At 41.8% G+C, this 72,089-nt stretch overlaps 2 protein-coding genes across 2 annotated transcripts; both read right to left on the reverse strand.

Annotated features, from left to right (window-relative positions):
• Positions 1–16,197: 16,197 nt before the first annotated feature.
• Positions 16,198–19,970, reverse strand: LOC306877969 (zymogen granule membrane protein 16-like). Its single transcript, XM_079430034.1, has 4 exons — positions 19,869–19,970; positions 19,434–19,524; positions 18,398–18,533; positions 16,198–18,200 (listed from the first exon to the last, which is right to left on the reverse strand). The coding sequence occupies exons 2-4, from the start codon at positions 19,486–19,488 to the stop codon at positions 17,885–17,887; spliced, it is 507 nt and encodes a 168-aa protein (XP_079286160.1). The 5' UTR covers positions 19,489–19,524; positions 19,869–19,970; the 3' UTR covers positions 16,198–17,884.
• A 12,758-nt stretch (positions 19,971–32,728) lies between these two features.
• Positions 32,729–36,187, reverse strand: LOC306877998 (zymogen granule membrane protein 16-like). Its single transcript, XM_079430076.1, has 5 exons — positions 36,037–36,187; positions 35,129–35,262; positions 34,842–34,931; positions 34,430–34,571; positions 32,729–34,165 (listed from the first exon to the last, which is right to left on the reverse strand). The coding sequence occupies exons 3-5, from the start codon at positions 34,894–34,896 to the stop codon at positions 33,847–33,849; spliced, it is 516 nt and encodes a 171-aa protein (XP_079286202.1). The 5' UTR covers positions 34,897–34,931; positions 35,129–35,262; positions 36,037–36,187; the 3' UTR covers positions 32,729–33,846.
• Between the last annotated feature and the right edge of the window lie 35,902 nt (positions 36,188–72,089).

Here is a 72,089-nt window from a genome sequence, read left to right on the forward strand (position 1 = left end):
TCTCTCTGATAATCGGCCAGATTGCGCTGTTTGTTCTGATCGCGCGCGCTCTAAGTGCCGCCGGCAGACAGTACAGGTGCGGTGTGTGGGGTCGGTCTGTGCGCTGTGCCATGCAATGAGAGGTACCATACTCTCAAGAACTATAAACTGTCACATAGATACCTGATTGGACAGATAGCTGGTCAACTGATCAAAAAAATAGGCACATGTATTTTACTATGGCACAGTAATATAGTAATAATTTACTACTTTCTCCTGTTTTACTGTTGATTTCCTCCTGATCATTTGGAATGAGGATAAAAAGACAAAAAAACAACAACAACATGCAAATAAGTTCTACCATCCATTCAATATCTATTATTTCCTGAATATTACTGATGAACTGATCAAAAAGTAGGCTACTGTTCACATGCGTTTTACTACTATATAGTATAGTAATAGGCACATGTATTTTACTATGGCACAGTAATATAGTAATAATTTACTACTTTCTCCTGTTTTATTGTTGGTTTCCTCTTTTCTGATCATTTGGAATGAGGAGAAAAAGACAAAAAAACAAAAAAAAATCAAACATCAATTCAATATCTACTATTTCCTAAATATTATGAAATTCAAGCCCTGATGACGTCATAATATGCAAATTAGATGAGTATATTTACACCCCACATAAACTTTCAGTCATGCCCAACATTTTTTTAATTTACAGTAGATCTCTATCTTTAAGCCCTTTCAAGCCACAAGCTTTTGAAATCTTGATGTCAAAATCCAGCATTTTTTCCAAAAAACCCTGGCGCCTAAAGGGTTAAGATCAGCGGTGACTTGACTCGAACTCTGGCAGATCATATGAGACATATACAGGCTCTAATGCAACAGCTGCGATGTTAATGGGTTCTGAGGCGGCAGCAATGACATGACGGGGTGTTGTTGTGGCCGCCATTTTGTGAACGGGATCCGCTGTTGCAGCCATTTTGTGAGCGTGTTCTAACACAGCTGCTATCTCGGTCATAAATGCAGAGTCGAGTTCTTCCTCTGCAACACCCAAAGTAAACAAAGAGCCAACAGTCAACAAAGCATAATCCATAAACTGAGCGAGTGATGAACGCGGACCCTTGCGTCTAAACTCAGATTGCAGTGGTTTATTAATGCCATCAAAAAAACTCTATTAACAAACAGTCCGGTAGATCAGAGTAGTTTGCAATGGCTAAAAGTTCGCGGATATAGTTCTCCAGCGATCGCGAGCCTTAAAAAACTTTAAGGGCTAACAAAATTCTTGCCGTGACATTCACTCCCCCCACCTACAATCCCTGCCGGCCCGAGACTCGAAACCGCAACCTTTGGATTACGAATCCGACTCTCTAACCATTAGGCCACGACTTCCCCACGACAATTGCATAATCACAACGCGAAATTTTGTAGCAACATCAAATCTCAGCAAAAAACTATATTTTATATATTTAGAATATTTAGATTTGTTTGTAAAATAATATGCATAATGTTAAAATATAAATAACTATTTTTAAATACATTGAATTATTTAACACATTTTTTAATGATTACAATTTAAGTTTTTTTTAATAGCTAGTTAACTAGTAATACTAGTACTACACATTCTCAACAATTATGCTTTAAGCAGCGTATTAGTAGTTAGCTATAAAAATAAAAATAGGGCACATACTACTATGTTAATATGAAATAATTTTCCGTATTGTTTTATTTTCCTGCATTTTAAAATTAAGCATTGTGTTTTCAGGTTACAGGGTGATAATGGATCAGGAAAATTACTAGTATCTTTTCCATTTTAATCATACAGAATATTAACTGATCAACAATCACAGGTGCAAGCTACTAACAAAGTGTATCATAAATGAGCAATTATTAAATTATTATTAAACTGAACAATTGCAAAAAGCAGTTCACATGATGTGTGTATACTGCTAGGCATCTTTGGTTTCCTCTTTTTGTGTAATTTGGATGGAAAATGTGTTCCTTTTTAATCAAAAGTTGCTAAAAGTTGCCAAATAATGAAAAAAAAAAAAAATGGCTAAATTTGTTGTTAGGTGCTTTTGGAAGAAAAAGTTGCTAGGGTAGTCTGAAAAGTTGCCAAATTTAGCAACAAAATTGCTAAGTTGGCAACAAGTGTGAGAGCTGCATTGTTTGTCGGTCATGGCAACAGTAACTAAGGGTAGGTGGGTTTTGCAAATGGTCGATGTTTCGAATCACTTGAAGCAGCATATGCTGGCGACACCTGCTGGTGAAAACGTTGTAAAATCATCAAGAACTCAGAACAAACTTACAAAACAAATATAAATGTTTTTTTTTTTTTTTTGGAAATACCATTTTTAAAAATAAATAATAAACATTTAAATACTATTAAATAATCTGTGCTTGTGTTATTTGCTATACTTGTGGTCCCCATAATATAGGGAATATCATTACCATTACCACTACCACACCCACATTTCTGTTATGTTACTATAATGTTGAAAGAGCAGACAGAGTAAGAGAAACCTTGTTAAACCTGATTAACCTCAAAGCTAATCTGGAACAAGAGTGCCCTCAACTGAGGCACTGGGGTCGATACAGTTCTCTGTGCTCCAGTGGAGGTGATGCCACATCCAATCTGTCCACTGCTAAATTCTGGAAGGCTTCCCGACTTTAAAATAAAGCCCTAACTGAGACCTAGTGGTGAATTAATTGTCAAGAATTGACATTTCCACAATGAAGTGCCGTAATTTGCTTAAATTGTCCACTCAGTGTAATATCTCAGCTTGATCCTAAACAGATCTGTATTGCCAATAAATGTCTTTCTAATTAACTATTTTTTCCCCCCAACACTATTTTCTAAAACTACATTTCACATACCCTTTCAAAAACAATGTTCTGTGTGGATTAGTATTAACTATCCAGTGGTGTGCATCTTAATTTACCTAACAATATGCACATGATGTACATGTATTCCTAGACACTGCATGAAACCAGTAAAGTAACCCCCATGCACAGAGGAATATTCACAGAACCTCAATACAGTATATAATTATACCCTTACGGAAAAAAAGTAATCAGAATATGCTGGAAATTATATATTAAATAATAACATTACAATATATGGGAAACTAATGATTATATGGTAACGCTTTACAGCCTGCAATGTACCGCATAATTAAACAGAATTTACAGCGAACCTATTTGTAGATATAGAGTACCTCCACAGTACCTACTCGTAGGTATAAGGGAACAATATGCAGTTTGGGGAATAAGGGGGTAATAACCTGCGGAATTATGAAGCATTTATACTGTAAGTATTTTATAACTAAAGGGCACCTATTCTGAAATTACATGGTATGACACACAAAGTGCAATTTTCCGCGTGAGCATAACTTACAGCTGTACGTACATGTAGGTAACTGGAAACAATGTGCAAAATTTGGGGCATTAGGGAGTAATGACTTGGAAAATTAAAAGTATTTATACTGTTAGTATTTCATAAGTAATGCGTAACTATTCTAAGATTATGTGGTATGCATGACATACTGTGTTTGGCAACAATATTATGATTTAGTACAAGTTGCCTTATTGTAATAACATAAAATATATGATGCAGTATATTTTACACTACATACGGGGTACTTATTTTTATTGTTATATATATACTTATTATTGTATTATTACAACATATATCTTACATGACATTGATACAAATAGTATGCCTATACTATAGTATAATTTATTAATTATAGCAAAGTTAAAACCCCCATAGTTGAGATTACTAAAGTATGGGGAAATTTTGTAACAAGTTTCTGCTATGATTTTGTTTAAAAATTTGTAAGAAAATTGCATATGGTCATCTCAGCAACGAATCATGTCCGTTTAGGTGCAGTAGTGGAGAACTAGATTACCTGTTTCCAGCTGCTCCCAGGATATAGCATATAAATATACTATTATAATACACATGAACATTTACCGAATTTATGTTTTTTTGATAACTGTAGTGCTGTTGGTGCACTTCAGCTTCCGTATGTGGTTTGAGGCAAGTACAGGGTGGGCCATTTATATGGATACACCGTAATAACATGGGAATGGTTGGTGATGTTTGTGGCACATTAGTATATGTGAGGGGGCAAACTCCTCAAGATGGGTGGTGACCATGGTGGCCATTTAGAAGTCGGCCATCTTGGATACAACTTTTGTTTTTTTCAATAGGAAGAGGGCCATGTGACACATCACACTTATTGGTAATGTCACAAGAAAAACAATGGTGTGCTTGGTTTCAACGTAACTTTATTCGTTCATGAGTTATTTACAAGTTTCTGACCACTTATAAAATGTGTTCAATGTGCTGCCCATTGTGTTGGATTGTCAATGCAACCTTCTTCTCCCACTCTTCGCACACTGATAGCAACACCGCAGGAGAAATGCCAGCACAGGCATCCAGTATCCGTAGTTTCAGGTGCTGCACATCTCGTATCTTCACACCATAGACAATTGCCTTCAGATGACCCCAAAGATAAAAGTCTAAAGGGGTCAGATCGGGAGACCTTGGGGGCCATTCAATGTGGGTTAGTGTCAGACCAATAGCGGTGGTTTTGTTTGTTAACTTCACCATTCACATAAAAGTTTGCCTCATCACTGAACAAAATCTTCTGCGTGAACTGAGGGTCCTGTTCCAATTTTTGTTTTGCCCATTCTGCAAATTCTGTGCGCCGATCTGGGTCATCCTCATTGAGATGCTGCAGTAGCTGGAGTTTGTAAGGGTGCCATTTGTGAGTAGCTAATATCCGCCGAAGGGATGTTCGACTAATGCCACTCTCCAGTGACATGCGGCGAGTGCTACGCTGTGGGCTCTTGCTGAATGAAGCTAGGACAGCCACTGATGTTTCTTCATTAGTGACAGTTTTCTTGCGTCCACATTTTGGTAAATCCAACACTGAACCAGTTTCACGAAACTTAGCAAGCAGTTTGCTGACTGTAGCATGGGAGATGGGTGGTCTCGTAGGGTGTCTTACATTGAAATCTGCTGCAATGACCCGGTTACTGCGTTCACCAGATATCAACACGATTTCGATCCGCTCCTCACGTGTTAACCTCTTCGACATGTCAATGGCTGTGAACAAAGAGAAACTTGTAAATAACTCATGAACGAATAACGTTACGTTGAAACCAAGCACACCATTGTTTTTCTTGTGACATTACCAATAAGTTTGATCTGTCACATGGCCCTCTTCCTATTGAAAAAACAAAAGTTGTATCCAAGATGGCCGACTTCTAAATGGCCACCATGGTCACCACCCATCTTGAGGAGTTTGCCCCCTCACATATACTAATGTGCCACAAACAGGACTTTAATATCACCAACCATTCCCATGTTATTACGGTGTATCCATATAAATGGCCCACCCTGTAGAATAAAATGTAATACAACATTTTTCTTAACTACTATGCAAACATACACCCTTGTTATGTGTAGTTACTGTATAAGTGTAACATCCGAGAGCTGCAATCTAAAGTGAAGCCTTATTACCCTCTTGTTACGTGTAGTTACTGTGTAAGTGTAACATCATCGGGCTGTAATCTAAAGTGATGCCTTGTTACCCTCTTGTTACATGTAGTTACTGTATAAGTGTAACATCCGCAGGCTGTAATCTGAAGTGAAGCCTTGTTACCCTCTTGTTACGTGTATTTACTGTGTAAGTGTAACATCCGCGGGCTGACATCTAAAGTGAAGCCTTGTTACCCCTGTTATGTGTAGTTACTGTGTAAGTGTAACATCCTCGGCTGTAATCTAAAGTGAAGCCTTGTTACCCTCTTGTTACGTGTAGTTACTGTGTAAGTGTAACATCCGCGGGCTGTAATCTAAAGTGATGCCTTGTTACCCTCTTGTTACGTGTAGTTACTGTGTAAGTGTAACATCCGCGGGCTGTAATCTAAAGTGATGCCTTGTTATCCTCTTGTTACGTGTAGCTACTGTGTAAGTGTAACATCTGCGGGTTGTAACAAATAAATATTTTTATTATTTAACAATTTTAACAGATCTTTTCCAAGAACAGAATGCAGAAAAAAATAATTTGCAACCATTTATACAAAATACAAAGAACTGTAAAACACACACACACACACACACAGAAATCATGTTCTACATTTATTTTTAATAGGCATGTTGGCAATATTTCCTTTCTGCTGTGGGCAGGAGTCAACACATTTCTGGAGATCTTTTGCATATGCTTTCAAAATTGTCCCTGCAGTATATGAGGGAGCAGAAAAGTCCTCCCCCTCTGATGCAGTTTTCATCTGTGATAACAATTAGAGAAATATACATTGCAAAAAAAAAAGCAAACACAAAAGCAAACACAAAACAAAGCTTATATTTAACCAAATATATAAAATAAGGACTTCTGTGAGGACTCTGTGTCACAGCAATGTTTCAAGGAAAATCTGTAAGAGTTGCCAACACTGTGATATGGTAAAGCAATAAATAATAAAATAACAAAGGACTACAAAAGTACACAGGTAACTGGAAAATAAAAACAAGAACTTAATAGTATAACAAAATAGAGAATATGCGGAAGTCAGTAGGTGACAGTGAACTCCACTCTGATGGGCTACAACTCACCTTAAACCCTGGGTATACAATGTACCTTACAAATTTTGACCATTGTTAAAAAAGAAACATTGTTACTGTAGTTAAACCATGGGTACCACAAAACAGCCATGATTGTGATACAAAACCTGTGGTTAAAACCTCTTCAGCCCTGTTGCATATTTTAGCATTTTTTAATAAAAAAAAAGTGCCCTACCCACAAACACTAGAGAACATTTAGAAAACAAAATAGTCTCTAGGTACAGAAAACCCATTCCCACTTTATATTAACTGGCCTTAACTACTATGTACTTGCATTAAAAAATAAGTACAATGTACTTATTGCGTTTATATTGTATTGCAAATCACTTTTTCTGGTACTGAGGTGGGATACGGGTAAGGTTAGGGACAGGTTTGGTGGTGTGGGTAGGTTTAAGGGTGGGTTAAGGAGTAAGGGATGGTTCAACAATGTAATTATAAATGCAATTACAGAAATTAATTACAGATGTAATTATATGCAGGTATTTTTTAAATATAAGTACAATGTAAAAAGATTATGTACACAATATGTGTTACAGAAGAGGACTGGAGGCAGAGAGAAGGTACAAAGGTAAGTTTATTTGACCAACAGGTGAGAAAGGAGCGTGATGGCAGGTGAGTGAAACCACTTGAGAGTTCTCAGAGATAATCTTCAGATTTTGAACTTGTAACTTGTCTTTCACAGGAGGAGCGGGGATCACGGGAAACCTGAGGCGACACACACCACGGACTCGGAGCAGACACTCGGGATTCCAGGAGCTGACGGAGCAGGTATCCTAGGAGCACAGAATGCAGTTCAGCAGGTTAACAGGTAAGTATACAGAATGTCAAGGTTTCCTAAGGCTGTTGTAGTTTTAGCAGTCCAACTTTGAAAGAACGAGACCGGACATCGAGTGTTTGGCGGTGTGTGTCTTTATGAGGAGTGGTGACGAGGAGCGTGACAAGGAGCAGGTGAGTGTAATCAGAACACAGGTGAGAGTGATCGCTGTGATTGTGTGGTGGCAGAGCCTGGCAGATCTGTGACAATATGTGCATAGTACCAAATGATTCATTTAAATGTTAAGGCCATGTAACAGATTGGAAGTCTGTAAATTTCAAATAAATCTAGATTCCCAGCCACACCAACACAGAGAGAAAGACACAAGAATTACCAAAATAGTACTTTATTATGTTTTGTAAAAATGAAATTTAAAAGGGCAGTAAAATCACAATTTCATCCTCAAAAGCCAGGGGAGACAATAAAACATGAATTGTCCAATATTCTGTCCCAGGGTGAACCAATACCCAAATCCAGTCAAATCCAGTCAAATCCGGATTTAGCTCCGTGTTTCCCCTGCCGCCGGCAAAGAATGTCTGTTTCAGCGAGACCTCAAACAGCCAATCCCAATCCCGAAAAATCCCGGACCAGGATTTCCGCGGTGCCGCTCTGCGTCTGTCAGTGGAGAGATCGTGAAATCAATGGGCCGCTTGCTCGTAGCCCGGCAACTTAGAAAAACTCTTAGATGACTAAAATGACAACTTTCCTTTCCTACTTCAAACGGACTCATCAACAATGCTATCGTATCTGCTGCCCTGCCGTCGACTCCTGGATCTGTCACCTTATCAGAAATGGACATCTAAGAACGCCTCCTTCAACTCAGATATTAAAACCACATCAGCGTGGGGAAAAAACAAGAACCACTTCCCTTTAGTCGGAGTTTTGCGAGCGTTGACACAGCAGAATCTGGGATTCGACTCCACCAGGCACAGGAAATCCAGCCAGCAACAACACCGAGGGAAGAGAAGATCAGCAACAGTCCGCTTCAGCACACGGCTCGCTCATCTGTCCAGAGCGCATCTCCCCGGTAAGAGATCTAGAGTCCTTTTTATTGGGAGTGATCTGATCAGCTGGCAAATTAGATCGCTGATGTGAACGGGGTTCCACAGGTGTGTCAATTAGTGTTTGTTGTTATTGCAGTTTGTGAAAGAGGAAAAACAGTACCATCAATGGTCCAACAAAATCACAGCAAACAATATAAAAGTGAATCCACCACAAACAATATAATAAATTAATCCACGGCAAACAATATAATAGATTAAGACAGAAATTGCTACAACAATTTCCAAAATGAAATAAGGTTAACCAATCAATCACACTGCTCCACTTATTTTGTATTATATGACACTCCTCCCCCATTAACAGTTGTCGTCCCGACAAAGTCTTAATGTCCATACCTGTCTGGAGGCCTACCCCTATTTTGTCTCTGGGACCTACGCAGGGGAGATCTATCTCCTGGCTCAGGTCTCACAATAGGGGCTACTGGGTCATCGTCCACTAAAACTGCAGGAGGGGCACAGGCTATGGGCACAAAGGTCAGAGGTAGCGACAAAGGCCCAGAATACAAGGCATTTGAAAGATTGGGGTTCACCAACATAACCAGACCCTACAGAGAGTCTACAGACAGGTGGCAGCAAAAACCAGAGAAAGCAGAATGCGGGACAAGGCCAGGTATGATCAGAAAACAAAGAAACTCCCCTTGTTGCCCGGAGAGCGGGTGCTCCTGCGCAACTTCCGCCGTAGAGAACAAGGGAAGTTGGCACCGTACTGGCAGCCCCAACTCTATGTGGTTCTTGACCAACTACGCCCAGGCCTGCCAGTTTTCCAGATAAAGCCTGAAGGAAAGGAAGGCCCCATCAGGACAATTCATCGGAATCACCTAAGGCCTTGCCTTTTCAACCCCCCTGAGGAGCCTCAACATGCGCCACTAATGTAACAGATTGGAAGTCTGTAAATTTTAAATAAATCTAGATTCCCTTTCCACACCACACAGTGAAGAATGGCAGATGAAAATGAAGGGCAGCCTGAAGGCCCAAGGTGTAATGTGTCACAAGGAACTGGGGCCAGACTAGAAAATGTTCCACTTAATCAGCCTGTGATAAATGCAATGATGATGCCTTGGTTTATGGGGGTCCCATGGATCCCAAGGTTTAATGGTGACTCAAGTAAAATGAGTTTTTCTGAATGGAGTGGGCAGGTACAGGCTATGCTGAGGGCACAAGGGTTAAATGAGGAACAGAAAATTGATTTTATATATGGGGCACTTGAGGGTGAGGCAAAAAGAGAGATGAGGCTACTGAATCCAAGAAGACGCTTAACAAGTGTAGACCTGCTGAGTGAGTTAAAGAGGCTGTATGGGCGTGAAAAACCAGTAGCCCAGATCCGGGCACAATTTTTTAAATGCCATCAACAGGAAGAGGAAACTGTTTCTGCTTTCATTCTCCGTCTCCGGGAATTATTCTCCACATGGAGGGAGCAAGAACCAGCGGGCTCTGCCCAGGATGAGATGACTATTAGGGACCAGCTTGTCCTGGGTTTGAGGCCTGGTGTGGTGCAACAGGAACTCCAAAGGCAGGTACGTAGGAAACCTACATTGTCCTTCACTGAGGTGTGTAGTGAAGTGAGAGCATTAGAAGTTGAGTTGAAGATGGAGCCTGTCTGTGCCTCACGTATCTTTGTGCCACAGACAAACCAATCCATGGTTGCACCAAGCCTAGAGGAGTGGAGGGAGACCGTAAGAGCTGAACTTAGAAAAGAAATTACAGACCAACTTTCTGTTATTAAAGAAACCTTAACTGACGAGATTAAACGCCAACTTTCTCCTCAGACTTGGGTGCATAGAGATCCGCCTTTATCCCCTAGGGGGGCTGTTCAGGAGGGCCATTATACTGCCTCCCCCAGGCGTCACCAGACTTTGGAATGGGACGACCGGGGCAAACCAATCTGTAGAGGCTGTGGGAAAGCTGGTCACATTCAGAGGTACTGTCAACAGGAGAGGAGGCAGTTAAACTAACAGCCCCAACCACTGAGAGCCAGGTGGTTGGGGAGGGGGACCAGGGAAACCAAACTGACAAACCATCTCTGGTGGGGACGTGTCCGGGAGTTGAAGTTGTTGTTGCAGGAGTGAAATTGCCCTGCTTGCTTGATACAGGCTCACAAGTTACATTGTTTAGTGAAACTTTCTTCCAGAAATGGCTGAGTGGAGAGCAGAAGCGAAGCCCACAAGATCTGCACTGGCTTTCTCTAAAAGCAGCTAATGGATTACAGATCCCCTATATTGGCTACGCCATCTTGGAGTTTTCAGTGGGAGGAGTTACCCTGCCAGGTAAAGGGGTTATCATTGTAAAGGATGAGTGCCTGAGTGCTGAAAGGGGTATTTTAGGGATGAATGTCATTTCACATTGTTGGAAAGAGCTGTTTCAGGGAGTTCACCCTGGCCTGACTGTCTTCGGTGCAACTATGTCACGTGAAGCAAAGGGGGAATGGGAGCGTGCTTTTGCTGTCTGTCAAAAGGTTTCACAGGTTGAATTATCCGAGGGACAGATTGGAGTGGCCAGGTTAACCCGCCAAGACCCAGTTTATTTGCCTCCGAATAGTGAGATGGTACTGTGGACACACCTCTATGGTGCAAAAGCTGGGTCAGATCTTTGTGTTTTGGTGGAGAGCCCAGAAAGAGATGACGAGTGGCAGGTGGCCCGGACTGTTACTATTGTGGTGAAAGGACGTCTCCCTATAAGGGTACGTAACCTCAATCCTTACCCTATATTGATACCTCAACGCCGCCCCCTTGCTAATGTTTTCCAGGTTGACCCAAGGCAGATCCGAGGAGAAAAGGATCTTGTTTTGAAGACTTTAGATCCAGGCGTGGTGGAAGTGGATGTGCAGACCAACCATATCAGCACAAAGGATCAGCATCCAGTCAACCTGCTGAAAGGTGATGGCTTAACCACAGACCAACAACAGCAGATGGACTCACTGTTACAGCGATGGAGAGACATCTTTGCAGCAGGTGATGAGGACTTTGGCCAGACCAGTGCAGTCCTCCACTCCATACCTACGGGTTCTGCACCACCCAGTAGGGAGCGCTACAGGCCAGTTCCACCAAGCCTGTACCCTGAATTGAGGGAACTTCTGCAAAACATGCTGGATAATGATGTCATAAGGGAAAGCTCCAGCCCTTGGGCAGCACCAATTGTCCTTGTGAAAAAGAAGGATGGATCCTGGCGCTTTTGCGTGGACTACAGGAAGCTGAATGCCCTAACCCACAAAGATGCCTATCCCTTGCCAAGGATAGAAGAATCCCTCACCAGCCTCAAGCAAGCTGCTTGGTATTCTACCCTTGACCTGGCCAGTGGATATTGGCAAGTAGATGTGGACCCGAAGGATCGAGAGAAGACTGCATTCACCACACCCTTGGGCTTGTACGAGTTCCAGAGGATGCCCTTTGGCCTCTGTAATGCACCTGCAACATTTCAACGCCTGATGCAGCGGTGCCTGGGTGGGCAGGTCCATGACTCTCTCCTGATCTACTTGGACGACGTTGTTGTATACTCCCCAGACTTTGACACCCATATCAGTCACCTGGAGCAGGTCTTTGAGAAGCTGGCAGCCCATGGCTTAAAGTTGCAGCCCCATAAATGCAGCCTGTTCCAGAGGAAAGTCACCTACCTCGGCCATGTCATCTCTGGTGAGGGAATATCCACAGATCCCGAAAAGACCGCTGTCGTTGAGAACTGGCCTATCCCCTTTACCATTAAGCAGGTACGCTCATTCCTTGGGTTTGTGGGGTACTACAGAAGATTTGTAAAAGGGTTTTCTAAAATAGCTGCACCCCTGAATGCTCTTCTAGTAGGTTCTGCTAGTATGCGGAGAGGAAATGCTTCCATCAACTGGACCACAGATTGCCAGATGGCATTTGATTCTCTGAAGACTGCTCTGGTGAGTGCCCCAATCTTGGCATATGCAGACTTCTCAAAACCTTTCCATCTTTACACGGACGCCAGCCTGGGAGGTTTGGGGGCTGTGTTGGCACAGCTACAGGATGGTAGAGAGAGAGTTATAGCTTATGCCAGCAGGAGCCTTAACCCTACCGAGAGGAATGACCAAAACTACAGTTCTTTTAAACTGGAGTTTTTAGCCCTTAAATGGGCCGTCACCGAAAAATTTAAAGACTATTTGTGGGGCAATAAATTCCTGGCCTTTACGGATAATAACCCTCTGGTCCACCTGAATACGGCACACTTGGGGGCCACAGAACAGCGGTGGGCCGCGCAGCTGGCGAATTTTGACTTTGAACTTAAGTATCGCCCTGGCGCTTCCAATCGTAATGCTGATGTCTTGTCCAGGTTACCACAGGAAACAGGATCCAACCGACAGGCCCAAGTGGAGACAGCAGTGGTGGAGTCAGAGGCTAGCACAGAAGCCAAAGACCATTGGAGGGATTGGCAGGAGAAAGATCAGACGGTGGCTCAAATTAAGGGTTGGGTAGTTGGGAATTGTTTTCCAGGAGTTGAGGAGAGGAAAGCGTGCCTACCTGCAACAAACCGCCTCTTAAGGGAATGGAGTCGATTACACATCCAGGAGGGTGTGTTAAAGCGGAGGGCCCAAGAGCGTCATACAGGGTTGAGCCTCTATCAAATCGTGGTTCCCAAAGACAAGACTTATAAGTTGTGGGAGAAGTATCACAACGCCTCAGGCCATATGGGGATAGCCAAGGTTGAGGGCTTGCTGAGAAAAGCCTTCTTTTGGCCCGGAATGGGTGCTGACTTGCAAGATTGGGCATCCAAATGTTCAATTTGCACTCAACAGAAAAGAGGACCAGAGGTAAGGGCACCCTTGGTGCCTATTCTTACATCATACCCTTTGGAAACCGTTTCAATTGATTATTTGTCGCTTGGTAGGCATGGTGACACTTATCCGTATCTGTTGGTAATAACTGATCTTTTCTCCAAGTACGGATGGGTTGCCCCCACTAATATAAAGATGAACTGAAAACCCTCTAAATTTTAAACCATGGTGTTGTTTTAATGTATTTGTTCATAATTTTATAACAAACACAAATGGAAAAAAATCCTGACAAGTTACTCACCCGTATCATGTAAGATGTTCATGTCTTTCTTTCTTCAGTCGCAAAGTTTTTCTGAGGAAAGCATCCCAGGATTATTCTTCATACAGTGACCTTTTATGGTGGCGAGCCCAGTGGATTGAAGATTAAAAACGCAGTTTCAGTGAAGCTTCAAAGGGATCTACATGATCCCAGCCGAGGAAGAAGGGTCTTATCTAGCGAAATGATCGGTTATTTTCTAAAAAAGTTACAATATGCTTCTTAATCTCAAACACTCCTCTTGTCTAGCTCTGAGTTAACTCTGTTTTTTCCCGGTTCATGACAGTTAGGGTATGTCGAAAAACTTCCATCTCATTTTCTCCTCCAACTTCAAAATCGTCCTACATTGCACCGTTTTTATATAGGGCATTTGACCTTCTTTGTATATTCACGTTGTAAACACTGGGTCAGTACTTCTGCAGAGATGTAGGATGATTTTGAAGTTGGAGGAGAAAATGAGATGGGAGTTTTTAGACCTACCCTAACTGTCAAAAACCGGAAACAAACACAGTTCACGCAGAGCTAGACAAGAGTAGTGTTTACAGCACTACAGCATTACAGTTTTTTTCTGCTTAAAATTGTTAAATAATAAAAATATTTCTTTGTTACAGCCCGCTGATCTTACACTTACACAGTAACTACACGTAACAAGAGGGTAACAAGGCATCAAGGCCCGCGGATGTTACACTTACACAGTAGCTACATGTAACAAGAGGGTAACAAGGCATCGCTTTAAATTACAGCTCGCTGATGTTACACTTACACAGTAGCTACATGTAACAAGAGGGTAACAAGGCATCGCTTTAGATTACAGCCCGTGGATGTTACACTTACACAGTAAATACACGTAACAAGAGGGTAACAAGGCATCACTTTAGATTACAGCCCGTGAATGTTATACTTACACAGTAACTACACGTAACAAGAGGGTAACAAGGCTTCACTTTAGATTACAGCCTGCTGATGTTACACTTACACAGTAACTACATGTAACAAGAGGGTAACAAGGGATAACTTTAGATGTTAGCCCGCGGATGTTACACTTACACAGTAACTACACGTAACAAGAGGGTAACGGGTAACAATGCTTCACTTTAGATTACAGCCCGCAGATGTTACACTTACACAGTAACTACCTGTAACAAGAGGGTAACAAGGGATCCCTTCAGATGTCAGCCCGCGGATGTTACACTTACACAGTAACTACACGTAATACGAGGGTAACAAGGCATCACTTTAGATTACAGCCCGCGGATGTTACACTTACACAGTAACTACACGTAATAAGAGGGTAAGCCCAAGGTGCACCAACAGCACTACAGCTATCAAAAAACATCAATTATACAGTAATTATACGTGTTGTGTATTATGCTGTTATTTATCATGGGAGGAGCTGGAAACAGGTAATCTACTTTTCCACTGTATCGCACCTCGACAGTTCAATGCTGGTGACCTGACTCGCTGCTGAGATGACCATAAGCAATACTCTTTCATCAGGTAAATTTTCATATGGGAATTTCTAAACCAAATCATATCAGAAGCTCATCACATAATTACCCGATGCTTTCAGCTGAGTTGTTCAGTAATCTCCATGACCCCACATAAATAACACTAGTACATAATATAGTTTATATTCTTTAGTAAACTGTGGTAAAATTTATAAAGACTATGGTGGGTTTTAACTTCACTATTACTAAACTATACTATATTATACTACAGTTTACTATTTTTATCAATGTCATGTAAGATGTATATATATGTTGTAATAATATAATAAGTAGGCTACCCAGTAAGTAGTGTAAAAATGTTGCATCATATATTTTGTGTTATTACAATAAGGCAAATTTTTCTAAATCATAATATTGCTGCCAAACAGTAGAATATAAATACCATGTAATCCTATAATAGTTACACCTTGCTAATGAAATACTAACAGTGTAAATAATTTAATTTTCCAAGTCATTACCCCCTTATTCCCCAATTGTTTCCAGTTACCTACATGTAAGTTCAGCTTTAAGTTATGCTGACGCGGAAAATCGCGGACTCTACATACACGTAATTTCAGAATAGGTACCCTTTAGTTATAAAATACTTACAGTATAAATGCTTTATAATTCCGCAGGTTATTACCCCCTTATTCCCCAAACTGCATATTGTTCCCTTATACCTACAAGTAAGTACTGTGGAGGTACTCTATAGTTACAAATTGTTATGGTTTCGCTCCACGAAGGAATGCAGGAAATAGCGGGTGAGTTGAAAACAGTATCTTTAATAATAGAGTATCGGAATACAAGAAATCATTCATTAAATAACGTAATCATAACTTCAAGACGAGACAAAGACATGAAGAGAACTGAGGACTTATAAAGGGACCAACCAAAACAAGGAAACAAGATAATTAATTACACACAGGTGAAAAGACTAAACGATGATTAACTAATAACAGGAAGAACCAAATAAGGGCAAAAGAGGACTAAAGAGAAACTAAACCGTGACACAAATAGGTATGCTGTAAATTGTTTAATTACGCGGTACATTGCGGGCTGTAATCTAAAGCGTTACCGATTATATTTTTCAATATACTGCAAATATGCATGGACCAATGTTTATTAATACACATACAAAAATATATATAGCAATAAACACAAATGCTACACTATGCTTGTACATGTAATGGCTTTATTGAAAGACTCAGTTAATTAATTTCTTTTTTATGAATTCATGGGTTTACATAAAGCTGAATACATAATATTAATGATCTGTCTACTTTTCTGAACAATGTCAATGTATCACTAGCACTTCTCGTGTTTATTGCTTCTATATGAAGAGCAGCTTGTTGTATTCCACATTCCACATTGAGATTGTATTCCACATTTGGAAGTTGCTTTGGATAAAAAAAAACATCTACTAAATGAATAAATGTTAATGTAAAGTTTAATTTAACTTTAATGTTTGCACAGTTACACATGTGAAAATATACTGCCTGAAAAAAAAAAAAAAAAAAAAAAAAAAAAAAGTTGCCGTTTATTTAAATAAGCAAATATTTACAATTTTAGGATTGAATAATTTTGCAGTGATTAATATGTTTCTGGCATGTTGTATGTTTGGCATCAATTCTTTTAATTCTAACTAATACAGTGTGAATGTATTAAAGGTGAATGATGCATATATAACGCCAGCAGGGGTCACACTTGCTTCATTAAAATAGTAAACAAACAGTTAATTTCATTATCTTCTTCATGTCATGCTGACGAATAGATTAAATTATACATTAAACGGCTTTTTAATTCTTCCAATAATAACAAACATATGTCTAAGTGTGGTTGTTAGGGTGTTGCACAGTGATGTAACCCTTCAGTTGATAAAAAAAACAGCTATTAACCAATCAGCAATTAGTACTGGAACTAACAAATTATATTGTAGTATACGTTTCAATATATGAAAAGCAGCAATTACTTATGTATTAGCTTATTCAATTTAATTTAATACAAAATATATTATTCTGTATATTTTCAATATACATTGATATGGCGCAAGGGTAATGGCATCAGTGATGCACAATATTTAATCCATGTCTTCTGTTTTTGGTAATCTGTTCATAATTTAACCTTTTTGCTCAACACTGTTAAAATATTTGTGAATTTTAAAGGAAAACAAAAATCTAAAATGCTGCAGTAAAACAACAATTAAAGCACTAATTAAAACAGTAAAGGCAACAATAATTTACAGTAAAAACAGTAAAAGGACTTTCCAAGAAATCCCTGCGTGACACGTCAGTGACGTCACAAGTTGAAAATATTTAAAAAGTTTTGTTTCTTCATGTTATTCTGTTATCGCTAATGTGCATTCGATTATTTTGTGTTGCATTTCATTTTTAGTTTTTTTTTTGTGTCATGTGTTACCCTGATATATATTGGCATCATATCGCCTAATGAAATATATTGTTATATGTTATAATGTATACAGGCAATGCTAGATACTATCTGTAATACATGACATTGTCAGTTTTTACAACATTTTCTACAATTTCCTCGTAACAAGCTAAACTAGTTTTTGCATAAGTTCAATTTGTCTACTGGTTATTTAACCTGTGTATGTTTATTATTTTATCCATGTATAATATATTTAAGGGATATACATATTAATATTGTTTATTCATGTATTTATAATACACTTTTTATTTTAATAATTTATTGAATGAGACAAACTGCCATAGACACAAGAACACTCCCTGAACATCATATGGGTAAAACAATATAATCAAATGATTAAAGATATTCAAGTAAAAGATTATTTTTTCTCTGTAGATTAGTAAGGTCACATTAAATTAAATATAAGATAAAAAATAATTTCAGGGTTTCCCAATACGTATTGCGGCCCAATGAGCCCCAATAGAGGTGATGCCACTTCCATTCTGTCGTCCACTGAGAAAACGCAGCTCATTGCCTTTCTGGGTTGGATAGAAGTTAAATGAGGCCCCACTAGACTGTCCCACTTTAAATAAGCGCCCCTGATTAGTGACAAACACAAGCTCATGGATGTAACCAGAGTTATACTTTCCAGAGATCTGAATAATTGCTTCTTTGTCATAGAGTGTCATTTCCATCGGATTGCCACTGTTTACACCAACCGCTGCTGTCCAGTTACTCTCGTACCTCAGCTGGAACCTAAACAAAATGCCAATAATTTGTAGTATCAATTAATGACAATAAATTCTTTGTCACTCCACTTCTTCTGATATCTACTTGATAACGTTTTAAACATACATTTATAACAACATTTTTCTAAGCCATAATTGTTACATTTTTGGTTATTTGAAAATATGGATGATTTGGAATGTCCAGTGGTGCTTGAGGATACTTACCCAGAGATATAGCCGCCCCAGTAGTTATTGGATTCCCAGACTCTGATCCCAGTGATACGACCCACACTGGCAGTGGAAAATTCAGTTCCACCACCGTCCCCAACAGCAGGTGAGTAAGAGAAAAGATCAGGTAAAGCTAAAAGAAGGAATAATAGCTTTTAAAACTGTCTCGCATGTATTTCAAATATGACTTAAAGCAGTGTTCGAACTATACCGTGGATTTGGGGGAGCCTAACTTTTTTTTCTATAATCGGGGGGTGGGGTGCGGGAGGTGTACCAACAGGGCTTGCAGCAGGTGAATCGGTCGTGCCATTAACGTCATCATTACACAATTTCTTAGTAAAACCAAATTTAATTAAACTGCCTTGTGATCTTTTTGCCATGGTGGCTATATAATGCTAACTGAAGAATGGATTTCAAGGACTGCGCGCGCAGATCTATGGCCAATGTTGAATCCAACGTTTATATTTTGTTAACATGCACTAAACATGAGTGGAATGAATTTGCACTGCAGCGCCCCCACACCTTGATGCTCATGACAAGAATAGCATGTATAGTTATCTTTATTGAAGTGCATTAGGTTTAAATCGCCGTCTTAAACCGTGAATTATATTTTTGCAATTTTACACATAATAATCCACGATGATCACATTACACAAAACTGAAATTGCACGTCAAAATAACACATTGTCAGTATTTTTTGAGACCCCCCAAAATTTCACAAATCACGTTTTCAGGGGAGCCCATGTCTTATTAATGGGAGCCGAGCTCCCCCTAGCTCCCCCGTAGTTCGCATCCTGACTTAAAGGATTATTCAATAAAATGAACGGCAGAGCTGAAGTTACTTAAACTTAATAAGTAAGCTGTCATTTGTTCACAATGTATCTGTTTATCTTGGACCCTGACTTTTGTCTTATTGTAATTATGCCTGAGTTGCCATTTTATCTATTAATTTATTTAATTTTCATATATTAAATTATTTACTTATTTGCTTACTTTGAGCTAAACAATTTTATCACAGTGTGGTAATACTCACGCGCTGCCATGCCCATGGCATAAACTGCAGAGAAAATCAGGAAAAACTGCAACATTTTGGAATAAATTGCTGTCCCGCACACTCCAGGAATCTAAGGAAATCATAAATTATGTATTTGATTGTTATATCAAATTAGAGCTATTCTGGATTTGTGAATTTTATTTTGTCACTGATACAAACACTTTTTGCTACAGAGCAAAGCATGTAACAGTTTAATAGTGGCAATTTGTGAACAATAAACCACTTTTTGATGGTCATATGAAGACAATGACTAAACTGCAACCAATGAATTAATTAGCTAATCTAACATACTGCTGCCGACTGATTACTGCACATAGACAAGTGCTCATCTATAACAATTTATGTATATAAATCATAGAATTCACAAGAAAAAAGAAAAGAAATATATGAATAAAGATTTGATATTTCAATTACCTGACGGGTATGTGGTTGATAGTTGAAGAGACTAGTGTGTTGACTAAACCTGCTCGTACACTTTTTTTGCTCGTCAGACTTTTATTATTATTTGAACAATATGTCTTTGTGTTATAGTTTTCTATGACACTCCTCACATGGAATGTTTTAGAACTATTGCATGTTTGTTTCAGAATCACAGCTACCACAAGTTACTGTAGAAAACAAGAATTTTAACCACTATTTTTGTATCTTAGTGGTTCTAACAGCTGCTCCGATTTTGTTGAACTCCTTTAATGAAAATAGATTAATTAGATCAACAATAAACGTATTAGTGGGACTGATACTGCATTCTAATCAACTGCCCATCTATAACAATTTATATATATATATATATGTGTGTGTAACACATTGGGGAAGTCGTGGCCTAATGGTTAGAGAGTTGGACTCGTGATCCAAAGGTTGCGTGTTCGAGTCTCCGGCCGGCAGGAATTGTAGGTGGGGGAGTGAATGTCCAGCGCTCTCTCCACCCTCAATACCACGACTGAGGTGCCCTTGAGCAAGCCACCGAACCCCCAACTGCTCCCCGGGCGCTGCAGCATGAAATGGCTGCCCACTGCTCCGGGTGTATGTTCACGGTGTGTGTGTGTTCACTGCTGTGTGTGTGCACGTTGGATGGGTTAAATGCAGAGCACGAATTCCGAGTATGGGTCACCATATTTGGCTGAATGTCACTTCACTTCACTTCATATATATATATATATATATATATATATACAGTGCCTTCCATAAGTATTGGAACAGTAAAGACAAAATTGCTCTGTTGGCTGTGGAGTCAAGACATTTACAAATATGATTGAAATATGAATATGAGACAAAACTACAGAATGTCACATTTTATTATTGGGTGATTCAATACATAGATGTTTTACCAGCTAAGACGTTCAGCACTTTTAGAGTTTCATCCCGCTATCTGATGTGAGCATAAGTATTGGAACAGTTGCCTCACAGGTCTTTCTAAGTGATCAGCTGTGTCCTGTTGCATTAATTATTATTAAATGCAGGGAATATCGTATCAGTTACAGTGGTGTGAAAAAGTGTTTGCCCCCTTCTTGATTTTTTATTTTTTTTGCATGCTTGTCACACTTTAATGTTTCAGATCATCAAATAAATTTAAATATCAATCAAAGAGAACACAAGTAAACACAACATGCAGTTTTTAAATGAAGGTTTTTTTTTATGAAGGGAAAACAAAATACAAACCCACATGCCCCCCCCCCCCCCCCCCCCCCCCCCCCGTTAAAACATAACTGTGGTTTATCACACCTGAGTTCAGTTTCTCTAGCCACACCCAGGCTTGATTACTGCCACACCTGTTCACAATCAAGAAATCACTTAAATAGACCAAAGTGAATAGACCAAAAGATCCTCAAAAGCTACACATCATGTTGAGATCCAAAGAAAGTAATTGAGATCTATAAGTCTGGAAAAGGTTATAAAGCCATTTCTAAAGCTTTGGGACTCCAGCGAACAACAGTGAGAGCCATTATCCACAAACGGTGAACACATGGAACAGTGGTGAACCTTCCCAGGAGTGGCCGGCTGACCAAAATTACCCCAAGAGCGCAGCGACAACTCATCCAAGAGGTCACAAAAGACCCCACAACAACAACTAAAGAACTGCAGGCCTCACTTGCCTCAGTTAAGGTCAGTATTCATGACTCCACCATAAGAAAGAGACTAGGCAAAAATGGCCTGCATGGCAGAGTTCCAAGACTAAAACCACTGCTGAGCAAAAAGAACATAAAGGCTTGTCTCAGTTTTGCCAGAAAACATCTTGATGATCCCCAAGACTTTTGAGAAAATACTCTGTGGACTGACGAGACGAAAGCTGAACTCTTTGGAAGGTGTGTGTCCCATTACATCTGGCGTAAAAGTAACACAGCATTTCAGAAAAATAACATCATACTAACAGTAAAATATGGTGGTGGCAGTGTGATGGTCTGGGGCTGTTTTGCTGCTTCAGGACCTGGAAGACTTGCTGTGATAAATGGAACCATGAATTCAGCTGTCTACCAAAAAATCCTGAAGGACAATGTCCGGCCATTTTTTTGTGACCTCAAGCTGAAGCGAACTTGGGTTCTGCAGCAGGACAATGATCCAAAACACACCAGCAAATCCACATCTGAATGGCTGAAGAAAAACAAAATGAAGACTTTGGAGTGGCCTAGTCAAAGTCCTGACCTGAATCCTATTGAGATGCTGTGGCATGACCTTAAAAAGGCGGTTAATGCTCGAAAACCCTCCAATGTGGCTGAATTACAACAATTCTGCCAAGATGAGTGGGCCAAAATTCCTCCACAGCGCTGTAACAGACTCATTGCAAGTTATCGCAAATGCTTGATTGCAGTTGTTGCTGCTAAGGGTGGCACAACCAATTATTAGGTTTAGGGGGCAAGCACTTTTTCACACAGGACCATGTGGGTTTGTAATTTGTTTTCCCTTCATAATAAAAAACTTCATTCAAAAACTGCATGTTGTGTTTACTTGTGTTATCTTTGATTAATATTTAAATTTGTTTGATGATCTGAAACATTAAAGTGTGACAAACATGCAAAAAAAAAAAAAATCAGGAAGGGGGCCAACACTTTTTCACACCACTGTATATCCATTATTTCTGCATTCTGAATCTTGCATTCGATGATGACACACACAAACCAGGATGAAGATGAGGGAGCTGACTTTGAGAGAAAAGCAAGCAATTTGGATGCTAAAAGAAAAGAGGAAGTCAGTTAGAGCTCTAGCAAAAACAAAGGGCATGGAGAAATCAGGGGTTTGGAAACCACCAGCGACACCAGCAACCAACAACGACCTGATTGGCTGAGAAAACAACAGTAGTTGATGACAGACAAATCATAAAAGCTTTGAAAATTAATCCTAAAAGACGTGTCTGTAAAATCACCAACAACTTCCAGAAAGCTGGGGTGATGCTCGGACAATTTACTGTCCTCAGGATACTTTGACACAGAATTACAGACGCTACACAGCAAGATGCAAACCTCTGACAAGCACCAAAAATAGAAAGGCAAGATTAGAGTTTGCAAAAAAAGCACAAATGTGAGCCAGAAGAGTTTTGGAACTGTGTTTATGGACCGATGAGACAAAGCTGAACCTTTATCTAAGTGATGGGAAAGCAAAAATGTGGAGAAAAAAGGAGAACTGCAATGATCCCAAGCATACAGCCTCATCTGTAAAGCATGGTGGAGGTGGTGTCATGGCATGGACATGCATGGCTGCCTCTGGAACAGGCCCTCGCAACTTTACTGATGACTTAATGTATGATGATAGTAGCAGAATGAATTTGGAAGGGTACAAAACCATCTTGCCTACCAATATTCAAGAAAATGCCACCAGATTCATTGGGAAGTGCTTCATATTGCATCAGGACAATGACCCAAAACACCCTGCCAGATCAGTCAATGAATTTATAAGGGCAAAGAAATGGAAAGTCTTAGATTGCCCAAGTCAATCTCCAGATTTAAATCCGATTGAACATGAATTTCACCAGCTGGAGAGGAGAGTAAAGGCAGAAACTCCCCAAAACAAACAACAATTGGAATTGGCTGCATTAAAGGCTGGGGAAAGCATTTCAAAGTATGAGACCAAGAGTCTGGTGATGTCTATGGGTCACAGACTCACTGCTGTGATTGTGCGCAAGGGATCTGCAACTAAATAATAGCTTTTAATCTTTTATATCTGCCTTATGTTCAACTGTCCCAATACTTATGCTCACATCAATGAGTGGGATGAACTCTAAAAGTGCTGTTCTTTTTTTTTTGGTAAAACATGTATGTGTTGAAATGGCTAATAATAAAATGTGACATTCTGTAGTTTTGTCTCATATTCATCGTTTAATCATATTTGCAAATGTCTTGACTCCACAGCCAAAAGAGCAATTTTGTCTTTACTGTTCCAATACTTATGTAGGGCACTGTATATCATATAATTCCCAAAATAAAAAAGAAAGAAACATATGAATAAAGATCTGATATTTCAGTTATTTGTATACGGGTATGTTGCTGATAGTTGAAGAGACTAGTGTGTTGACTAAACCTGCTCGTACACTTTTCTGCTCATCAGACTTTTTTTTATTATTTGAACAATATATCTCGTTTCAGTTTTCTATGACACTCCTCACATGGAATGTTTTAGAACTATGGCATGTTTGGCATCAGAATCACAGCTACCACAAGTTTTTACTTTCAGTATTAAAGGATACTTTTATTATCAAAACATAATTCATAACACTTGAACCTAATGCTGTTACTGTTAAAAACAAGAATTTGAACCACTATTTTTGTGTCTTAGTGGTTCTAAGAGCTGCTCAATTTGTTGAACTCAACAATAGCTTTTCTCAACAATAAAGACCAATAAAGACCAACAATAAACTTATTTGTGGTACTGATAGTTGCATTCTAATCACCTGTCATTTGTATTATACAGTATATAACATATTCATTGCCTTTTACAACAATAAGCCTTTTTGTGAATTCCAATTTAAATAGGTTGATGTCAAATATTTTGCATCAATTAAAATATATCCTGATACAAACTGTCTATACAATTTATTACATAACATTTCTGTGGCTTCTCTATAAAACACTCCATTCAGTTAATGGAGGATAAGACTCTATTTGTTTACTTCGTCTTCACTGAGATTTCTTCCTTTTTTTCACAAGTCATGTGTCTCATACTGGAGTAAATTGGTTTATGCTTTTGTTTATTCATGTCATTCCTTGAGAAGTTTATTGACATCATCATAATTATCATTATATGTATTAATTACTATTTTATATTGGATTTCCATATTTAAAAGATTGAAAATCTGAACAAAATTAAATATTAAAATCTACACATTATAAGGCATCTGACAAGTAGGAGAAATAAATGAACACAAATTAAAAAGTTTCCAAGTTTTTAATATGATCTTTATGGAGCCCTTACAGGGACATTAGCAAAAAAAAAAAAAAATTAAGACTTTGGCATGCGCAGGAGAAACTATCGCATGCTCACGAGAAACTATAGAGTATGAACGAGAAACCATCGCATGTTCATGAGAAGCTTTTCGCATGCGCATGAGAAACTTTTTGCAAGCTCATGCGTTACAGTTTCCGGTCGCATAACTTCTGCCATCTTACAAAAAAGAAAACAAGAGCATGCATGCGCATGAATTAGCCTAACTGAGATCTATTTTGGCCTTCAATACAAAAACATTGTTTCTGTTCTTGCATTTCTACACAGATAAGTCACTCCTGAACGGCATAAGAACAGCTTTTTCCCACATATTCCACCTGAACAATACATAACATCTCAGGACTTTACATCTGTACATAACTTCTGAAAGCTATTCATCTGTAAAATGGCACATTCATAATTCTTTCTATTTTATCTATATTTTGTACATAACTTCCTAAAATATTTGCACATTCATAATTCTATTTTATCTATATTCTTATTACCATATAGCTATTATTATTATTATTTTAAAATGATAGTCTATTCTGTTTATTATTAGTTATATTTCATTCACCTTAAATTGTATGTCTGCATGTCTGTATTTTCTCCACTGGATGCCTCTGTCACCAATGTGTTAAAATATTCGTACTTCTCAAGATCAAAACATCCTTTATTAAACCACTTGTATACGGGTATGTTGCTGATAGTTGAAGAGACTAGTGTGTTGACTAAACCTGCTCGTACACTTTTCTGCTCATCAGACTTTTTTTTATTATTTGAACAATATATCTCGTTTCAGTTTTCTATGACACTCCTCACATGGAATGTTTTAGAACTATGGCATGTTTGGCATCAGAATCACAGCTACCACAAGTTTTTACTTTCAGTTTTAAAGGATACTTTTATTATCAAAACATAATTCATAACACTTGAACCTAATGTTACTGTTACTGCTAAAACACAAATTTGAACCACTATTTTTGTATCTTAGTGGTTCTAAGAGCTGCTCAATTTGTTGAAATCAAAAATAGTTTTTCTCAACAATTGTTGAGATCAACAATAAACTTATTCGTGGTACTGATAGTTGCATTCTAATCACCTGTCATTTGTATTATACAGTATATAACATATTTATTGCCTTTTACAACAATAAGCCTTTTTGTGAATTCCAATTTAAATAGGTTGATGTCAAATATTTTGCATCAATTAAAAATATATCCTGATACAAACTGTCTATACAATTTATTTACATAACATTTTTGTGGCTTCTCTATAAAACACTCCATTCAGTTAATGAAGGATAAGACTTTATTTGTTTACTTCGTCTTCACTGAGATTTCTTCATTTTTTTCACAAGTCATGTGTCTCATACTGGAGTAAATAGGTTTATGCTTTTGTTTATTCATGTCATTCCTTGAGAAGTTTATTGACATCATCATAATTATCATTATATGTATTAATTACCATTTTATATTGGATTTCCATATTGAAAATATTGAAAATCTGAACAAAATTAAATAATAAAATCTACACATTATAAGGCATCTGACAAGTAGGAGAAATAAATGAACACAAATTAAAAAGTTTCCAAGTATCTTTATGGAGCCCCTACAGAGTTAAAATTAAGACTTTGGCATGCGCAGGAGAAACTATAGGGTGTGAACGAGAAACCATTGCATGCTCATGAGAAGCTTTTCGCATGTGCATGAGAAACTTTTTGCAAGCTCATGCGTTACAGTTTCCGGTCGCATAACTTCTGCCATCTTACAAAAAAAGAAAACAAGAGCATGCATGCGTATGAATTAGCCTAACTGAGATCTATTTTGGCCTTCAATACAAAAACATTGTTTCTGTTCTTGCATTTCTACACAGATAAGTCACTCCTGAACGGCATAAGAACAGCTTTTTCCCACAGGCTATATTCCACCTGAACAATACATAACATCTCAGGACTGTACATCTGTACATAACTTCTGAAAGCTATTCATCTGTAAAATAGCACATTCATAATTTCTATTTTCTCTATATTTTGTACATAACTTCCTAATATATTCGCACATATATAATTCTATTATAATCTATCTAATAATCTATCTATATTTTTATTACCATATAGCTATTATTATTATTATTTTTAATTTATCATATATTCTGTTTATTATTAGAGTTATATTTCATTCACATTAAATTGTATGTCTGTATTTTCTCCACTGGATGCCTCTGTCACCAATGTGTTAAAATATTCTTACTTCTCAAGATCAAAACATCCTTTATTAAACCACTTTGTCTGATTTAATGCATATTTGCAGATGGTGGAGAAATGCTGATTCAGCCTCATACTCCACAAACTGCTCTAACGTAATCGAAAATTAAAGTCAGCGCGATCATTTTGTTTTTATCAGCATGGGTTTGAAAATCATATTTCACTGATTTGTACTCATTTTGCCAGCACAGGTCACAAATAAGCGTTTATATATATATATATATATATATATAAGGTGCAGTCGTTTAAAAAATTAGCTAATTAATCACACTTTTTTTTTATGAAATCCGCATTGGCCTTTTCGCAAAAATAAATATTTAATTATACTTCTAAAATGCTTGTTAAACCAGATTAAATGAAATATTGTATGCACATGTTTAATTGGTAAAATATGTTGTATTAGGAACTGTATTTAACGAAAATAAAGGCATTAATAAGCTCAATGAACACAGCCGTATTGCGCCATTCAGCCCATTTCACAGCGAGTTTTCTCTGCCTTCACAGAGGATGCGTTAATGCAGACATATAATAATTATACTAGACCCTTGAACTTGGCTTTATGGACCTGCCTTGAACTTGGTAAATGAGGCTGAATCAGTATTTAATTTGTAAATTGCAAAGTCCCGGAATAAAGCGGGGTGACAGATCCGACCAGTGTTAAGCAGTAACGTAGCATTCGCGCAATCACATTTGTGGACCAACTTAAGTGATTACCACCTTGCATCAGTTGCTTTTATAGTAGTCTATGTACATGTACTCTAAAAAATCATGGTTATTTTATTTAAAAATTTATTTAAACATTTTTATTTATGAGTTTTTGTGTAACCCAGCTGCTGGGACAGGACAGTCTCAACAACCCGCTTGTAATGAGCACGAATATTTTGCATCCTCTTCAGGTAAGAGTAGTTCTCAGTGCTGCCAACTTGCATTTCTTTGGAAAAATATAGTTTTGCTTATGTTTTTTAATCTATAAAACAGCTTCTTTGCTTAAATCATTTTATTTTAAGACAAACTATTGCAAAGCAAACTAAGGGAATGTAATGTCAGTCACCTAAATGATCCGCATCGTCTTTTTGCAACAATTAAATGTTTTTTTTTTTTACTTCTAAAATGCTTGTTAAACGAGTTAAATTCATGTTTAAACAGTAAAATATGTTGTATTAAGAACTGTATTTAACAAAAAATAAAGGCATTTAGACAAAGAAAGAAAGAAAGAAATATCAAAATAAATGAAAAATTAAAATGAAGTTATTGAAAACCTAACTAAATAAAATAAAGTAATAATTATAAAAAATAAATGTGACCTGTGCTGGCAAAATGAGTCGGAATGCGCAAATTTTAAAATTGTAAATTTTAAAAACAGCAAAATTTTAAACATTAAAATACCTTCAAAATGATATAATGTATGACTTTTTGGAATCGGGAAAAAAAATGACTGAGCTATAGCCGTTTGAAGGCAATAGAGGCAGCAGATCTGATTTCGAGAAAAACAGAGTTAAAGATTCTAAAGCAAAATCACCAAGCAACGTACAGTACGTTTTTGGTAGAGGGAAACCTTGCGGTTGAACTCATTGCTACCTGCCTACTCATACTAAGTCCTTTTTGAGAACTGTTTAAGTTTATGCTCAAACGTGAGTATTATTTGACTGTGACTGTTTACAATGATTACAATGGCTAATGTTGATTCATTGAGTCTATGATCGATACAGATTATCTTCACTTCGCACGCACTGGATTACAGGAGTATAAAATGGCATCACTCTCAAATAACATCTGGAATTGTTACTCATCTCAGCTCATCTCCATCATCATTTCATTTCATCTAACTCTGATCACTCATGATAAGTTTCATTGATTAAATTGGCTCTTTATGCACAAAGACTTTATATTGTTTATTGTTGTGGCAAATATATATATATATATATATATATATATATATATATTGTGACATGCGTCCCGAGCACCTATCAGCGTCGCCCTGGAAACAGAGGAGAAACACCTGTTCCCAATCACCGCGGGCTGGTCGGGCACAGCTGACGCCACTTCGGCGAGGGATACAAAAGCCGCCTCGCCGAAGGACAGGTTGAGCGATGACTCCTGAGCGAAGCCAACTAACCTTTGTCTTTTTTTCCTGTGCCAAGCAGACACCAGTGCATGACCGAACAGCCCCGGGATTGGAGCACGAGCACGACGCACGGAGCACCCACACCGGGGAGAGGAACGATGTGCACTAAAGACACATTGGCACTTCCCCACACAAGGAACTATTAATAAAATACACCCTCTGGGGTTTCTGTTAACCCTCAACCCCTTGTGTGATTCTTCAGCCCGCTACAATATATATATATATATATATATATATATATATATATGTGTATATATATATATGCAAATATATATACACTCCCCTAAAGGATTATTAGGAACACCATACTAATACTGTGTTTGACCCCCTTTCGCCTTCAGAACTGCCTTAATTCTACGTGGCATTGATTCAACAAGGTGCTGAAAGCATTCTTTAGAAATGTTGGCTCATATTGATAGGATAGCATCTTGCAGTTGATGCAGATTTGTGGGATGCACATCCAGGGCACGAAGCTCCCGTTCCACCACATCCCAAAGATGCTCTATTGGGTTGAGATCTGGTGACTGTGGGGGTCATTTTAGTACAGTGAACTCATTGTCATGTTCAAGAAACCAATTTGAAATGATTCGAGCTTTGTGACATGGTGCATTATCCTGCTGGAAGTAGCCATCAGAGGATGGGTACATGGTGGTCATAAAGGGATGGACATGGTCAGAAACAATGCTCAGGTAAGGCATTTAAACGATGCCCAATTGGCACTAAGGGGCCTAAAGTGTGCCAAGAAAACATCCCCCACACCATTACACCACCACCACCTGCCTGCACAGTGGTAACAAGGCATGATGGATCCATGTTCTCATTCTGTTTACGCCAAATTCTGACTCTACCATCTGAATATCTCAACAGAAATCGAGACTCATCAGACCAGGCAACATTTTTCCAGTCTTCAACCGTCCAATTTTGGTGAGCTCGTGCAAATTGTAGCCTCTTTTAACTATTTGTAGTGGAGATGAGTGGTACCCGTTGGGGTTTTCTGCTGTTGTAGCCCATCCGCCTCAAGGTTGTGCGTGTTGTGGCTTCACAAATGCTTTGCTGCATACCTCGGTTGTAACGAGTGGTTATTTCAATCAAAGTTGCTCTTCTATCAGCTTTAATCAGTCTGCCTATTCTCCTCTGACCTCTAGCATCAACAAGGCATTTTCGCCCACAGGACTGCCGCATACTGGATGTTTTTCCCTTTTCACACCATTCTTTGTAAACCCTAGAAATGGTTGTGCGTGAAAATCCCAGTAACTGAGCAGATTGTGAAATACTCAGACCGGCCCGTCTGGCACCAACAACCATGCCACGCTCAAAATTGCTTAAATCACCTTTCTTTCCCATTCTGACATTCAGTTTGGAGTTCGGGAGATTGTCTTGACCAGGACCACACCCCTAAATGCATTGAAGCAACTGCCATGTGATTGGTTGATTAGATAATTGCATTAATGAGAAATTGAACAGGTGTCCCTAATAATCCTTTAGGCGAGTGTATATATGCACACAAAAAAGATTATTTGTTTGATGAAGTGGTTTTATTATTCAGTACCAGTCGATCTTCTGTTGAACTCCCTCAGAGTAACATCTTTTAAAAAAAGGAGGTGTTGCAATATAAACACAGTTAGTTATTTCTAAAGTGAAATTCAACAGTTGAGAGAGAAACAGATGCATGCAGGTCTTAAAGGGACAGTACTAAACATGCTGCTGATTGTTCACCCAAAAATTTTAATTATGTCATTATTTACTCACTGTCATGTTGTACCAAGCCTGTATTAATTTGTATCCTTGTGCTGAGCACAAAAGAAGATATTTTGAAAAATGTGGATTCACTGGGGACCAGCAACTGTTTGGTTTCTGACATTCTTCAAAATAACTTATGTTTAACAGAAGAAGGAAACTCATTCAGGTTTAAAACAACTTGAGAGTGAGTAAATGTTGACACAATTTTAATTTATCGGTAAACTATACCTTTAAAGGGGACCTATTATGCCCCTTTTAACAAGATGTAAAATAAGTCACTCAAAATACCCCACAGATAAATTTTTATAGCTTGTTAAAATTGCCACTTTTAAGGTATGAGCCAAAACGCGCTGAATTTGAGTATGTTTTTTTAAATGCAAATGAGCTGATGCTCCCGGAAAAGAGGGCGGTGCTTCAAGAGCTCAAGCTACGCATTAGCAGTGCTAACCTTTGCAAATAAACATTCCACTATTAGTACAAGCCTGTTATCTTAACAGAAAACATAAAACTCTGTTTCAAAGTCAGTGATCTGATTATACTGTGCATAATAAATTTGCGTTTATGAATTACACAGACGGGGAGCACGGCGGGATAAAAATAACAACATAGCTGGTCTCATGCTATCACAAACTTTATAAGTCCCACTTTTGATCAAGAGCTCGACAACTTCAAGCGACTGACTCACATTGCTTTCATATGCAACTTTTAACTACCACATTCCTATTTAAGATCATTCTGGTAGCACTTGAAGGCAGCATCAGTCAAAACGGGCAGAGGCAATGATAGCCTTAGCAATTAGCCTAACAGAGTGCCAAGAAGCTCTTTCAGAAAGGCAATTTGGAAAACAAACGCGTGATGCTTACTTTGTCTGGAACTGACAAATTGTATATCTCCAGTAATGGCAGACTGCAGCTTCTCATTCAGTGCTGTGTTTATGCTAATAGGGCAGTGAGCGTCACAAATTTTGGAGAGACTGTTTATGATTTATTGGTTTTATAAAAAATGAGTTGGTGGATTTTTAACATTATAGGCTGGTTGTTTTGACACACTGCGGCCACACAACTGTGTTGAAACACCTTATAAAAGTTATTTTTGCATAATAGGTCCCCTTTAATGTTAATAAAATAAAACACAAAGAGAAAAATAACTCACTGCTCCTGACTGAAGAACTTTAATACAGTTGCTAAAGTTCAGCAGTAATAAAAAACCTTGAAATTTTCAACAACTTTTCACATATCTTTTGCACCGAATATTATCGATAACAGTATCGATAAGTACCGGTATCGATAAGCAGTATTGGTATCGGTATCGGTATCGATAAAATGTTTACGATACCCATCCCTATTCAAATGTAGTATTTTTAAAAACTCCTTCGTGGGCCGGTGTTCAGCGGGCCATAGTTTTCCCTCCTCTGGTCTAGTGTGTAGTCATGCATAGCTATGGCATATGAAAAACAAAATACAATTTGTTTGTTTTACTAAAAAATATAGTTAATTATTGGTCAGAATTTATCATTATTATTGTTTATAAGTGTTGGGATGGGCTAGCAATGCATTATGAGGTAATCTTAATTTCTAAGTAGTAATACTTACATTTTTCAAGTGTAAAATCATCAGTCTTCGAGATCTTAGAGCAGCTGATTGATGTCTCTTTTTATGCAGATATTGCAAACATTGCAAACATGGAGGAAAATGTACTAAGTAAATAGTATCCATTTACTGATGCTATGAGGTGTTTGTGTACCTGTCACTCTTATTTTCTTTTTATTATTACTGCAGAATTTATAATTACATACAAGTTCAGTGAAAAAAGGTAGTATCTTTAACAATGGACAATAATAATGACAAAAAAACAGAAAACATAACTATAATGGGTTTCTGTACATCATAGTATGAGATTATATACACAGAAAAAAGGATTAAATATCTTTGAATAATCATGATATTCATATAATCATAATGCATTAAAAAAATTGCATTTGTTGTTGCTGTTATTTTTGTTATTTATAAGCCTTAGGGATGAAACAAGAGAAAAATTCAACAAGAATAAAGGAAAACAAAGGAGATATAAACCAGTTTTACGCGTGAATGAATAATTTTGCACATCAAATAAAGAAATTAATAACATATTCAAGAGATAATGATTTTGGGTTTTCATAATAAAAATAAATAATATCTTTGAGGATTTAACTGTGGGTCATATTAATAGGGGTTAAAAAAATATTAAAACTTAAATCAACCCAAAATGTATTGGTTATATTACAATCACAATAAATGTCATCAACATCAAAATATTTACAGATAGATATATTAAACCTGTCGCTCATATCTTTTAAATTGTTACTCGTTACATATATATAAAAATGACAAAAATAAATTATAAAGGCATGGTAATTGTTTTAATAAGGCAGTTTTATTGTGATCTTCATATGACAAAAACATTTATCTGTTGTTTTAATTCAAATCAACTTCAACACTTCAAGTTTAATAATTAGATTTAATAAAAATCAACCTCTGTGTAATAAAAGTGCCTGAAATTGAAAGAAAAAAATAAAATAAAAAACTCAAGATAAAATCATTGTAAAAAGAGCCTTTAGTAATTATTGTGGTAAAGGGGAAGCCCTTGAAGCATCATTAGGAATAAAACAATTTAATTCCAGTCTTCTCAGTGTTTAATTAATTACTTAATCAGTAAATTATTAACCAGAAATCATTTTAATAATGCAGACAGCTCAAAAAAAGTCCCAAAATGTCATCCCTCATAACGAGTGCAAGAAAAACACGAATGTGCTACTTGTTAACTGGCATTTTCCTCACATACACACATAACGTGTAGCCTGTGAGATATTTCTGACTTTATGAAGTGGAATTGTAGTAGACAGCCCAATGAGCCCCAATGGAGGTGAGGGCAAATCCATTCTGACGACCGCTGATGAAGCGTAGTTCACTTCCATCGTGGGTCGGGTAGAAGTTAAATGAAATTCCAGAAGGCTGGCCCACTTTAAAAGAGCGCCCCTCGTTAGTGACAAACATTAGCTCACTGATGTAACCAGCATAATACTTTCCAGAGATCTGAACAAAATGTTCATTGTTGAAGAGTGTCATCTCCTTTTCATTGCCATAATAGCTCACACCAACCAGTTCTGTCCAGTTACTCTCATATCTCAACTGGATCCTAAACAGATACAGTATACACCATTACTGTTAATTAATTCAGAGCTAAATATCATACAACTAGACAATTAAAAACAATACAGAATATAAAAACAGAAAATGGAATGTTAAATATGCTGTTTGAAATATAAAGTGTATAATTTGTAGCAAAATTGTTTTATGTGAGGTAACCAGTATAATAATTATGGCAGATCAGGCTCTTTTTTACTTGATAAGAAGATGTTACCCAGTGTGTGACTATCTAGTGGTGTTTGGGGAAACCTACCCATTGATGTAGCTGTTGTAGTATCCATTGTTGGGATACTCATAAACTCTGACTCCAGTAATGCGACCCTCATGTGCAGTGGAATATTCGGTTCCACTGCCATCCCCAGCAGCAGGGGAGTATGAGTAAAAATCAGGTAAAGCTGAAAAGGTAATAGATTATCAGCTGTAAGTGATCAGCTGTTTGTTGGTTCCAATTGGAACCTTGATTTTGACCGTTTCAGTTATACAGCTCAAAAATTCATTGATATGCTACTTTTAATGCCTAATTCTAACAGTGCCTTAACTGTGTTTAATGCCTTATTCTAACAGTGTGGTACAAAAAAAAAACAGTAAGCACTTGATGCATAATCAGTTAGTCATTTATTTATTGCACCATATTTGTATTGAGCTGAACACTTAGTAATACTCACGCATGGTCATGCTCATGGCACAAAGGGCAGAGAGTACCAGAAAATGATGCAGCATTTTGGATTGTTTTCTGTCCACTGCTCTCTGAGAATCTATATAGCAAATTATAGATTGCTATTTTTAATACATCAAATAATGCTGAATTACAATTTGTTTTTAAAATAAACTAATTTTCTAATTTTCTGTATTCACAAATAAATAAATACATGTATAGGTAATTATTAAAACATTTAAGATTGTATTCATGATGTAGAGTATTGTATTGTTAATTGTTATATGATGCCATTACCTGTAGTTGAGCCTGAGAGGGTGTTCCTTGAGTAGGATGGTTAAACTAAGCCTTCATTTATACTCTCTTGCTGGTCCAGCCTCTTCTTTTCATTCTTTTAGATGAGGAATGTTTTGGAACATTTTTGAGTATTTCTGGAAGGAAAATATTTTAAGAAGGAATTTCCTTTTTGTTTTGTATCATAAATCACATGACACATTTCGGGAATAAATAACTGAATGAATACTTATATCAGATAATTATCAGAACTACTATTATATAATATAAAAGGATATTTTTCTAGTAAACCTTTTCAAGTAAAATATTTTGTCCTCTTATTTTATTTTTTTATCAACTGAGCATTACAAAACCTAACAAGTAATTAAAAACTAAGAAAATAATTATGACAAGTCTAAGCTGATCAGATGTGTTGATCAAAACTCAGTTTTTATCAAAATATTAAAAATGAATAGATTTTTTTCTTAATCATACTTTTTATTCAAAGCATTATTAACCATTCCCACCAGCTCCACCCGATTTGATTTTAAGCATTTGTTTAAAAAGCTAAAATATATATATAAAAAAAGAAATAATAAAAAAATTAGAAGTTTATTAAAAAATGTAACAAAATAAAATTTGTTGAAAAAATATTGAAGAAACACATTAAACATGTTGAAAATAATTCTTAGTATGTGTGTACATTCTCTCAGTAATACTCAACTCACACACTATTTTGAGCTTATATAACAAAACAGGACATTCTGCTTCAAACGATAGTAGTTTTGTCATGCATTACCTGAACACAAAACATATTATAACCCAGAAGGAAAATAGATTATTTTTTTGCCCTGTAAAATCTGTGTATTTGTACATGAGTGTAGGTTTGAAGACAAAATATGCAATGTAAAGTTGACTTGAAATGGACTTACCACATTGATGTTTACTGTATGAAAAAAAGGGGTGGGGCATTCAAAATCCAATTGTCTTAAACAACTTCAGAAATTCCCCTGCCTGTGACATGAGATTCAAGGTTTGTGTGTGAAGTTTTGAGGTCGATACACAACCTCCTATTTAGTATATAAACACTTTCACTAAAACAAAACCAGTTATATAGCTTGTAAATGTATTTACTTGTCTCCAGCATTAAGGAAGTGACTACAAGGAACACATTTTTGTTGCTATTGAACTTCTTTTATTCTATCAGGTGTGACATTTTTTTCAAGGTTTGAAAGAACTACAACTGTGTCAATATAAAAATAAGATTTGAGAATTCATTATTCAACTATTTATTTAGCTAGTTTGTTTGTTTGTTAGTGTCTTAATGACTTAATGAAAGCCACAATTTTCAGCTCTGACTTACGTGGAGTGAGCAAAAAGTCGAGTAAGTCGATTCTAAAAGTACTTACCAAAAATGCAGGTGGAAAAAATAAAAAGGATTATTATTATTTTTTTTTTTAAGTAAAAAATGACTGCAAATTGTATGTATATATCATGTGTCATGATCTGATTGGTTGGTTCTTGTCATGTGTCTCTATTATTTGATATAAGTAGCCCTTTTGTTGGCCTTGTCTCTGGTCTAGCTTTGTATTGTGTAACCTACTGTTGGTTAGTTGTTTTCTTGTCTTTGCTCTGCTCCTGTCCTACCCTGCAATGCCAAGTCTTGTTTAAGTTTTTGCCAAGCCTTGTTCCTTGTGTTTTTGTTCACTTTTGGATTGGAATAAACTCAGTAGCGTACCGTAGGGTTTCAGTCAGGACCTTCAGTAAGCAACTGTAAACTACATGCATCATACACATCTCTGTTACAGCTACCGCATCCATATGCATATAATGCGAATATTATGCCGCACACAGGCTCTCAACATCAATCACAGCTGATCAACAATTTCAACAGTAGGCTAGATTAGGGTGGGTGCAGAGTATGCAGAGTAAATTTCCCTACATGGATCAGTAAAAGTAATCCGCCAATACATGGGTCACTATGCACATTCACGTCACTCTAAAATGACGATGCGTCCACAGCAGCAAAACTGTACAAATGCTGGACATCCACAAACTACACCACAGTATTATCAATGCTCAACGTACACCTCCATAACAATGCGCATGATACAATACTCATCAAATTATAAAGCACTCACCTGTCACTTGTAAATAAAGTCCATGCGCCTGTAATTCCATGTCTCTTTACTCGTATTAAAAAGTAAAATTACTTGTGCTCAGTGCTAGCTGTTAGCCACTCACAGCACTCATAGTTGCAGTGTTTGAAACGGCGCAGAAAACCTTTGCTGGCCTTTGTTCGAGAATCCAGTTTGGGTGTATGTAACAAATTAGCTCAAAGTGAGATTAACATAATCATAACGGGTTGTTATCAATTATATATTCATCTTCAGGAATTAACTGTAGCATTAATAGTACAATAAAATGATTTGTTCGTCCGCAGTACGGACAGTTTTAATCGTCTATTGACTCTAAGGAAAACTATTTATCTGGCCACGGAAAATGTATTTCCTTACTAATACATTGCTCATAGAGCATGCAACAAAACCGGAACGTTGAAGTGACTTTCTGTGAGCCGCAGACACAGACAACCAAGTGTGAATACATATGGATGTTTATTAAACTACACTACAGGGGAACATGTAACATTGAACTAAACACAAACATACACACATTAAACGCGCGCAAGAGAGAGCATAATGGCAGGATTTGCACATCAGCTAAACACAACCTATTAGAACCATCAAAGAATTACATCACCTTAATCAAAAGGGGTCGAAGCCTAGAAGCACATCTAAATAGTTAACAAGCGGTTACTTGCACTGGTTTGTTGATGCTGAGTAAAGTGTCCTGCTGCATGTATAATGCATAGATTCCTGATGAATTCCTTTAGGAGTGAAAGCTTCGTCATTCCAGCCATGGGTTGATTGGCCCAAAGTGAATCGCCAAAGTTACTGGACTTAAAACTGGCAGAAGCTCGGAAGCTTGCATGTTTTATGACTTTTCTGCTCAATCTGTGTAATTCTTCCCACAGTACCATAAGAATAGTATGATGCATTGCACGATGTCACAGTGTGCATCATTGTTTGAGAAATAAAGAGCAGGTCATTTTGATATCAAGAAAGAGAAATCTAAAAGATATTAAACCAGAGATACATTCATACACCTGAATATGAGTGTTTAGATCTTACTAATACAAATAACGAGTGGTCACTAGGCTAATATAATAAGGAAACATGCAAACGACACATGCCTATACCAGATACCTTTGTAACTGATAAATTATGGTCTAAATAAAGGAAATGCCTCTATGCGTGTGTGTTATGTGTGTTGTAATCGTGGAGGTAGTCCACTGGTCAGCCAGGCCGCTGGTGTCTGGTATTGAGGGTAATTTAGTTCTCTGGAATGTTTTTGAAGTCTAAATTACTAAATCATTTGCTATCAACTGACATCAGCTGTATAATATCTAATGTAAATTAGAATTGCATATACTGGTAATACACAACAATGCCAAGCTCTCTGGAAGACAAATTAATAAGTGATATTTAGGTTCTCTGAGATCAGGTGAGCAGTCCAGTGGTGGTGTCTTCTTCCACTGGTTCTGCTGGTAACAATGCAGTGGGAAAGGGAGCAGGAATCAGTTTCAACAGCCTTGAACATGAATTGCTGTATGATGCTGATCTCCTGGAGAACCAAAGGGTCCTGGAATAGGTGCAGAAGGTCCTTGCCTGGAACACGCAAGCAAAAGTACCTTGAAGTGAAGGGTTGCTCTCCGGAGCTTAACCTTGTTGCAAATGTCTTCTGCCTCGCTGGGCTAGAGACTCAGAACTTGGTAAATCCGTTTTTGTTTCTCAAGGGTAGAGACTCAGGGTGTGCTGCATCTGTTGTTGTCTCGCTGGACAAGACACTAAACGTAGAATATTTCTCTCCTCACAGGCTGGAGGCTTAGAATGTGGTCATATCTGTTGCTGCCTCACAAGCTGGAGACTCAGGACTTTGGTATCTGTAATTGCCTTTTCCCGCATTGGCCAGAGGCTCAGAACGTTGATATTTCTGTCTCTCAGGATGCAAGATTGTTTCTGTTGCTGCTTTCCCTGTAACAGGCCGAAGACTCATAACCTGTTGTTCTGTTAGTGTCCCCTGTACGTGCCAGAGACTCAGAACAGAGGTTGATCTGTTGCAGTCTCCCCTTTGCAGGCCGGAGACTCAGAATGGGTGTGTCTGTTGCTGCCTTCTCTGAAGGAGGCCGGAGACTCGGTGGGTTGATCTGCTATCGTTTCACCCATACAGGGCTCAGACTCATAAGAGTGTATCTGTTAACGTCTTTTCCATTGCAGTACTCAGACTCAGAACAGAGGTGTTTCTGTTAGTGTCTCTCTTGACATGCCATACCTTTTGGGAAGGTACCTTTATATCTTTCCGATGAGGAGGAGATTGCAATCTGGAGCTTCCCCGTTTCCAGGCTGTGATTGGCTGTTTCCATCAGAGTGGGGCTACATGGTGTGGCCCACCCTTTTTTCCTCTTGAGGAACTTATTTGCATAGTCCAAACACACATTTAGAAAAGTGTCACTAAAGTTCTAGCATTATTCACTTACCAAACCACAACCAGAATACTTTTGACAATGTTACAAATGCATCAAGTCCAAACATGATGGGGAAAGAATGAACTGGCATGCATGCATTCATTTGTCCATTGACAGCTGAGTTTGTGTAAGTGGGATATGGTGATTAAGTTCCTTAAGTTAGTATAAAACTGGTTAATGTTATTTTTCTAATATTGTAAAACAGTATTTAATTTGTTATTTGTGTTTATGAGAAGGAAAATATATTTTGTGCAATTAGTAAATTAATTATTTTCAATAGGCATACTTGCATGACATTTGTTACGGAATGAGGACAGGACAACAGACTTCCAAAAGGTGTGTTTAATGATCGACGGAATGCAGAACCTCAGGTGAGTGGTTCAAAGGCTTGAGTGCTAGTAGAAGGCGTGGATTGTGATCGTGGGTGTCCTTCTTTCTAGAAGGAGCAGGGGTCGTGGCGTGAGCTGGTGACACACACCGTCGACTGGATGGAGACCTGGGAGTTCCTCGGAGCGGATAACCCCGGAGCAGACTCGGGAGGATTCCTAGGAGCAAGGAGAATGGGTAAGTAACAATCAGAATAGTCTTTCAGGTAGATACTGCACTTGACTGGTGACAGCTTGGTAGTCCTCTTCGTTGAAACGAGACTGGACATCTAGTGTTGGTCGGTGTGTGTCTTTATAGAGGCTGGTGATGAGAGTGATAATGAGTATCAGGTGGGTGTGATTAGTATTCAGGTGAGGGCGTGCGCTGTGATTGAATCGTGGCAGAACCTGGCCAATCTGTATCATTACCCCCCTCTCCACGGCCCGCTCCCGAGGGCCGAGGACCCCGACGCCGTGGCAGTCTACCCCTTCCCCTAGGGGCTGGACGCTCTGGGTGACTGGCATGGAATTCTTCAAGAAGAATTGGATCCAGAACATCCTCTTTAGGTATCCAAGACCTCTCCTCCGGACCGTAACCCTCCCAGTCGATGAGGTATTCCAACCTGCCGCCTCGGCGTCGGGAGTCCAAAATCTCCTTAACCTGGTGGACCGTTCCATCCTCCAGGATCAGCGGGAGAGGGGGTTCTTCCGTGGAGCCAGGTTCTGTGGGGGAAGAGACAGGAGAGTGGTAAGGCTTCAACAGGGAAACGTGAAATGTGGGGTGAATTCTGTATTGTGAAGGGAGCTGAAGCTGGTAAGTGACAGGGTTGATTTGTTTGAGTATGGGGAAGGGACCAACAAATCTGGGACTAAGTTTTTTACAGGGTAGACGTAATCTGATGTCTCTGGTGGACAGCCAGACCTTCTGCCCCGGACGGTAGGTGGGAGCTTCGGATCGGCGAAGGTCGGCTGTCAACTTACGTCTACTCACTGCGCGCTGGAGGTGGTGATGAGCGCTGTCCCAGACCCTCTCGCTCTCCCGGAACCAGTGATCCACAGCAGGTACGTCTGAGGGTTCCCCAGACCAAGGGAACATGGGTGGCTGGAAACCGAGTATACATTGAAATGGAGTCATACCTGTGGTGGGTTGGCGAAGGGAGTTCTGGGCATACTCGGCCCATCCGATGAACTGGTTCCAGGAGTTCTGGTGGCCGTGACAGAATGTCCGAAGGAACCGGGCTACCTCCTGTATCTTCCTCTCTGTCTGCCCGTTCGTCTGGGGATGGTAACCAGAGGACAGATTGATGGTCACACCTAGGAGTTTAAAGAAGGCCCTCCAAACCCTGGACACGAACTGAGGACCTCTATCAGACACAACGTCCTCTGGGATTCCAAAGTATCTGAATACATGATTAAACATCAACTCTGCAGTCTTGATGGCGGTGGGAAGGGCCTTGAGGGGAAGTAATCGACATGCCTTGGAGAAGCGGTCAACAATAACCAGTATGCAAGTATTTCTGTCAGATGGTGGCAGTTCCGTGACAAAGTCGACTCCCAGGTGTGACCACGGCCGGTTGGGAACGGGCAGAGGAAGTAGCTTACCGGCTGGCAGATGTCATGGGGTCTTTGACATGGCACAGTCTTTACAGCCCTGGACAAACCTTCGAACATCTCTGCCCATGTTGGGCCACCAGAAGTGCTCTCTTAGCAGCGAGAGGGTGTTGTTGGTCCCTGGGTGGCCAGTGCCAAGAGATGAGTGCACGGAATGGATGAGCGGAGTACGTTGGGTTCTGGGAACATACTGAGCACCCGGTGGGCAGCCCGGCGGAGTGTTGGAAGAGACATTGGAGGAGGGGACGGAAGGAGAGGTCCACTGGATGGGACAGATAAAAAGGGTCTCGGGAAGGATGGGTTCTGGGTCTTCATTGCTCTCCTCGTGGGATTCAAACTGGCGGGAAAGGGCATCGGCAGCGACATTCTTGGAACCGGGTCTATAGGATATGGAGAAATCGAAACGTGTGAAAAATAATGCCCATCTGGCCTGTCTGGGATTCAGTCTCTTGGCTTCTCTGAGATATTGAAGATTCTTATGATCTGTTAGGACTGTGAAGGGATGTTGGGCGCCCTCCAACCAATGTCTCCATTCCTCCAAGGCGAGCTTGATGGCAAGTAGCTCCCGATTGCCTATATCGTAATTTCTCTCCGCCGGGCTGAGCTTACGGGAGAAGAAGGCACATGGATGGAGTCGTGGTGGTGTCCCCTGCCTTTGGGACAGAACGGCGCCCACTCCTGACGTGGAGGCGTCCACTTCAACGATGAAGGGTTTCTCGGGATCAGGATGGACCAGGATAGGGGCCCGAGTGAAGGCGTCCTTTAATTCTTGGAGGGCCGTTGTTGAAGCCGCTGTCCAGACGAGGGATTTGGGTTTACCTCGAAGGAGGTGGGTTAAAGGACTGGCTATGGAGCTATAATTGTGAATGAAGCGGCGATAAAAGTTAGCAAATCCCAGAAATCGTTGGAGTCCCTTGATGGTGTCAGGAGTGGGCCACTCGCGGATAGCTCTTACCTTCCCCTCGTCCATCCGGATACCATCGTGGCTGATGTGGTAACCAAGGAACTGCACTGAGGGATGATGGAACAAGCATTTCTCTGCCTTCAGGAACAGGTTGAACTCCCTCAGGCGTTGCAGGACCTCCGCAACGTGGCGACGATGTTCAGCCATACTCTGGGAGTAAATAAGGATATCATCGATATAGACCAATACAAACTTATGGAGGAACTCCCGGAGCACCTCGTGCATGAAATCTTGGAATACGGAGGGGGCGTTGACAAGCCCATAGGGCATAACGAGATATTCGTAGTGGCCGGTAGGGGTGACGAAGGCGGTCTTCCATTCGTGCCCCTCACGTATTCTGACAAGATTGTAGGCGCTGCGGAGGTCTAACTTGGTGAACACGGTGGCACCTTGCAGATGTTCTAATGCGGCTGGGACGAGGGGAAGCGGATACCGGAACTTAACCGTGATCTGATTCAGGGCTCGATAATCAATGCATGGCCTTAATCCGCCGTCCCTCTTAGCGACGAAGAAAAAGCTAGAAGAGGCAGGGGACGTGGAGGGACGGATGTATCCTTGTTTAAGAGCCTCCTCGATGTACTCCTCCATGGCCTTCTGCTCAGGGATGGATAAAGGATAGATCCTTCCTCGAGGCACTGGCTCACCCGGAAGGAGGTCGATGGAGCAGTCCCAGGGTCGGTGAGGAGGCAACTGTGAGGCCTTCTGGGGGCAGAAAACATCTCTGAATTGGTAATAGCACGGAGGAATTTCAGTGGATTCTTTGTCAGGAGGACTTTCTATGGAAGTGGTGAGTAAACTTAATGAGTCAGAAGCTGGCCGTACCGGGCTCGGTGCATGAGGGAAACATTTGGGAAAACACGATTCACCCCATTTAAGAATCTCACCCGTTTTCCATGAGATAATGGGGTTATGCTGCAATAACCAGGGGCGTCCTAGAATAATGTCAGCCGTAGAGCCATCGAGTACCAACAGTTGAATCGCCTCCTCATGGAGCAAACCTATTTTAATATGTACAGGGTTAGACCATCTGTTAACGTACTTACGGCTGACCGCCTTCCCAGTCACCGATTGGATCTGGTATTTCTTTGGGGTGATGGTGGTAGTGAGACCAAGCCGGCGACAGAGACTGCCCGAGATGAAATTCCCCGCTGACCCAGAGTCGAGGAGGGCAATGACTGAAAGGGAGAAAGTAGGACCCATAAGGAGAACCTCTGTCGTCAGTGGTTTGAGATTTGGAATTTCGGAGCTTAGCGCACTCACCACGAAGCGGGATGGTCTTACTGGGCAGGCGGCTCGTAGGTGTCCTCTCTCCCCACAGTACAGGCAGAGTCCGTTTGCAAACCTTCTGGTTCTTTCATGAGGTGAGAGACGAGAATTGTCGATATTCATAGGTTCAGGAGCTGATTCTGGGAGGCCTTGTGTGACGGGGAGCGTGGAGTAGACCCTAGGTAGGCCACTGGGGTTGAGTTCAAGCCAGCAAGCATTCATACGAGTAGCACATCGGATGGAATGTTGGATTAGCCCTTCTAGTCCCAGGGCATCGTCGAACGCGGCTAGTTGGAGTCGAAGATGCGGCTCTAATCCCTGCCGATAGGTGGTAAGAAGGGCACACTCGTTCCATCCGCTGGCAGCCGCGAGAGTCCGGAACTGTAGGGCATACTCCTGGATGGATCTGTTATTCTGGCGCAGATGATAAAGCTGGTCGGAGACAGAGGTATCATACGCGGGTTTTCCGAACACATCCCGAAAATGCTGAATGAACGCTTGGGAAGATTGAGTTATATTGCCGCCTTGTGCCCAAATGGTACCAGCCCACTGCAACGCTTTGCCTTGCAGATGATTAATGATGAAGGCAATTCTTGATTTCTCCGTAGGGAACAAGTGAGGTTGCAACTCAAATGCCAGACTGCACTGTAGGAGGAACCCATTGCAATCCTCCGCCGAACCAGCGTAGGGCGCTGGTCGAGCCATCGAACTGGTTACCGGAGGAGAAGAAGTCGCCGCGGAAGTACCGGGACTGGAAGAAGCTGGTGTTGAAGAGAGCGTTTGCTTCAGAATGTCCACCAATTCCTGGAAAGGGTCCGTGTTGCTCATCCTGTCGATCGTCGGTTTTGGTCCAGTCTTCTGTTACGGAATGAGGACAGGACAACAGACTTCCAAAAGGTGTGTTTAATGATCGACGGAATGCAGAACCTCAGGTGAGTGGTTCAAAGGCTTGAGTGCTAGTAGAAGGCGTGGATTGTGATCGTGGGTGTCCTTCTTTCTAGAAGGAGCAGGGGTCGTGGCGTGAGCTGGTGACACACACCGTCGACTGGATGGAGACCTGGGAGTTCCTCGGAGCGGATAACCCCGGAGCAGACTCGGGAGGATTCCTAGGAGCGAGGAGAATGGGTAAGTAACAATCAGAATAGTCTTTCAGGTAGATACTGCACTTGACTGGTGACAGCTTGGTAGTCCTCTTCGTTGAAACGAGACTGGACATCTAGTGTTGGTCGGTGTGTGTCTTTATAGAGGCTGATGATGAGAGTGATAATGAGTATCAGGTGGGTGTGATTAGTATTCAGGTGAGGGCGTGCGCTGTGATTGAATCGTGGCAGAACCTGGCCAATCTGTATCAACATTGGGTCAGGGTGCGCACCCGTGATGGTGCTTCATTCTCAGTAAATGCAGACACGTGAAGCCATCACACCAGCATTCTGTCGTTAATTCTTTTACACTTCTTTCCAGGTAACTACAAAGTAGAATGCACAAAATATACTGTCGATCTGAGAATAAACACTGTTTGAAATAATATAAGTGAGTTGTATGTGTTGAAAACTGTTATTTGATACTTTATTAAGAGTGTCGTGAGTTCAGTGCAGTTGAGCACATGATTAGCATAGGTGCACGAAAGCCCACCAAATATAATGAATGGTTAAAGTAGAAATATTATTAGAATCTATAAGAGATAATATTGCTTAGCGTTAAGAATTATCTTCAATTTACATACGTGGTCGTTTAATCGGCGGTGATGGCTATTAACTGTGTGTTATGCGGTACATTTGAGTGAATGTATTTGAAGAGTGAATTTCATATGTCTCGTCATTCAATGCAATACATCAGACAACGAACTGAGCTGCATGTTCTAAACTGAGAATATGGATTGCATTCTAAATGTATTTTTACATCGTCAATTTCATGTTATAAAGGTTATATATGTGATTAAGGTTAAATACTAGTGAAAATTTTATATATATATCTTGATATTTTTGGTGGTTATATGCATATCTTCGAAGCTTTAATCTTCTGGTGAAATATATGAGATTGAGTGTCATTTTGGTAATTGTAAAAGCTGAGTATGAAAAGTGTTTCAAGTTGTCCATGTTATAGCCAGTTATTACTATGCAAAAGCCATACATGTGAATGAATGATGCATGTGTTGACCATGAAGTGTATTGAGTTGTTGTAGTGTGCATATGCTCTCATTGATTTCATTCTCAGTAAATGAAATGAAATGTAAATTAATTCTGTCGTTAATTCTTTTACACTTCTTTCCAGTAGCGCTACAATTTTGGAGGCACCGCTGGGATCGATGTTCGGTGGAGTGACTCCCTTACCGGCAGAGCCCATCAAGCAACATCATCCCTCATTAGCGAACCAGATGAGCTACAGGGTGAGGCAGTCAGGACGAGTGGCAGAAAAGATCTGATTGAGCAGTGCGTGTGCTAGAGATTCAGTCTGATACCAGCGGCGGTCAAGTCAAGTCAGAAAGTGAAACACCACTCTCAACGGCCTGTCTACATAGCAGCAGAAATGGAGGAGCTTAACATCTTCAGGAGGAAATTTATGAGAAATTATGCACACTATCATGGGAAAAATTGACAAAACTCAGTGTCTTTCTTCACCTAACACGATAAGATGAGACAAATATGACTCGTTTATTCCTGTTGAGCCTCCTTAGTAACTATTTACTGAGAGCTGAGCTTGAACTGTTAACAATTAATGACAAACTGAGCCAGATCACGGGAATCACAATTAATGCTCCTGAAAAAGATACAGAGAGGGAGGAAATTAAACTTGGAGACGTTAACACAGCCCAGAGAATAATACAAGAAAGTGGAGAGAGTACAGCTGAATTGTTTTCTACCATGTATATTAGCCCCACTGCATTACAAAATACAGCAGACAGACAGACATATGCAGCCCAGAACCCAGTTTATTCTTCACCCACATCTCAGAGACAAGTTGCCTCAACTTGGCAGAAAGACTTCAAAATTTCTGGTCTAATAGGAGAGCTAGGGCAGAAGGATCGGCTCTCATTCTCCAGTCTGGCACGGCAGATAGAAGGTGGACTCAAAAAGGGGTATGCAGAACAGGAAATGGTAGATTCTGTCATCAGGGCTATCACACCAGGGCTTCAGCTGTGGAGCTATCTTGAGGGGAAGGCAGGGCTGACACTCCCAATGCTAAGGTGGATACTTTCTCATTATCAGGAGAAAAATGTGACTGAATTATATAAGCAGCTCACCACAGAAGCTCAGCGCACTAGAGAAACACCTCAGGAGGATGACTCGGGGTTGAAATATGATCCCGCCCTAGTTCAGAATATGTTCTTGCACGCCGTTTTGACTGGACTGCAAAATGACCGCATGCAAAGTGACCTTCAGCCATACCTTTCAGATCCCACTGACCCAGACAAAGTGTTGCTGGAGAAACTCAATGTAGCTTGTTCCAATGAATCTGAAAGACAAAATAAGCGAAAATATGAAAAAAATGGTACTGTTCATGCTGTACAGTTACATGAGCCCGCCCCTGAACAAACACTTCAGTCCAAACAGTCGAAGTTCGATTTATTGTCACAACTGAAAAGCCTGAGTGATGATATTATACAGATCAAAGAGTCAATCCAACAGCCCTTATCTGTCCCTCAGCAGTGTTTTGCAGTGTATGACAAAGAACCAGCAGCAGCAGTGTCCCAACAGACATCAGGATGGACCCAAGTCCAAGAGCATCAAACCTGGAAACCCGATACAGCTACATACCAACGGCAGGGAAGTCCATACATGTCTCCACACCAGTTCTCACAAAGGCAACAACAGGTGAGGGAACAGAAAATACCTCCTCTACCTGCAAACCCAGTTCAGTTGTCCACTGTTCCACCAGAACATTCTCTCCAGTCACGTCAGCATTATTCAATATTAGAAACCCACTATGGAAAGCCGTATGTGTATCCTTCTCCTCAGCAGCACCCCATGTCCGTCAATTATGCAACTCAGCCGTCAAGCTTTGCAGCACCACAGTATTATCCCCAGCAGTATATGATGCCACCACAACAGCACCCCCATCAGTTCCGCCAGCCCCGTCCCTCACAAGCCAGACAATGTTTCCATTGCCAGCAGCGCAAAGCAGAAGAACCTTGCACCCATTGTTACCACTGTGGAAGCAGCAAACATTTCTCAGCTGGCTGTAAGAGTAAAGGTGCCAGGCCTCAGCTTGGAGCTTCGTTAAACAGGAGCGGGTTACCCCCAAGGGACAGGGTTTGACCCGAGCGGCAGAGAAGTCCCAGAAAAATGAAAAATGTAACATGGGCCATCAGAAGCACTACCCAGTCGCTGGATAGTATTTTAACTGCCCCTTGTCAGGTTAACCAGCATTCTGCCATCACGTCCTTAGTGGGAAAACAGTGCCTTGTTACCTGTTATCTACAGAAAAAAAACTGAAGCATTATGGGACACAGGCTCCCAAGTATGCATTATAGGTGAAGAGTGGAAAGACAGAGTTAAGAGTTAAACATTCCTGTGCTTGTTTTGAAGGACCAAGAATTGCCCAGACCTCTCATTGGGTATAACGTGATGGAACAAATAATGAGATGAAACAAGTGGATCTCTTGATGTGACTAATGCTTGTTTGTACAGAACTGTCAGAGGTGCTTTCTCTAGCATAAAGAAGAAAAGTGTACATACCTTCATCAATTTGGTGACTATGGAGGGGCTCAGCGAGTACGTAGTAAGAACCAGGAAGGAGTCTGTGAACATACGGAAGCATGCCGTTATGCAAATTCAGTGTCTGGTAAAAGTGCCTCACGTGAAAAAAGATACGGTGCTACTGTTTGAGCCTCACGTTAACCCAATGTACCCAGATGGCCTTGAACTCTTTGATACCCTCCTCATTCTGGAAAAGGGGGTCCACCCCATAATTACTATCAGTGTGCAGAATGAAACGGATCACGACATCACGCTCAGTGGTAGAACAGAGCAATATCAGAAACAACCAATATCAAATGCACAGTGTTCTCAGGTACCAGGAACAACTGAGGGAGATGGCAATACAGATTGATGGGATCCTCCAGTGGATGTGAGACATTTAACTCCGCACCAACAACAACAAGTAAAGCGGATATTACGTGAAGAATGTCATGCCTTTTCGAAGTCAGATGACGATATCGGCTGTGTTCCAGGTTTGCAACTGAGTATCTTATCAAATAATAACACTCCTGTTGCCCGCACATACACATCAGCCCCTAAACCGTTATATCAAGAGATGAAGGACTACTTACACGACCTGATTGCTCAAGGGTGGGTGGCCAAGTCTCATTCCCCTTACTCGTCCCCAATTGTCTGCGTCCGTAAAAAGGAGGGTAGCCTCAGGCTATGTATTGATTACAGGGACCTCAATACAATCCCTGATCACCAGCCAATGCCCAGGGTGCAGGATATCCTAGATGGGCTGGGAGGCAATGCATTGTTTTCGCTGCTAGACCAAGGAAAGGCGTACCACCAAGGTTTCTTGTCCCCAGAGAGCAGGTACCTGAGTGAATTCACAACACCGTGGGGCCTATACGAATGGATTTGTATTCCTTTCGACCTTATGAATACGCCTGCAGAGTTCCAACGGTTTATGGAAGAGAGCCTGGAAGGGATAAGAGATAAAATTTGCATACCGTACTTAGACGACATTCTGGTCTTCACTGAGTTCTTCGATGAACAATTGGAAGCGGTGAAGAAAGTACAGCAGAGGTTACAGTCTCATGGAGTTAAGTTAAAACCAAGAAAATGTGAGCTCTTTAAGAAGGAGGTGCGATATCTGGGGAGAATTGTGTCAGCTGAAGGTTGTCGTATTGATCCCTCAGACACCGCTGCTGTAACGGCACTGAAGGAACAGACACCAAGCACGGTGTGGGAGCTACGCAAGATTCTGGGCCTGCTCAGCTATTATCGGCAATACATGAAAGACTTTTCCAGAATTTCCAGTCCCCTCTATGATCTGCTAAAAAGTAACTCTGAAGGTGCTGGGCCACAGAAGAAGGGGAAGCACAAAGTAAGAAACAACAAACAAAATCATGTGGTGCCATCAAGTAAATCAACTGAGTGGACAGAAAAACATCAGGAGATACTAGAAAAATTGATTAACTGCTTGATTCAGCCTCCGATCCTGGGATTCCTGGACTTCTCTCAACCGTTCATCCTTCATACAGATGCGTCCAACCAAGGGTTGGGAGCTGTTTTATGCCAGCAGCAGAATGGCAAGCTGAGAGTAATTGCCTATGGTTCTCGGACATTGACGACAGTGGAGAAAAATTACCATCTGCACAGCGGGAAGCGGGAATTGGTAGATGGGTGTCAGAGCTCGACATTTTTAACTTTACCATCCGTTACTGTCCAGGCAAAGAAAACATAAATGCTGAATCACTCTCCAGGATGCCGGCGGACCCGGAGACGACAATGCAAGAATGTACTGAGCAGTTTTCACCTGACTGTGTGGGAGCTGTGATCCAAGCAGTGGAGTTTCAAGGGAATCCAGATGTGACTCTTGCAGTAGCCTGTCAGAGTGTACTGGCAAGTGTGGAGGAAAATGAGGGACTCCCCAAATCCCTGTCAAAAGAGGAAATCAGACAAGCTCAAAAGGATGACAAGTACATTAGAGTAATAAGTGAACACTTACAAGCAGGATCAAGGCCTCCTCAGCAGTGGCGTTCAGTCAACTCGCCAGCCAAAGTTCTTCTGAGAGAGTGGGAGAAGCTGAAGCTAGATGAACATGGCATCCTGCTCTGCCAAACGTCTCAAAGGAAACAGCTGATGTTACCAGCACAATTCAAAAGAACTGTTCTGAGAGAGATGCATGATGAGATGGGTCATCAGGGACTCGATCGCACCACAAGCCTCATTAGGGATCGGTTTTTCTGGCCTTACATGCAGAAAGACATTGAAAATTATGTCCTGAGAACCTGCTGCTGTATCAAACAGAAAAAACCCTGTCGTGAGACAAGAGCGCCCCTTAAAAATATCACGACCCACCCATTTGAACTGGTGTCCATTGACTTTCTCCATCTGGACAAATGCAAAGAGGGTTATGAGTACATTTTGGTAATCGTCGACCACTTCACTCGATTTGCCCAGGCATATGCCACCACCTCAAAATCAGCAAAAACAGTAACTGACCGGTTATTCAATGATTTCGGCCTGAAGTTTGGGTTTCCGTCCAGAATTCCCCACGATCAAGGGGGAGAATTTGAAAAGGACCACCTCCTACCACCCCCAGGGGAATGGGCAGGTGGAACGATTTAACCAGACATTATTGCAGATCCTGAAAACCCTGACTGAAAGACAAAAAACTAATTGGAAAGATGCACTGAACAAATTGATCTATGCCTATAACTGTACTAGATGTGACGTGACTGGTTTCTCACTTTTCCAATTGCTGTTCGGACACTCACCAAATTTGCCCATCGATGCTCTCTTTGGACTCAATTCCGACAATAATTCCAAAGTTACGGTGAGTACATGGAACGATAGACAAAAGGAATGCAGGAAGCTTGTGAGATAGCGAGAGAACAGGCAAACAAGTGTGCAGAAAGAAACAAAAGGAATTATGATCAACGAGTAAGGTGTACTGACCTGTTCCCAGGAAACAGGATCCTCGTAAAAAAACTGACCCCAAGAGGTGGGACCGGGAAACTGCGAAATTACTGGGAAGATGAAGTTCACGTTGTTACACGCCAGGTGGCAGATGATGCACCAGTCTACGAAGTAAAACCTGAACACAGTAAAGGTAGATCACAAGTTTTACTTCGCAATCTTCTTCTTCCATGTGACCATCTACCTCTTGAAATCACACCTGCTCAAAGTACTAAACCAAAACAAGGAAATCAACTAAGAAACAGCAGAACTCAGCCCGCCCGGGGAAGAGAATGTGAGTCAGAGTACAATAATGAGAGTGAAGAGCATGAATACTACTTTCAAGTGGAACCCTTTCAGATAAGACCACAAGAAAGCAGTGATTGCCTAGAAAAAGAAATGTGTTACCACAACAGTCAGTACCTTCTGAGCCATGATCTAACTCTCCAGTGGTGGGACCAAGGCCACAGTCGCTTCCAGCCGAGTCAGAGATTGATCTTCCAGAGTGTGCACCTGAAATAAGATAATAACTTAATGAAAATGAACCAACTGTTGACCTAATGCAACAAGACCTACCTGTTAGGGAAGCAGCTGCAGCGCCTGGGTCCAGAGACAGGACCTCCGAGGAGGAAAATGGGTACCTGTTCACCAGGAGAGAACAACGGCCACCTAAAAAGTTTACCTATGACAATCTTGGGTCCCCATCATGCTACAATGTGCAGATAGTGGGCAACAACCACTACCCACACTTTGCATCTAGGGGGATGACAACTGTGACACCCTGGTCATCACCACCCCTTTATTACCCATTCAATACCCCCAGCCCTTATATGTTTGCTATTAACTTTGAATTGCACTACCACATAAATTTTACCCCATGACTAGTCACTGTATGGCCTGTGTTGAAGGCATGAAATGTCACTATACAGAACATTACCCAGAGACTGTTTATTGTCCATAGTGAGAAACTATTGCAAAACAAAAACAATGGACTGTTATCAGATATTGAAAAATAATCGACTGTTGTGCGGTTTTGAAACTGTGGACACTTTGAATCACTTCGAGACTTTCTTTTTTTTTTGACACTTCTTGAATCATTTACTTCCTTGAAAGACTCTTTGTCATTTTTTTCTTGCTAGAGCAAATTAATGGACTGTCCTAACAGAGACTTGTTGGTGGTTTGCAAATGACTCTCTTTTTTTTTTTTTTTTTATTAGAACTACCTCATGGGACTATTTACAAACAAGTGCCTCTTGTCTATTGATGAATAAGGACTCTTGTAAGGTGAAATGAGCAATATCACAATTGTGAATGTATGCTTGTAAAAAAAAAAAAAAGGAGAATGTACAAGTAACGTGATAACCATGCTGTAATATCTGATGTTGTAGATACTCGCCGGGTAAAGTTAAAAGAGGTTAAATACTGTAAATTAACTGTGTGTTATGCGGTACATTGGAGTGAATGTATTTGAAGAGTGAATTTCATATGTTTCATCATTCAATACATCAGACAACGAACTGAGCAACATGTTCTCAACTGAGTTCTCATTTCATGTTATAAAGGTTATATATGTGATTAAGGTTAAATACTAGTGAAAATGTTATATATATATATATTGTAACACAGTAAAATAAACACAAAAGTAGTGTGGCAGGCCCTCGCGGACGACTGCCACACGCAAAACACAAAATAAAGTCTAGGTCTGGTCCTCTCTCGTCTTCCACTGTCATCACTCCTCCTTTTATCCTTCCGGAGCTCCTCCGTGGGACTCGAAACCGGTGAGTGGCGCAGGTGTCGCTCATTATCATTAACTCCACTGGCCTCGTTCCAATCCCACGGCTCTCGGCCCTGCCCCACTCACTACATATATCTTGATTATTTTGGTGCTTATGTAGCAGGTGTGTAAGAAAGGATTTTGTGATTCCACTTGCCATGACCATATTTGACGTTTCCTGCCGCCATGCTGACTTGGGGGGTTGGCGCACTTTGCTGCTTCCCAGTCTGTATGAGAAGTCACAGCGGTAGGTCGCACACGTTTTTGCAGGGATTCAATTAAGGCCTTATTTCATGTAACAGATGAATTCACATGATTATATTTGTATGATTGTGATTTAAATCCCTCTGTGATGCACACTCAGGTGTTTCGTTGATTTATTATTATTTTTGTATTATGTGTAATATTCTCTCTTTCTCAGCGTCGTGCATTGCTGCCGCACGCTGGTTTATATGCTGCACGAGTCCTCATGCATGTTCGTTTGTGTTATCCAGGTACATGTTTTATTGTTATGTTCTCAAAATGAGTTTTTGTGAAAGTATATGGCCCCAGTCTGTATGAGAAGTCACAGCGCGTCGTGCATTGCTGCCGCACGCTGGTTTATATGCTGCACGAGTCCTCATGCATGTTCGTTTGTGTTATCCAGAATAAACGAGAACATGAAGGCAAGAATTCCTGTATTTCGTCCTTGATTTCTACACAACGCAGAAAACACACCGCTACAACTGGTGCCGTGACAGTGGCTTCGCTCTTCGTGGGAATGATGCAACACGCGAGTGGAGGCGTGACCGGGGTGATAGGCCAACAAGTGCATCGCAGAAACGTGATTGAGTGGATGAGAGGTTCGCCATTTTAGAAAATGAACTGTGAACTGAGATATTCCTGATTCGTTAAAACTTCTGGTATATTTAGTGGACTGAAATATTTTGATTCTTGAATTGAATTCATTTTTCAAAGGACTTTAAATTCTATTTTGAAGTGTGAGTACTTAAATTCTGAATTACATTGTAGATAAAAAAAAAAAAAAAAAAAGTCAATTGCAAGAAATATTGTGACTTGAATAGTTGATTCTGATATGGAGGGTTCTAATAGTCAGAGCGGTATGGGACGAGGGAGAGGGGTACTGAGGTTTGCCCATGCAAAGATGGATAGAGCTGATCAAATTGGTCCACTTTTCTCAACCCCTATTCACACAAGAAGTGTTGATGTGCAGACACCTACTGTGTCTCAGTCTCGTGCAGTCTCTGATGATTCTGTACATTTCTCTGATTTAAACGCTGTACCCGTGAGCCTGATTAATGACATTGTGAAACAGATTGGCAGTAGCATTGGCCAGAACATTGTTACCTGTCTTGAATCAGGGGGTTTTGGCCAAAACAAACAAAGTGACTCAACTTTCAATATGAGTGAACTGTCAAAAGTTAGCTTGATTGTTAAGCATGATATTAAAGAACCTCCATATTTCAGAGGTGATAGGGAGGAGAAGATTTCTGTGGATGAATGGGTGGAAACAGTAGCAGTGTATTTGAGAAAACGTGAAGTGCCGCTGAAGGACCAAGCTGATGAAGTGCTGACTAAGTTACAGGGCAGAGCACGTGATGTGGTGAAGGTTGGACTGAGAAGTAACCCATTGATCGACCTTAGTAAGGGTCCAAAGCCAGTTTTTGACCTGCTCAAACAACATTGTAGTGATGCAGTGTATTCGTGCATGCCTTTGGCAGATTTTTACGCCACTTTGCCTTTGCAAAATGAGAAACCTTTCGACTACTGGATTAGGCTGCACAATGCTATTGACATTGCTGGGGAAGGACTGAAGAGACAGGGTAAAACTCTAGATGACCCCTTTCGTGAAGTTACTGTAATGTTCATCCGGAACTGTCCCGATCCAGAACTGTCTCTTATATTTAAGTGTAAGCCGCTGCATGAATGGACTGCAGCTGATGTGCAGGTTAGACTGGATGAGTATCAAAGGGAGGATAAGTTTCAACAACGCAAGTCTAATGCATATGTGAATGGCATCGCATGTCATGCTCAGTCAACAGACGTTTTGTGTTCTCACAGTCGTGGTTTAGAGACAGCTGCTGTTGGGGTACCTCCACCCTACGTGACTGAGCAGTCTACTCAGGATCAGTCCTTGAGTCGAATCATCAGTCTTTTGGAACGAGTTTTGGATCAAGGATCTTGTCAGCAGACAACAAGAGTGTTCAGACCTCAGCATAAAGGAAGGAGTGTTGTGCCTAAACAAAATGCGGCATGCGAATTATGTGGTGATGCAAGTCATGATACTATTTCACACTGTCGAATAAACCGTCTGTGCTTTAACTGTCATGCCTCTGGCCACAGAGCATCAGCTTGTTCTGCAGGGACTGCCAACAAACCACAAGTTCAACAGGGTAGTCCTGACTCTGATGAGCTGGGAAACTAGATGGCCCACATGAGGAGGGGACTAGTGGAGGGCCAAGTGTAATGTCCCCTGACAGTGAGGATATTGACTGGGAATCTGTTTATTCTGACTTTTGCAGTAATGTTGATGACAAGACGAGAGTGATTTTTCAAAATGTGCAAAGACTTAACACCAATGATGACTTGTTCTTTACTGATGTCTTGGTACAGGATATTTTGCTTCGAGGAATGCTCGACAGTGGGTCTATGGCCTGTACTATTAGTTGTCAAGCCCTGTCCAAACTCATTGAAGCAAAAGTACTTTCCTCAGGGGATGTAGCCCCAACAATGCTCACACTGATTGGCTGTGGTGGTCAAAGAACAAGCCCACTGGGAGTATGTGACGTCCAGATGAAAGTATTCAACTGCTCCTTCTCTGTACCTGCCTTAATTGTTGATGGGCAGAATGCTGACCTAATTTTGGGAAGTAATGTCATAAAACATCTCATTCATGACATGAAAGTATCCAGTGATTTCTGGGGGAAGGTATTTGACTCACGAGGCAAAGATCCTGATACAAGTGCTTTGATGCAACTCTTGAGCAATGTTGAGTCATGGAAAGGAGCGGATCCCCCTACAAAAGTAGGCACTGTAAAACTGAAGCATGCTGTCACTTTGGAGCCCATGAAAGAACATATAGTGTGGGGAAAGTTGTTCAGTGACAAAACCCTTTCTGCGGGCAGTACAGTCGTTGTGGAGCCTAGCACAGCGCGCACTGCACCAAGAAATGTGTTAGTGGGCAGGATAGTAGTGTCTTTATGGGGGGATGGCAGCACTCCAGTTAAAGTTATCAACCCTTCGAACAAGCCTATCTGTCTAAGACGAAACTGCAAGCTAGCTGATGTTTACACCTGCATGGCGCTTGAAGACTTTGATGTTGACTGTCTTGACATGTCAGTTCAACAGCTGAAAGATCAGCAGTGTAATGAAGTGAACACTGAAGGACTGGAAAATTGCAGCAGTAAACTGTGCGGAATGGAGAGACTACACTGCATGCTGCATGGTCTTGCTAGCTCATCGCTGTCTAGCCTGGGGCTCCAAGATATCGACACTGACTCAAACTCTTTGACACCTTACTGGAGAGGGAAGTTGGTTGATCTGTTGGTTAAGTATGAGTCAATATTTTCACGTCATGGACTAGACTGTGGCAAGGCAAAAGGCTTTGTTCATAGAATCTGCCTAAGTGATACTAAACCTTTCAGACTCCCATACAGAAGATTGTCACCCTCACACTATGAGAAACTGCGTGAGGCACTGGATGACATGGAAGAGCGTGACATAATCAGAAAGTCAGCGAGTGATTATGCGTCACCTCTGGTGCTAGTCTGGAAGAGGAATGGTGATCTGAGGCTGTGCACGGACTTCCGCTGGTTAAATGCACGCACCGTTAAAGATGCACACCCTCTTCCACACCAAGCGGATGCACTTGCAGCTTTGGGTGGTAACGCATTCTTTTCCACAATGGACTTAACATCGGGTTATTATAATGTGGAGGTGCATGAGGATGACAAGAGATTCACTGCTTTCACTACGCCATTTGGTCTCTACGAGTATAACAGGCTTCCTCAGGGGCTATGCAATAGCCCTGCGACGTTCATGAGGATGATGATGAATATATTTGGTGATCAGAACTTCACAAGCATGCTGTGTTACCTTGATGACATCCTCGTTTTCGCCCCTGATGAACAGCTTGCTTTGGAACGATTAGAGATGGTTTTCCAGAGACTTCAGGCTCACAATTTGAAACTGTCTCAAAAGAAATGTCATTTCATGAAACCTTCCGTCAAGTTCCTTGGACACATCGTGAGTAGTGAGGGTGTTGCTACAGACCCTGAAAAGGTCAGAGCTATTGTTGACATCACTGAACAGGATCTTATGGAAGATGGTTCTGATGTTCCGTCACAGACAAAAATAAGGTCATTCTTGGGCATGGTGGTTTTCTACCAGCAGTATATCGAAGGCTGTTCTCGCATTGGCAGACCCCTCTTTGCATTGACATCAGGCATGAGGAAACCGAGGCATGCCAAAGGCCAGAAGCGTACAACGGCAGGCAGAAAGCTTACATCATTGGACTGGACACAGGAATGTAGAGATGCCTTTTATGCCCTGAAACAAGCTTTGCTGAAAAGGGTTGTTTTGGCTCACCCAGATTTTGATAAACCCTTTCTGCTGTCTGTTGACGCTTCTAGTAATGGACTTGGGGCGGTGCTTTCTCAGGTGGCCGAGGATGAAGTCGCTCGCCCCATAGCCTTTGCTAGCAAGTCATTAAATTATGCCCAATCAAAATATCCAGCACATAGGTTGGAGTTTTTTGCCCTCAAATGGGCAGTCTGTGAGAAATTTAGTCACTGGCTCAGGGGTCAGCGGTTCTCTGTGTGGACGGACAATAACCCTCTGACCTACATTCTTACGAAGCCCAAGTTGGATGCGTGCGAACAAAGATGGGTCGCAAAGCTTGCTCCATATAATTTTGACATCAAATACATTCCTGGGCCTAAGAATGTAGTTGCAGATGCCCTTAGCCGTGAACCGTTTGTGCGACCCAGTGTGTTCCATCGACTTACCAGAGTGCCCTATGGTGCTCTTTTGGAGGAGTCTCAAGTGGTGAACCCAGAGAAGGTCCAAGATGTGTTCCGCTGGTCATGTCACCCTTTCGAGAATCAAGCACAAGACAAGCCCAGTTCGGATTTTGAAGTAAATCATGTTGCTTTCCATAAGAACTCTTTTGTCACTCAGGAGGATGTTTCGGCCATTTTAAACTGCAGTAGGCAACAGGACAATCATGTTCGACCATATGCTTACCTGCTGCCGCAGTTAATTGAGTCAATAATTCCATCTCAGCTATTGGAGCATCCAGTACTGTCAAGGCAGGAGCTGATGGAATTACAACATGCTGATCCTGTTCTGAGCAGAGTGTTTCATTTTGTGGAGCGCAAGCGTAGGCCATCTAGGCGGGAGCGGAGCAAGGAATCGCCTAGTGTACTTCGGTTTCTGAGACACTGGAACAAACTGTCAGTGAGGGTAGGCTTATTATACCGTGTATCCAAGGATGTCATCACAAAGAATAAGACTTTTCAGTTTATTGTACCGTCTGCCCTTCGAAATAAAGTGCTTAAGGGAGTACATGATGAAGCTGGACACCAGGGTCAACGCAGGACGCTTTACCTCACCAGACGTCGGTTCTACTGGCAAGGGATGGAAAAAGAGGTGAAAGAGTATGTTCGATGTTGCAGAAGATGTGTTGTCAGTAAGTCACCAGAGCCTGACGCAAGAGCTCCGCTTGAGAGTATCAGGACATCAAGACCTCTTGAGCTGGTTTGCGTAGATTTTTGGTCTGCCGAAGACTCATCTAATAAGTCTCTAGATGTCTTGGTCGTGACAGACCATTTTACCAAGCTTTCACAGGCTTACCTCTGTCCTAACCAATCAGCGAAGGCGGTTGCGAAACAGCTGTGGGACAACTTTTTCTGCATCTATGGTTTTCCGGAGCGAGTACATTCAGATCAAGGTGCCTGTTTTGAAAGCAGATTAATTTCTGAAATGCTTCAGCTTGCTGGTGTTCAGAAATCCCATACAACTCCTTACCACCCTATGGGTAACGGCGCAGTGGAGAGATTCAACCGCACACTGGGCAACATGATTCGTGCTCTACCACCTAAAGCTAAGCACAGATGGCCTCAGATGTTGAAGTCGCTCACCTTCTGTTATAATGCAACAATTCATGAGACAACTGGTTTTCCTCCATTCCAGCTGATGTTTGGAAGAACTCCTAGGTTGCCCATCGACATGCTGTTTGACTCTGCACTGCTTGATGAACAGGTGGTTGACTATAATCAATATGTGCAGTCTTTCAGAGAAGATCTTTCACAGGCTATGAAACTGGCCCAATGCTCTGCTTCAAAACAACAGCAGAGGCAAGCAAACCTGTACAATAAGAAGCTCAAAGGTGCTCCAGTGAACGTTGGCGACAGAGTACTCCTGGCCAATAAGGGAGAGCGTGGCAAGAAGAAAACTGCTGATAGATGGGAGAGTCATATCTACATTGTGGCCGGAATGAACAGTGAAGTTCATACCTTCAGAATCAGAAACGATGTGACTGGTACTGAGAAAGTTGTTCATAGAAATCTCATTATGCCAGTGAACTTCCTGCCTCTACGAAACGAAGTGTCCGATGTTGAAACTTGTGAGAGTGTCGCTTCAAGCAGATCAAGTCTGTCTGTGAATGAAAACGTAGAGCTGAGTTTACCTGTCGATGAATTGGACGGAAGAACTGTGTCGTGGGTGTCTGAGCTCCCAGTTTCCCAAGATGCTGGCCCATCTGAGTCTGATTCTGTCCAGTTAAGTGTAGATGACCAGCCTCCTTCCCTGACTGTACCACATGATGCAGACAACAGTAGACTGACAATTAAGACTGCCTGCAGGTCTTTGACTTCTGACGAATCTGGCGATGACAAGAACATGGTTCAGGCTGATGGTGTACATACTGATGCTTTAGCCACTGACCATTTGCAGCAATGTCCCAAAGCACCTTGCGGTCAGGGTGGGTCACTGACAGTCAGAACCAGATGTGGGAGGGTGGTTAAACCAGTCATTAGACTGATTCAGAATATGCATCAGAAGGTTTTGTCTGGGTTGTAGTGATTCGGTGTATCAAAATTATTATCTTTTGAGGATTAAATTTGTGATACGTTTCAAATATCTGTGATTTATGGTACCTCTTGAGGAAGAGTATTTCAGGGTGATCCAAAAGTGGATAAGATCTTATGGAATGCTGTGCAAAAATGATCACTGAATGTATGTAATGTGTAACAGGCATGTTATTCCTGTGGGTGTTTAGAGGATTTGCAACCCTCTTACATTTCTAATTCTGAAAAGAATGGTCTTACGACTGGAGTATTTAGTGTTTCATGTGACATACAGTATTATCTTTTGGTACTATGGTACAGATTACCCCCCCCTTACTTCCCTTTTTGTTCTTTCAAAATTGGTTACATGTACCTGTTATTTTTTTCTTAGGGGACTTTGTAGCATTTTGATGTTTTATGCTGTACATTTTTTTTTGTTTTGTTTTGTCATGTGCAAGTTGAAGTCAGCAGGGGGGAATGTAGCAGGTGTGTAAGAAAGGATTTTGTGATTCCACTTGCCATGACCATATTTGGCGTTTCCTGCCGCCATGCTGACTTGGGGGGTTGGCGCACTTTGCTGCTTCCCAGTCTGTATGAGAAGTCACAGCGGTAGGTCGCACACGTTTTTGCAGGGATTCAATTAAGGCCTTATTTCATGTAACAGATGAATTCACATGATTATATTTGTATGATTGTGATTTAAATCCCTCTGTGATGCACACTCAGGTGTTTCGTTGATTTATTATTATTTTTGTATTATGTGTAATATTCTCTCTTTCTCAGCGTCGTGCATTGCTGCCGCACGCTGGTTTATATGCTGCACGAGTCCTCATGCATGTTCGTTTGTGTTATCCAGGTACATGTTTTATTGTTATGTTCTCAAAATGAGTTTTTGTGAAAGTATATGGCCCCAGTCTGTATGAGAAGTCACAGCGCGTCGTGCATTGCTGCCGCACGCTGGTTTATATGCTGCACGAGTCCTCATGCATGTTCGTTTGTGTTATCCAGAATAAACGAGAACATGAAGGCAAGAATTCCTGTATTTCGTCCTTGATTTCTACACAACGCAGAAAACACACCGCTACACTTATCTGCATATCTTCGAAGCTTTAATCTTCTGGTGAAATATATGAGTTTGAGTGTCATTTTGGTAATTGTAAAAGTTGCGTATGAAAAGTGTTTCAAGTTGTCCATGTTATAGCCAGTTATTACTATGCAAAAGTCATACATGTGTTGACCATGCAATGTACTGAGTTGTTGTAGTGTGCATATGCTCTCATCGATTTCATTCTCAGTAAATGCAGACACGTGAAGCCATCACACCAGCATTCTGTCGTTAATTCTTTTACACTTCTTTCCAGGAGTGCTACATAAGAAGTTACACTACACGTCGCTGTCACTAAGAATACTTATTTCTCTGAATAAATATAAGAAGTGTGTGTTGTAGTTTGCATCAGTTTAAGGTTTGAGAACATAGTTATGAATGGATTTGGATGGAACTTTGTGATCTCTCTTTGTTTCAGACTTTGCAGGGCAGTTGTGGCCTAATGGTTAGAGAGTCGGACTTGTAACCCAAAGGTTCTCTCCACCCTCAATACGACAACTGAGGTGAGTCACTGAACCCCCAAACTGCTCCCTGGACACCGCAGCATCGGGGTGTGTGTTCACTAGTCACTGTTGTGTGTGTGTGCACTTGGATGGGTTAAATATAGAGCACAAATTCCGAGTATGGGTCACCATACTTGGCCACCTCCTTTCCTTTTCACCCACTGCTACTGCATCCAGAGGTCAAAGGAATTTTTATTGTGGTCACAGGACAAAACCTTAGGAATCAGTCTGTTGGTGGGTGAAGGGCAGAAACTGCATTTTGACCAATGAGAAGTTCTGTCCTTCCCGGGCTTTGTACCAAAGGTCTTCTCTGAGAAGTGTCTGGCTGTTGTCCTGGCATTCTTATCTGATGGTGTTGGACAGTTTGCTTATGTTAGTCCACCAAGATTCAATCAAAATGTAGCAATCCTTTGTCCACTATTGTGGTCAGAGAGGGGCCCCACCATAAACTGGGCCTTGGAATGTGCTGTCCACTACAGTAGGATATTCCAGTTCAACCTCAACACAACTAATCATAGGCAATTTTGTGGACATTACACAAATGAAAATGATAACTAAATAATCAATGAAACATTTTTCACGCAATTTAATTTTTTATAGGGCCAGCAGAGAAGGTTCTGCTTAACCTGACGGCCCACCACTGAAAAACATGTTTCTAATGTTTGTAAACGTTTCGTTTATTTTACATTATTTCTGAATTAAATTATAAAATGTGTCTTATACATCGACTTGTACACCAATGCAACTTATCTGTGTGTCTTAAAGTGCTCATAAAAATAGGTAGAGATGGTACAAGAAAAGAACTGCCATGTATGTACAAGTATACATACAGTACAGTAGTAAGTGAGTGTCAATTTAGAAAAAAATCTAAACTTAATTTGTCATAAACATTATGCGGCCCCTCACTTTATGTGGAAAACTTGATGTGGCCCTTGAGTCAAAACGTTTGCCCACCCCTGCTTTATACGCAGATAATATGAAAAGAAAATGCCATCATAACTCTCCTGGCTGAAATGTGAGTTTACAGGTATGATTAAAACCCCTTAAATCACACAGAATATTTATTATTCATCATCAGTAGAATGACACAACATGGCATAAACGTGGGCTGTTTGGCGATTGCTAACGGCTTTTTATTTTGAAACATGCCGTGCTCGCATTTAATTAAATAAATCACAGCCGTATAAACTTTATTGATCACATTTAAGCAATAGGACGATTTCTATATTTCCAACCCTGGATTTAAAATGTATACTTTGAAGCAGCTTAATATAAAACCTTCAACTGACACACAACAGATTACATCCACGCAAATGACTGAACTCGCACGTTAACATACAGACACTTTTGTGCTGGGCTAGGACACAAGGACATTTTTCACAATGCTAAATGAATGAATTCGTTCATGGCTTCCTGGGGGAAAGACCCTCTGGTCTCTGGAGAAATATATTGACTTTTTGCTAAATGATTCCTTGTTTACTGTGGGGGTTGTGGATGAGGAGCCCCACAATCTTGCAGTGCCCACCACACCAGAGCATCTTCACATCCTGACCGTCATATCTGGAGTTGCTCGCATTATGCCTGCTACTCCAGGGCCTGATCATGTCATGTCTGCCAAGCCAGGACCTGCTCACGTCATGCCTGCCAAACCAGGGCCTGCTCACGTCATGTTAGCTACACCAAGGGCCGCTCACATCATGCCTGACAAGCCAGTGCAATCCTGTTACAATTTCAATCCTGATGCCAATCCTGTTACCATTTTTAAAATGTAAATTTAAAAATTATTTCTTACTTTTAATATAATCGATATCTACAAGTAAAATCTTTTCAAAGTGTACAATATGTGCTTTTGTGAACTTGACTGTTAGCTAGCAATTATCAAATTTGTTTGAAATCATCAAACCTGTTACTGTCAACCTGTTACTTTTTAGAGTGACAGGCTTTGACATGTGGGTAATAGAGATGAAATTTGATTAGGTTTGACAGTGTTTTAAAATATTGTCTGTGTAAAATTCAAACATTTTAAAATTCACCCTCGGTATATTACTGAGCTAATGCCTATATCATTCAGTGGCATATGAGTTCAAATTAAGCTATAGTATATAGTACCGCATGTGTCGGTAACAGGGTTGACAAAAATACCAAAAACATGAAGTAGAAAAATAGTCATAAAATAATAAATTACATAGCCTGAGATGGCACAATACAATTCAAGGTGTCTTCATTTCATGGATATTTAAACAAACTTTGATTAAACTTATTGTATTTTTAAATTTTTCCAAGTGGAAAAGGCACCGATTTCGTGGAATGACCTGTAACCTGCTGTTGGTTAGTTGCTTTTGTCAAGTATTGTTAATATTTTTGCCAAGACTTGTTCCTTGTGTCTTTGTGCTACACTCTAACTACACTGTAGGTCAACAATTGTCTTAATTATATTCTTAATTAATTTTAGGAGAAACATCTGAGATGAAGTCTTCTGTGATGTCACGTCTGATGATGACCGACAAATTGGGATCTCGCTTAGAGAGACCAATCCACTTCGAGTGTAACTAAATGAGCCAATGCACATTGGCATGCAATGATTGCATCCAGCTACCATTGATCACAGCGCAAGTATAAGTACATATTCAGGTTTTCGCTGAGGAACCGAGCTGGTAACCCGGACCCGTTAACACCAGACAGGATGAAGCGACGAAGGCGTGGGATGGGGGTAGGGAGGTGTATGAGTGTGTGTATGTGTAAGTTCGTGTGAGTTCGTATGCCTTGAAATCGCAAACGTGTTGGGGGTCGCCCAGCCCGCAGCTCTACAAATATCTGCCAGCGAGGCACCACAAGCCAGCGCAAAGGAGGATGCTACACTTCTAGTAGAGTGAGCTCTCAACCTGAATGGGCAGTGCACACCCTGTGCCTGATAAGCCAGGGTGATGGCATCCACTATCCAGTGGGCCATCCTCTGCTTAGAGATGGCATTCCCCTTCTGCCGGCCTCCGTGACAGACAAAGAGCTGGTCTGAAATCCTGAAGCTTTGTGTCCTGTCTACGTAGCATCTCAATGCTCAGACAGGACAAAGCAAAGCTAGGGCTGTGTCTGCCTCCTCCGGGGGCAGCGCTTGCAGCCAGGCAGGGGCCTCAGGTTTACCTGGGAGTCAGCCAGCCCAAACTCTAGACATGAATTGTCAACCGAAAATGCGTGCAGGTCCCCTACCCTCTTCATGGAGGCCAATGCAAGCAGGAGCAGAGTCTTCATTGATAGGAACTTCAGCTCAACTGTCTGCAAAGGCTCAAATGGGCCCTCCCGTCGAGAGTGGTGAGGGAGGAGGAGCTAGCAGGTAAATTTCTGGCAGTAAAAGGTGCTGTCCACGACCTTGTAAGCTCCATGTACTGTTCTCTTTATACGTTTTGCTTTCCTAGCGTGTAATATAAATAAACAGCAAGCCAAACTCTGTTCAAGAGCCAGGATATGAGCACCTTGCTCCTTTAATAGTCCAATGTGTGGTTTACACAATCAAACTCTGCGGCCATTGAACCGAGTAAAACTGTAAATGAACCTACATTCATCTAACCCTCCCTCCAAAACCACCCCAGCACCAAAAGCCGCAAAAAGGCAAAACAAACCTACAGTCACGCCTCGCCGGACTCCTCCACCTTCTTCCAGCACCAAGCCCAGTTCTCCTCGGGCTTCATACCAAGGCGCCAAGCCATCAGCAAGTCTGACTCATGCCCCAAATTCCACTGCCGCGAGGCTCTACGCGGCTCCGGCCGCAGCCCAGCCATCCGCCACGGCTCAAGCGGGCGCTTGGCCACCGCTGCCCGCCCCTCCTAGCACCGAGCCCACAGCTCAAGCAAGCGCCTGGGTGTAATGGCTGACCCATACGGCCCCACAGCCCGCCCCTTTTAGCTCTGAGCTCGCAGCTCAAGCAAGCGCTGGGCCGCACTGGCCGTTTCACACGGCCCCTCAGCCCGCCCCTTTTAGCTCTGAGCTCGCAGCACAAGCAAGAGCTTGGCCATTCTGTGAGCCTCACACAGCCCCGCAGCCCGCTCCTTTCAGCTCGGGGTTCGCAGCCCAAGCAAGCGCTTGGCCATGCGTTCCGCCGCACACGGGCCCGCAGTCCGCTCCTTTCAGCTCGGAGCTCCCAGCCCAAGCAAGCGCTTGGCCACACTATCCGCCTCACACGGCGCCGCAGTCCGCTCCTTTTAGCTCGGGGCTCGCAGCCCAAGCAATCGCTTGGCCACACACGCTGCCAAACTCAGCCCCGCCCCCAGCCCCCTCAAGCTCTCACCTCCAAGCGAAACCTCAATACACACTCTTCACCGCTACTCCAATGCCTGTCCCACCAAACGCTATCGCCTCGGAGCCCCCTCAAGTGGCTCACAACATCCAAGCTCAGATTTTAGCAGGTGCGGACGTCGACCTTTCCTCACTACTTTCTCTCCTGCCAAATGCCGATTCTCACAGACAGATAGATTGCGGGCATTTCTCAGAACCCGAACCCCCTTTCATCTCGAATACTTTCTTTTTCCGAATTTTCCATTGCCTTTAGCCGTTTTACGGAAATCATCTGTTCAGTCTTTCCTCAAAGGCGACGCGAACTCAATGACTACCTGGCAATTATAGCCGAGCTCGCTTTATCCTATGGAGGGGGACATTTCTATACCTATCACAAACTTTTTTCCGCAAAAAGCTCCGTTCGAATTGCACAGTGGAATCAGTGACCTTACTGGGGTGCACTCGATCCAGATCTCCACAGCAGGGTGTTCCTAGGCTGCAGGAACATTTCGTGTGCGGTCTGCAGGTCGGTCGCTCACTCCACCATGACTTGCCCACGAATAAATCCTGCCATAACCCCATGCCCAGAGCCCACCAGTACGAAATCCTCCAGTTACGTCCCAAGATCCGCAACTGCCGTAAATCCAGAGCGATCAACGGGTAGCAGGCAGCCATGCATGGCTTTTAATTCTGGGAAATGCAACAGACAACGCTGCCGTTACCTACACATCTGTATCTTTTGCGGCGGAGCCCACGCTCGCATTGTTTGTCCCGTATATAAAGCTGTGAATAAAAAATCAAAAAATTATTTATCGACTCCAGTGAACATTTCTCGTCTGGCTACCGAACTCGCCCAACATCCAGACAAAGAATTCTCCAATTATCTCCTGTCTGGCCTCAGTCACGGTTTTAACCCCGGCGTTGAATGCGCGCTTACCCAAAATTTCATTTGTAATAACCTCCAATCCGCCCATGCCGAGCATGACGTCGTAAATGACCTTATCAAAAAAAGAAGTAAAAGCAGGCTTTATGATCGGGCCTTTCGACAAACCCCCCTTCGAACTGTTTCGCGTCAGCCCTATTGGAGTGGCTACAAGAAAATTTTCGGGTAAAAAACGCCTAATTATCGATTTGTCATCACCTCACAATTCCACAGTTCCAAGCATCAATAGTTTGATTCCTCTCGACGAATTTTCCCTCAAGTACCACGACATAGATCAGGCAGCCGAATTAATTAAAATCGCGGGACGAGGAGCCTGGCTCGCAAAATTAGACATCACTTCTGCCTTCAAAGTAATGCCTATCCATCCGGATTCAAAAGGTAGATAGAATAATCTTAGTCTCCTCTACCCTCCTCGTTAAATCCAGCTGTTCCAAACGCAGACTCTTGTCCTTGCCCGGACATTTGAACTTCGCCATGCGCATCATTCCCCAAGGTCGCCCTTTCATCTCGCATCTCCTCCTACTCGCTTCTTCGGTTCACTCGCTCGAGGATCGCATTTCCTTATCCCACGCTTGTCACGACGAACTCAGGCTGTGGACCATGTTCCTTAAACAATGGAACGGTCTTTCCCTTTTTTATAATAACCTCGCCTCGTCTCCCATCGACATACGATTATTCACAGATGCAGCTCCCTCAATCGGCTATGGAGGCTATTACCAAGGTCGCTGGTTTGCGTCTCCATGGCCCCCCCAGCTGCAGGGCTCACCGCAGTCCTCTGCTTTCTTTGAGCTTTACCCCCTCGTAGTGGCAGCCTTCTTATGGGGGAACGAATGGTCTTCTAAAAGTATCTTAGTGCACTGCGACAACGAAGCAGCCGTCCAGTGTATTAATAAAGCCCGTTCTCACTCTCCCGCCCTCGCGCCTCTCCTAAGGCGCTTAATCTGGATCTCAGCATGTGACCAATTCATAATAATTGCCAAACATGTTTCAGGCTCAGATAACCAAATCGCTGACTCTCTGTCTCGTTTTATGTTCCAGAAATTCAGGACGCTGGCTCCAGAGGCGGATCAATTCCCAACTCCAGTACCTCACTATTCAGAATTAATATTCCCGTAACTCACCCGTTAAAACCCCTCCTCGACGCATCGCTGGACACTATCCTCCAAGCAGTTTCCCCCAGAACCCTTCAGTCTTACATGACAGCTTGGAAAAGCTTCAAGTCTTTCCACCTCTCATATAACATGCCGTTCCCCGATTTCTCCTTACTCTCAATCACGTCATTCATCTCCTCCCTCAACGTCAAGGGCCTCCAAGTCGGGTCCATAAAAGGTTACTTAAGCGGCGTCCAATTTTTTCACAAACTGTTACACGGCTCTCCCTCGCCCGAAATAAGCAATTCACAAACCTCTCTGCTGATTAGGGGAATCCAACGATCCCGGCCTACCCGTCCCGATTCCAGATTACCCATTACGCTAGACATTCTCACTCAATGTATCCACGCCCTCCGCACAAGTTACAAGCCTCCCAATACCGCTCGCACACTCGAAACCATGTTCATTCTAGCTTTTTTCGGGTTTTTGAGGTGCTCAGAGCTCACCATCTCCTCCAAGTTCGATTCAAACACCAACCCCACCATCTCAGACTTGACAGTACTCGACAGCGAAACCATTTCCTTCTTAATCAAACAAAGTAAGACAGACCAAGCAAAGAAAGGCCATTACTTCTACATTTTCAACCTCCGTTCCCCAATCCAACCATACCAATCCGTCCTTGAGTTCCTCCGTCTTAGAAATTCGCAGGCCTGGTCCACCCTCGAACCGCTATTTTTAGACGACTCCAAAAAACCCGTCAGTCGTTTCCGGTTCCAAAAACACCTCCGAGCCGTTCTGCAAATGGCAGGCATCCCAGCAAACAATTTTTCCAGCCACTCCTTCCGAATCGGGGCAGCAACTTCAGCAGCCCAAAAAGGCCTCTCCAAGCAGCAGATCCAAACTCTAGGAAGGTGGTCTTCAGAAGCTTTCCAAAGCTACATCAGGACTAACCAGTTCCATATCAAAGAAGCCCACCAGACCCTTATTGGCCAACAAACCATTTAAACGCAACCACCTCCGCAGCAGTAATCCATTTTTCACCTCAAATCCACACCAAGTCCATCCAATCACCGGCAAGGCTTACCCGTCCGCTGCGTGAGTACTAAACTCCCTAAAGACACCGCAAGCCTCCCGGCCAGATAACCCTATCTTTCCCATTATTTACGCTTGGCAACACTTTCCCGTCTGACGCAGCGAGTACTGACCTCCATTCAGACGTCAGCGAGAGCCTCTCGACAACATGATCGTACCTTCCCGCTTTTTTCGGCGACGCATGCCCGACCGACGCTGCGAGTAATTCGTTCTGTGTAATAGATTTTGTTCTCTTACTATAACGGTGACGTTTTTCCTACGCGCGCCGCGAGTATCAAACTACAACTTCAGTCTGGCACCGGCGAGGCCTAACCATCCGATGCAGCGAGCATTGATCTCCCATCGGATGCCGCGAGAGCCTCCCGGTCAGATAATCCTAATTTTCCCCCTTTTACGTTCGGCGAGACTTACCCGTCCGACGCAGAGAGTATTGACCTCCAAACAGACATCGACGAGAGCCTCCCGATCACATAAACTTTGCCCTCCCGACCTTCGCTCGGCAAATCTTTCCCGACTGACACCGTGAGTCTTGATCTCCCGTCAAATACAAGAGCTTTCAGAATACGTTCCTCTTGCAATACCGGTGACGTTTGGCCTACTTGCGCCGTGAGAATCAAACCACCGTCAAAAATTCTAAAAGCAGCTTTCCGGCCAAGCAACCTTGGCCTTCAGTCTGTCACCGGTGAGGCTTAACCATTCTGACGCAGTGAGTATTGATCTCCCGTCGGACGTCGGCAACAGCCTCCTGGCCACTCATCTTTACCTTTCTGTCTTACCTGTCCGATGCCGTGAGTCTTGATCTCCCATCAGACGCCGGCGAGAGCCTCCCGGCCAGACAAACTTACCTTTTTTCAAGTCCCACGCTCGGCGAGGCTTACCCGTCCGACACAGCGAGTCTCGATCTCCCGTCGGACGTCGGCAAGAGCCTCCCAGCCAGACTAAACTACCCTATCCATTTATGGTAGGCGAGACTTACCCGTCCGACACAGCGAGTCTTGATCTCCCGTCGGATGTCGGCAAGAGTCTCCCGACTACATTACTCTCCCTTCCTGCCCTTCGCGCGGCGTCGCATTTTCCAACCGACGCCGCAAGTCTCGATCTCCCGTTATACACAACAAGAGCCTTCAGAATACGTTTCTCTTTCAACAACCGGTGACGTTTTGCCTACTTGCGCCGTGAGTGTCGAACCACCGTCAAAACGCTAAAGCAGCTTTCCGGCCAAGCAATCTTGGCTTTCAGTCTGCCACCGGCGAGGCCTAACCATCCGATACAGTGAGTATTGATCTCCCATCGGATATTGCGAAAGCCTCCCGGTCAGACAACCCTAACTTTTCCATTTTTACATTCGGCGAGACTTACCCGTCCGACGTAGCGAGTATTGACCTCCAATCGGACGTCGGCGAGAGCCTCCCGATCGCATAACTTTGCCCTCCCAACAGGCGACGCATTTCCGACCGACGTCGTGAGTCTCGATCTGCCGTCAAACGCAACAAGAGCCTTCAGAATACGTTTCTCTTTCAACTACCGTGACGTTTGCCTTTTGTACCGCGAGTATCGAACCACGGCGAACGCTAAAACAGCCTCCGGCCAGGCAATCTTGGCTTTCAGTCTGCCACCGGCGAGGCTTAACCATTCTGATGCAGCGAGTATTGATCTCCCCATCGGATGACGTAGAGCCTCCCGGCCAGACAACCTTACATTTTCCATCCTATGGCCGGCAAGGCTTACCCGTCCGACACCGCAAGTCTTGATCTCCCGTCGGACGTCAGTAAGAGCCTCCCAACCACTCATCTTTACCTTTCTGTCTTACCTGTCCGATGCGTGAGTCTTGATCTCCCATCAGACGCCGGTGAGAGCCTCCCGGCCAGACAACCTTACCTTTTCAAGTCCCACGCTCGGCGAAGCTTACCCGTCCGACACAGCGAGTCTTTATCTCCCGTCGGACGACGGCGAGAGCTTCCCAGCTAGACTAAACTACTCTATCCTTTGACGTTCGGCGAGACTTACCCGTCCGACACAGCGAGTCTTGATCTCCCGTCGGACGTCGGCGAGAGTCTCCCGGCCGCCCTACTTAACCTTCCGTCCGACGGTCAGCGAGGCCCAGCCGTTTGATGCCAAGGGTCTCGTCCCACCCGCCGAACGCTGTCCGAACCCCTCAGCCAAAACCTCACACCTTTTACCCCGCCTGGCGAGGCTTACCCGTTCGATGTCTCGAGTCTTGATCTCCCCATCGGATGCTGCGAGAGCCCTCCCAGTACCGGTTTTCCTTTTCTCCCTTCCCGCCCGGCGAGACTTACCCGTCTGACACAGCGAGTCTTGATCTCACGTCAGACGTCGGCGAGAGTTCTCCCGGCTGGGCTCCCATACTCGACGCCCGCAAGCGAGGCTCATCCATCCGATGCCGTGAGTCTTGATTTCCCGTCGGATGTCGTGAGAGCATCCTTGTCGGGCGTCCCAAACTCTTTTTATCTTGTCAGGCCGATAGGACCCACTCGTCCGACTCCGTGAGCTACTCCACTCAAGGCAACGCGGGCCCCCCTGGTCAGGGCCACAATGACGCTGCTCCTCCTCCTTCGGCCGGTAGGGCTCACCCGTTCCAACCCAGTGAGCACACTGTCAAGCATTCGGTTCGAGCCCTCCCGACCTAGCACAAACCACGCAATCCACCAGTGGCCAGTCGAGTCTACCCATCCTATGCCAAACCGCTCCCACGGAGCATGCAAATTTGGCCCATCATACAAGCGAC

The sequence above is a fragment of the Barbus barbus genome (assembly GCF_936440315.1).
Source record: "Barbus barbus genome assembly, chromosome: 12".
Classification (NCBI taxonomy): domain Eukaryota; kingdom Metazoa; phylum Chordata; class Actinopteri; order Cypriniformes; family Cyprinidae; genus Barbus; species Barbus barbus.

What these genes read in the sequence shown, in the direction of transcription:
- LOC306877969 (XM_079430034.1), bottom strand. Translation starts at nt 19,488, where the DNA reads ATGTTGCAGTTTTTCCTGATTTTCTCTGCAGTTTATGCCATGGGCATG. An exon ending in TGCCATGGGCATGGCAGCGC is followed by an intron (nt 18,534 to 19,433) that starts GTGAGTATTACC and finishes TCCTTCTTTTAG; the next exon opens with CTTTACCTGATCTTTTCTCT. An exon ending in TGGGGCGGCTATATCTCTGG is followed by an intron (nt 18,201 to 18,397) that starts GTAAGTATCCTC and finishes CATTTTGTTTAG; the next exon opens with GTTCCAGCTGAGGTACGAGA.
- LOC306877998 (XM_079430076.1), bottom strand. Translation starts at nt 34,896, where the DNA reads ATGCTGCATCATTTTCTGGTACTCTCTGCCCTTTGTGCCATGAGCATG. An exon ending in TGCCATGAGCATGACCATGC is followed by an intron (nt 34,572 to 34,841) that starts GTGAGTATTACT and finishes TTACCTTTTCAG; the next exon opens with CTTTACCTGATTTTTACTCA. An exon ending in TACAACAGCTACATCAATGG is followed by an intron (nt 34,166 to 34,429) that starts GTAGGTTTCCCC and finishes GTATCTGTTTAG; the next exon opens with GATCCAGTTGAGATATGAGA.